Here is a 72,089-nt window from a genome sequence, read left to right as displayed (position 1 = left end):
GTTGAAGCTATCAATAAGATTTTGGTTACAATGCTTCAACGTACCGTTGGCATGCATAAGTCTAACTGGCATATGATGTTGTTCCCTGCCTTGTGGGCCTACCGAACCTCTGTGAAGGATGCCACTGGTTTCACTCCATTTCAACTAGTTTATGGACTAGAGGCTACCCTTCCAATTGAATGTGAAATCCCTTCATTAAAATTAGCTGTTGAGCTACTTCCCAACACCACTCTGTTAGAAGAACGCCTTCTTTACTTAGAATGGCTAGATGAGACTCATCGCCTGGCCTCTTTGGCCATCGAAACACAAAAGAAGCGAGTCAAGACTCAATTCGATCAGACCGTACGTCCACGTTCTTTTGTTGAGGGAGATTTAGTCCTGCTCTACGATAAGGCAAAGGATAAGCTAGGAGCAAGAAAGCTCGAGTCTATGTGGCTAGGCCCTTACATTGTCAAGAAAGTTCTGCAGAAAGGGGCCTACGAGCTGATTGATTATGAAGGGAACCCTCTTGGGAAGCCCCGAAATGGGCTTTACCTGAAAAAGTACTATGCGTGATGCTGGTACCTTTTATTTTGTACATACATGTACTCTAGCAATTGTGTTGTGTGTGTGTGTGTGTGTCAGTTTTCAAAGGAGTAACTGCCACTTATTGTGTTTTTTCGCTTCTTGTGCAGATGTCTGATGCACCCTATGTTGGTTTCGCTGATGGTGCCGACCGCAATACTCGCAATTTATCCTCTGCGGCGTGGGTGATCTACGATCCTCATGGCGAGCTGATAGATTGTCAGGCTGTGTGTTTGGGTCGTACTACTAACAATGTCGCCGAATACTGTGCTGTAATCGAGCTACTTGCTGAAGCAATTAATCTCAGCATTCGTGCATTGGTAGTGAACCTGGACTCTCAACTTGTAGTCCACCAGCTCAACGGGCAATATTCCGTTAGAGACCATCACATTCTAAGGTTGTATTTACGTGTGAAATTGTTAGAAAGGAACTTTGATTTTATCACATATCAGCATATTCCACGACAATTAAACACATTATCTGATGCATTGGCCAATCTTGTATTAGATAGAAATTTGCGTAATTTATAACCAAAACAGTATACAAGCAAGCACATGAAAACACAATAATAAACCATAGGCATATGTATATATATACGTGTGTGTCATAATGTTTGCGCCATGCACATTACATAATCCAAAAAATAATACATGTCCAAAACTCATACGGCCGCTGACAACATGTCTCTCAAAAACTTGCAAAAATGAAACCTAGGCATCTAATCACGGTGATGCTCATGATAGCATGTCACCGCTCGCACCAAACGTCTCAACAGACGATGGACGCGAGTTGATACTCCCACCGTGTGCCTCTGATACGCTCTGGGCACGTCTGCCAATCTGCCATAATCTGGAATCCCTCGACTAAGTGCCTCAAGGCTCTGTACTAGATCATCATCCACATCACCCCCTCCCTGAGGGTCGGCTGTAGGTTGTGCCCTCCGTGCAATGTGAGACAAGTCAGCTAGTCGCTCTGCACCAACATCTGCATACATATATATATATATCTGTTGTCAGAGACTGGCATGTATTACAAAAAAAAACTTAAATACATAAAAACATCAAAAACACAAAGAGTTCTTACCTAGCTCCTCGTCCCAGTCTTCTCCCGCAGGCAATGGGAGATCTGGATCTCCAGTAAAATCCGTGCCCGCATAGGGCCAGTCCTCTATGACGATCATCTGGTGACGGAGCCAAATGAAGAACTCGGGCCTCCAGGCCATCTACTGGCCCCCTCCTCCTCTGGGCATGAGTTCTTCCCATCGATTCAACCTCAGCTCCCGTGGCACTGGATCTGCCACTATACCACCCTGAATCTGGAATATCGGCAGTCGCTCCAGGAAGAAAGATACTATGATAGATCTGTATCCGAACTGTTTGTTGCCACGCTTACATTTGGTAAGCTGCCTCTTGATATTTGTTGTCACTGTCATGGCCCAATCAAACAGTGTAGGTTGGAGACACTCGCTGGCCAGCAACAAATGATTCTTGCTGGCCTCGTGGGGCGCATGTACCCCAGCCGTCCATGTGATAGTGAATAATATCACTCATAGCACCAGGTCAGGAACCGTGATAATATCTACTTTGGCATTGTTTGATCCAAACCCTGCCCCAGGACAAACTCATTCCATCACCTCTCCCATCTTCTCCCTGGAAGGCCTACTACCAGTCAAGATGGGTCGTGCACCTCTCCGCGATAGTCCAGTGATGAAGTAGACATCGGAAACATCTAACTCCAATGTTTGATCTTTCAAGCGGAATACCTGATCCTCCGTATCCCAAGCATCCACTATAAATCGCAACAACTCAGGTTGTGCACGTAAATATGAGGTGAGGAAGAATTTCTTCAAGCCACAATCTCTCAAAGCATCCATGCATGCATCATCCTCCATTGCCATGGCATCTATGGCATCATGCTCTCTTTCTCTCCATCCTACGATTCTGACGAATCCCTGCAACCATAGAGTCGAAATTTTCATCATTAGATCTTTGGTGAAATCAAAATTGAGAAAAATTGCAATTTCAACGGTCAAATTTAAGGCAAATTTAGGTCGCGTGGTTGGCGCGACTGTTTTCAAAACAGTCGCGCCAAGGTCGCACCCCCTTTGGGCAGAAAATCCCATTGGCGCGATCCTGTGCGGGAAACTCGCGCCAACGGTGCAACCCTATGAATTTGAAAATCCTCTGGCAGGGGACTAATCTACGGATGAAAAACTGAAAGAATGGAATGAAAACAAAGCTAAGGATGAGGTCTCTTACCTACTTCAGATGGCGGCTCGAATGTTCTCCTGGATTGATCGCAATCATCAGTTGAAGTTTGCACCCAAAACCCTCCAATGGTAAACTCACAAGGTAAAAAGTGAAAAGTAAATTTATTTTTTACCATTTCACTATTTATAGCATTTTTTGACCTAAAAATACATTAAAAATGACAATTTTTGAGTATTTTTGGAATATATTTATGTCGAAGTGGGTTTACGCTGTTTTTGTATGATGACAGGGATTGGTGCAACTCAAGCAATGAAATGAGCTCCTTTTTCTACTTTTTTAGGCTCAGTAAAACATGTGAAAAGGTTATTTTTAAGGTCTGCTTTCAACTCTTTTCTGACCATTTAAAGAGGAAAAGATTGCCGAGTTACTCCTCTTGACTCGTTAAACGTTAATAAGGGGCGGTCGTTTTAAGTTCTTTTTGTCGACCGTTAAAACATAAAAAGATTACCGGGTTTTTGTCATTTCAAACTCGTTAATGGTTACGAAACGACGTGGTTTTGATCGCTTTTTTACTTTTTCAGGTCGAAATCACTATTTATGAAAAGTACTCCTCGATCGTAATGGTCGGGCGGTTCTTTCGAGCATTGTTTTATACTTTTTCGGGCTCGAGAGACACAACTTTACGAAAAAGGACACCCCTGGAGTTTCCTTTTCTGCTGTCTTTTCAAACTCTCTAAACATGAAAAGACGCCGAGTTCTTCCTTTGTCAGACTCGTTAAAACCTGATGACATCAGATTTTGTCAAGATGACGCACCACAAGCATATGCTATCCCCATCAAGCTTGTTAAAAATAATTGGGGTACTCGCCAGAAATGGCGGGGGAAAAAAGGAACCATAATTACCGTTGTGTCAGCAGTATGTCGCTCTTGAACATGGCACTTGTCTGCTTTCGTGTCTGGGTGGGGATATCTCATCTCATTTTTCACTTGCCTTCGTGGATTTGGGTAATCCTGTTTGACCGCTCATCTGCTCATTGCCTCGTCACCATGACCTCTGATACGTTGATGTCAAATACTGCCAATTCCACTGTCGTGCTGCCGATATGTTCAAGAGAAGTTGACCTCTGCAAAGAAACAACCTCCCTCTGATAGCTTGCACAATCTTGATTCACAACATTATCTCTCTGTCTCATGTCGATTATGTGGGAAACATTATGGCCCACCTTCGATCAAGGTCACTTCCTGTCGACTTCAGCTCATTATCCAGGAAGTTGATCTAGAGACTCCCTTCCGGTGCCTTGGAGCCTGCATGCCTCAATGGCAGGTTCTTCATGTTCCACGTGAGGTTTTCATCATTGGCCTCCGATCGAATGATTCTACGGGTGTTCAACATCAGATCACTAATTCGCACGCCATAGATTGTACCTGTAGTACCTTGAGGGCCATTGTCATTATTGGTGGTACCTCTCGCGTCTGTTAACAGTTTCCAATATTGACTGGTAATCAGACGATGTTCATGCATGTTCGACTTCAGCTCATATATTCGCATGCTTGAATTTGTACTTTTTCTCGGGTCGAGATGGAGCGCAAGACCCTGGATTATGTCTGTTGTAATCCAGGCGTGATTCTTGATACATGACTCATTCACCGGATGGATGCGACCATACCTGAGTCGATTCATTGATCCTATCCAGATGGCTGTGTCCATACTATGGATCTAGATTATCATGTACTCTCTTATGGATGGTTGCGACCATACCACATACATCATGTACTTGAGCTATCAGTTGTATCTCTCAATGCAGATTCTCGGCGGTAGCTACATGTGTTCTTATAAAGCATTTCACCCCTCTCTCTCTCTCTCGGGCCTCATACTTTAGGGGGCATCTGTTACACAGTAATTTGTCACCATTGGTCACCGTCCCTGTTACCCCTGTTTCCGTACATTGGAGGACGCATTCCAGGACCTGTGAACAGTGACATAACATAAAAACACTTGCATTATGTTCCCCTGAGTATGTAATTCATGTTCCCTGAAGAAACCTTCTGCAAAATATCCCTGAAAAGTGCCCTTTTCCCATTAGCGCGGGTCCACAATGTCTTACCCGCGCCAATCACTGAGATCCTCAAAAGAGGGTGCGACCATTGGCGCTCTGTCTCAGAACAACACCCGCGCCAACCAAGTTTGGTAATTATTTTTGACAAACGCGCGCCCAGATGTTTTTTTCCCTTCAGATCACGAAGTCTTTTGAGGATAAAGTTTATCTGATAGAGGTCGAGAGTCATCATCTATCCTTGACATCTATCCACAGAGGCTTTTCAGAGATAATGCCAATCCACAATGGGTGTCCTGATGCATTGTATCTTCCTCCCTTCTCCATCTATAAAAGTCTGTCCTCATGCATTAGACAAGCTAGTTTCTGAGTAATGCTAGTTGTGATTATGCTTGTCTTGAGTGATAGTAAGAGTCTTGAAGCATAGGGAGGTTATGCTGCCGGAAGTCTGAGAGAGAGAAGGTCTATTGCAAGACATACATAGTTGCTCGCCCAGCCAGAGGAGAGGTTCAATGTCAGAACCTTGGTTGTATCTTTCTCTGTTGATTATTCATTAATAAACGACTATTGTTATGGTTCCAATCTCATTGTTCATCATGATAATGTTTGATTTATTTTCTTTCTAACTGAAATATAGTTGTATTTTAGTGGATTTTGTGCTTGTATTCGCTTCGTTCTTTGCATGTGCAGGTATCCATACGCGGGGATCGCAAGGATTGTGACCTGCCAGAGCAAGGGAACAGGAGTATCAACTCTTCTTCGACATTAGCGTTGGACTCCAGGTTGGTTCTCGTAATCCACTTTCAGTATGCAACTAGGAACTTGCATAGTAGCGTGATTTGATTGTTGCTAGACCTATTTTGGGCTAGTGGGATCGCCTCTGTCTGCAGAGGGGATTTACCTCTCCAAAAATGGTGTTAATGATTTTGGTTATCGCTTATATGATTACGAAAATCACAAAATCATTAGGAGCAGAGATGTAATATTCAATGAAAAGGTATTGTATAAGAATCAGTTGCAGGAAAAGAAGAAAGAAAAAAAAAACAAGGAATATGCAGTTCTTGATGAAATCACTGAAAAAGTAAAGGTGCCTAAAAATAATAATAATCAAAAACCACAACAACAACAACCACCACAACAGCAACAGGCACCCCAAACACCTAAATGTGGTATTAGAAGATCTGCCAGGATAAGTAGACCCCCTGAACGATACTCTCCTTCATTATATTATTTATTGTTGACTGATTCTAGTGAACCCGAATTTTATGAAGAAGCAATGCAAGTTGAAAGCAGGAAGAAGTGGGAGGCAACCATGGAAGAAGAGATGGACTCCTTAATGCATAACCATACTTGGGACTTAGTTAGGTTGCCTGCAGGAAAAACTACATTGAAGAATAAATGGGTTTACAGGCTGAAGGAAGAAGATGGAGGAAAATAGAGGCACAAAGCTAGACTTCTGGTGAAGGGGTTTGCACAGAAGAAAGGTATTGATTTTGATGAAATATTTTCTCTTGTTGTGAAAATGACTTCAATCATAACTATTTTAAGTCTAGTAGCAGTTGAAGATTTGCATCTTGAGTAGTTAGATGTAAAGACAACCTTTCTCCACGGGGATTTGAAGGAAGAGATATATATGCAACAGCCACAAGAATATGAGGTGAAAGGGAAGGAGAAACTAGTGTGCAGGTTGAAGAAGAGCTTGTATGACTTAAAACGGGCTCCAAGGTAGTGGTATCTAAAATTTGACAAGTTTATGTTTGAACAAGGTTATAATAGATGTCACTCTGATCATTGTGTTTATCTCAAAAAGAAAAATGATAGCAGCTATATTATATTATTATTATATCTAGATGACATGCTTGTTGCAGGGTCTAACATGCAGGAAATAAATGTGCTCAAAAGAAAATTGGAAAATTCATTTGCAATGAAGGATTTGGGAGCTGCAAAACAAATCCTTGGTAGGATAATCACTGGAGACAGGAAAAATTGCAAATTAACATTGTCTCAGAATGAGTACATACAAAAGGTGTTGAAAAGATTTAATATGCACAATGCAAAACCAGTTAGTACACCTTTTGCTAGCCATTTCAAACTTAGTAAGGAAATGTGCCCAAAGGCCCAAGAAGACATGGATTATATGTCTAAAGTTCCATATGCATCAACAGTTGGAAGCTTAATGTATGTAATGGTCTGCACAAGCAAGGATAATTTTAGGGGCAAATGTTCGCCCTTTGGCGAAATTAAGGGGTTTTAAATTTTTAGTGGGTGAATATTTTGTATCATAGTACATTTTTACAAATCACCTCAAATAGCCCACCTTATTTTAAGGGAGAGGGTTAAAAAGGTAAATTTAGCCCTTCAAATTAGGACTTACAACCTTCCATTCGCCCATTTTCAAGAATAGGTTTTATTTAAGTGAATCCATTCGCCCATTTTCAAGAATAGGTTTTATTTAAGTGAATCCTATGGGCCAAATACCATATTTATAAGAGAGGTATGATAAATTAATAAAAATATAAATAAATGAGAAGTATGGTAAATAAATAAAACATTTTTTATATTTACTTCATAAGTCACCTTATATACATGTAAGGGTGTAAACAAATAAAAATATAAGTAAAGTGGAGGTATGATAAATAAATAAAACGTCTTTTTATACTTACTCAAAACGTATGGTAAATAAATAAAAATATAAATAAACTAGACGTATCGTAAATAAATAAAACCTCTTTTTATATTTAGTCCATAACCCTCGTTCTATTTATGAAGGCTCAAGAAAGAGGTTTTATTTAAGTGAATCCTATGGGCCAAATACCATATTTATAAAAGAGGTATGGTAAATTAATAAAAATATAAATAAACGAGAGGTATGGTAAACAAATAAAACATTTTTTTTATATTTACTCCATAAGTCACCTTATATTTACGAACACTCAAAAAATGGGTTATATTTAGGTGAAACCTATGGCCAAAATACTATGGGACAAATACCATGGACTAGATTGTTATTAATACCATGCAAAAAGACATTATTAACCCTAATATTATAATTAATAAAAATAAAAATGGCACATGGTATTGACCCATGGTATTCACCAAAATGGCACATGGTATTGACCCATGGTATTCACCTGGAATGTAGCCTATTTAAATGGGGGAATTAAACCAGCATGTAGCCTATGCTAAGATTCACTAGGACTTTACAAAGTTTTATTATTTAGTGAAAGACTCGCCAAGATATTACAAGATTTTATAATTGAGTAAAATATTCTAATAAAAATAAAAATGGCACATGGTATTGACCGATGGTATTCACCAAAATGGCACATGGTATTGACCCATGGTATTCACCTGGAATGTAGCCTATTTAAATGGGGGAATTGAACCAGCATGTAGCCTATGCTAAGATTCACTAGGACTTTACAAAGTTTTATTATTTAGTGAAAGACTCGCCAAGATCTTACAAGATTTTATAATTGAGTAAAATATTCGCCATGCTTGGTGAGAGATTCGCCAAAAAATTATATATACATATTATATTATTGATAAAATCGCCTTCCATTTTTCCTATATACCATGGAGGTTCGCCCATTTATTATATTTATAAATTTAGGGGGGGTTCTTAAAATTTTCCCTGTGCACAAGGCTTGATATTGCACATGCAGTGGGAGTTGTAGGCAGGTACATGAACAATCCAGGAAAGGAACATTGGATGGTAGTGAAATGGATTCTCAGATATTTGAAAGGTACCACAAATCAAGCATTATGCTTTGGTGGTTCAAACATTTCTCTACAGGGATGTGTTGATGTAGATATGGCAGGTGACAGAGATAACAGGAGGAGCACTACAGGATATGTATTTACTGTTGGTGGAACATCTATCAGTTGGGTTTCAAAAATCCAAAGTGTTGTTGCACTTTCAATAATAGAAGCAGAATATGTTGCTGCTACAGAGGCTAGTAAAGAAATGATTTGGTTACAAAGGTTTATGGGTGAATTGGGTAAGGAGAATGATATGGGCACGTTATACAGTGATAGCCAAAGTGCCATTCATCTTGCAAAGAAATGAGCATTTCATTCCAAGACTAAACACATACAACTCAAGTACCATTTCATACGATCAATGTTGGAAGATGGAGAGTTGAAGCTGGAAAAGATACACAGTAGCCAGAACCCTGCAGACATGCTAACAAAAGTTGTAACCAGGGAGAAACTGAGAACATGCTCAGTTTCAATTGGTCTTCAAGGATGATGATGAAGATGAGAAACAACCAGGTCCAAAGAGGAGTCACTTTCTAGAAAATGAAGTAGCCGTGGAGTTTCTACAATCATTCTCCAAGTGGGAGATTGTGTGTGTGGAGCATGATTGTTCAGAGGTCTTTTGTTTCAACCGGATGTATACCCCAGGAAGTTTGTACACCCCTCCTTGTGGGGGGGTGTGGGGGGGACTTGTCCCCCCCGTGGGGGTCCATGGGGGCCAATGCCCCCCAGCTGGGGGGCTGGGGGCCAACGGTCCCCCGGCAGTGGTTCGGGGGCAGTGCCCTCGAAGCCAAAAATAGATGTAAAATTGCCTTGTAAAAGTATAGTAATTTCTAGTCAATCTGGGCCATTCATTAGGTGGATGATCTGATGGTATAACTTATGTTTATTTTAGGGATTTTTGCCCTAGAAGGAAACCCCTCTCTTTGCATGAGGGCATTGTATTTGAGGCTATGATATAGATGTGTATTCTGTGAGTGAGAAACAGAGTGGTGAGACTGTGAGAGAGAAAAGTGGATATTACAACAGATTTGTTGTAGGTTGTGTCTCTTCATTTTGCTGGATAATAGAAAGGAAGGACTGGCTGTTTGGGGTGGACGTAGCCCAAAATCTGTGAACTACATATATCTGTGTCTCTCTTGTTTTATGTGTTTTTTGTGTTTATATTTCTATAATATTTTATGTGTTCCATTGCTCCGTAATATATAATTTTCTAACAATTCCAAACTTTGCAGAGCTAGTGAAGCACATCACTTCCATACTGATGAAAGGATCGGAAATAAAATGTACAGATTTTGCAAGAAGCTCTTTTGAAAGCATCAAACAAGCTATCATGGAAGCTCCCACTCTAATTAGTCTAGATTATACCAAGGAGTTTTATATCTTCTCTTTTTCCTCTTATGATACACTTGCAGCAGTTCTATTGCAGAAAAATGATGAAGGTATACAACACCCTATGGCCTTTTTCAGCAAAACTCTGAGGGATGTTCAGCTAAGTATGACATTATTGAAAAACAAGCTTATGCTCTCATAAAATCTTTAAAGGCATTCAGAATTTATATTCTGCATTCCAAAGTTGTTGTGTATGTACCTTCAGCCTCAGTAAAAGATGTCCTAACTGAGCCATATATTCATGGAAAGAGAGCTAAATGGATTGTAAAATTCATATAGATCAACATAGAGGTGAAGCCCACCAAGCTTGTCAAAGGCCAGGCTTGGCTAACCTTCTGGGTGAGAAAAATCGTAGTTTGTTAGACATCAATTGCATGGGTTCAAATTCAAGTGGTGAGCGGATAGAGGAAGAAGCAGAAGAGAAAGAGAAAAATATGTCTTTGGATGAAAATATAGCCACATGGGAATGGTATTCCACTGTACTTCATTTTTCGCAAAAGCTAGAAGTCCCTCCAGGGTGTAGCTCAAGTCAAGCCCAGGCCATTAAGCTCAGATCAGCCAAATTCTGCATTAATAAAAACCTTATTTATTGGAGAGACCCATCAGGGATTCCCTTGAGATGTCTAGACAAAGGACAATCTATGGAAGTCACGCACCAGTTCCATTCTAGCATCTATGGAGGGCATCATTATTAGAAAATCATAGCCCACATGATCGTGAGAGCTAGGTATTATTGCCTACTCTGTTCTCTAATGTGTTTTCTTTTGTGAAGTCTTGTGACAAATGTAAGAGGTTTGTAGGAAGACAACAGCTAAAATACATTCCCTTGAAGCCAATACATGCCAATGGTCCCTTCCAGTAGTGGGGCTTGGACTTCATAGGTGAGATCAATCCACATTCCAGTGGCCAACACAAATGGATCTTGGTAGGCACTGATTATTTCACCAAATGGATTGAGGCTATACCCACTAAAAATTATAATCATCAAGTTATCATAAAGTTCTCGAATGAGAATATTTTCACTAGATTTGGTTGCCCAACCAAACTAGTCACTGATAATGAAGCAGCTTTCAGGGTAGAAGAATTGGTGGACATGTGTGAATCCATGGGCATTCAATTGGCACATTCTACCTCATATTATCCTCAAGGCAATGGCCTGGTAGAATCATCTAACAAGAGTCTTGTCAGGATAATCAAAAAATTGTTGGAGGACAACAAAAAGAACTGTGATTCCAAGATGAAGTTCACACTATGGGCTGACAGGCTACCAACAAGAAGTCCATAGGAAATTCTCCATTTAAGCTAGTTTATGGTGCTAACGTTGTTTTTCCTATCCAACTAATTCTCCCTGTGGCAAAATTCCTGCAAGAAGAATAGGATGAAGAGAATGACATGGTGAGGAGAATGAGTAACTTGGTTGAATTACAGCAGATCAGAGAACAACTGGTTGAGAATTCAAAAATTCATCAGAAGAAGATCAAAGACGCCTTTAATAGAAAGGCAAAAATGGATAGTTTTCAGGTTGGTGACTAGGTTCTGAAATGGGATGCGTTGAAGGAAAAGAAGGGAAACCATGGTAAATTTGATGCCTTATGGATGAGACCATTTGTCATTACTCAAGTTCAGATGAACAATACTTTCATTCTGCACAATTTGGAGGGGGAAGGTGTTTTTGATGACCCAGTCAATGGGCGGTTTTTGAAACTTTACTTCATATGAGGCTTTAAGGGCTTAATAGTGTAATAGGTTTTTTCGGTTTTTTTCTATGCAAATAAACTCCATGCCCAATGGAGCACCAGGAGATAAGTTTGTTTTGGTTGTTACTAGAAAGGCAGTGGTTTGCAATTCTTGAAACCTTGCCCGGAGGCTTTCATCCCTAAAAGGAGCCAGTGTTAGCCCTGAGGTGCAGTGCCACTATTTTGAAGACTAAAGGAGGGAGATTGTCTATTCTACTGGCATGGAGAGGTTCCCATACGGTCCACACTTCATCTGACCAACATTATACATTCACCCACTTCAACCAATCACCACCATTAGATCATTTCTGCCAGCTCTAACAGCTATCACGCATATCGATCGGGCAACAACAAAGAGGGATACCCGCTCGATAAAGCGGTTTCCTCTCTCTCCTTCGCTACTAGATCGTGCTCAATGAATGGAATTGGGTGGGCTCTGACCTTTACCACTTACCGCTTGATGATCGCCCAAGATAAACCATTTCTGCTTGAGTAAACCACTCTCGGGCGTTATCCTTCGAGCACCTCCTCTGCCCAATAGGCATTCGATCTACCCATCTGATATCTGACGGTTCGAACTTATTCCACTCTCGCCATGACTTCAAGCCTCTGGTGATTGATCTCCTCCACCCATTCCTCCTGTTCCAATGGCCCTTGTGCCCCCATACCCCACATCCCACGAGTCACCCAGGGAGGAAATTGGTTGGATTTGTCAGTGTTTTTGATAGTCAGACAGTTGAACAGAAATAACAGAATTCATGGCTGAAAGGGGAAAAAACAGCAGCACGATGCAGCTGAACCAATAGAAATGATCGTGGAACATTGCTGGCATGAGTGAACCACCTGACAGTGCGGAAAAATTACCAGAATTTGATTACTGTGCTTGTTAGAAACATAGCTCTCTGAGCTCATGTTTGTCTAGTTATGGCATGAAGTAGTTAGAAGACAAAGGGGATATATTAAGACATCTTGAGCCTCAGAGATTTCGAGAGTATTGTAAAAATCCTATAAATGGTTGAAAGTTTGAAGTAATAAAGGTTCAACTTTTGGAGATGGTAGATACTCTATTCCTCCCAGCGTCTCGTCTTCATTCTAGTAATACAAGATTCTTTTGTTGTTACATGTTCAATCACCATATTCTCCTTTGTTCTAAGCTTGCACTTGAATAGGTTATTAATGTTTTTCTTCTGTGTCTAATGCCAGATAACTGCCATCTTATCTCTGTGTTGATAAATTAGATTTGCAAGCTTCATTTACTTTCTATAGCTAGCCATTCATATGTGTTTATGTATGTATCTGCTGGTATAGTTAGGATCCTTCATCTATTCATTGAATCTATAAACTATTGAGCATTATTGGTCGAAATCCTTGTCAAGCTAAGGATGTTCATGCATGTCTTGAGTGAAAACAGAGTTGAAATAATCATCTGACTTGATCCAAACCCCATTCCATTCCAATAGTTTAGATAATGATATTGAAGATTTATATGTTACCACGCATCTTCGAGCTACAACCTAGGAGAGTTTCCTAGAGTGCTAACAGGACCCATTTAACCACAAGGAAAAACTGAAGCAAGGTACATTATCAATGCAATGGAGTATTTGACTCGTTGGATAGAAGCGCAGCCGGTGAAGGATTGCATGGGCGTGACTGTCACAGAGTTCCTATTTGAGCATGTACTGACACGATTTGGCTATCCAAAGATCTTGATCAGTGATCGTCTGTGAATAGCAGTGCTCACAGGTATGACAGATCACAGATCCCTGTAGGAGAGGCTCGCAGAACTGGATGAGCTCAAAGAATAAATATTTTTAGCTGGATTTCACCAACAGGTCCAAAAACAGTGCAAAAAGGCATGGCATGATCGACACATCAGGTTGTGCACATTTAAGGAAAATGACTTGGTTTTCTTATATGATAGTAAGTTTGATAAATTTCTATGGAAATTCAGGATGCACTGGTTAGGGCCTTATGTTATTAAGGAGATTACCAATGGAGGAGCGATACAACTAGTCAAATTAAATGGAGAACCCTTCCCAAGACCGCTGAATGGGAGTCGCTTGAAGCCATACACTGGTAGTCTGGCCATGTGACTAAATGACAATAGCACAGTCTTAGTGCTCCAGGCAGCTAAAAGGAGGTGTGGGACTATCAATTACACTACCCAGGTTGGGGAGCTACGCGATTGGAATATGGTGCGAAGCAAGGACGTGTCACTAGGTCCATGGCAGTGCGGAGGGAGCAGTGCTACCTAGGGAGAAATCACGTAAGTCAGACAGGAAGTGACCGTTAAAGTCACTGATCATGAAAAGATGATAGAAGTGAGGCCAAATGTAGCAGGCGACTGGCATTTAAGATTAAATTTATGGCTTAGATCCTTGAAAATTTGCCGCTAATATAGCATTAATGAATCGATTTTGGGGGGAATGATCGAATTTGAATTCAAAATGCCCTATAAATTAAAAGTGGCTGTTTAGTGAAAAACACTTGGCATTTTGAGAATTGAGTTGTTGCACTCTCAAGTGCACATGAACTATGAATTCTTTCAAGATCTGGTAGTGAGTCTGGTGTTTGAACAATTGTCAAAAGAGATAGAAGAAATAGTGAATAGTGTCATGTCAACTCACGCAGAAGCTATGGACACCGAAGGAGTGGCAACTGAAGAGAATTTGTAGGAAATTGATATGGGGGTTGAAGTAGTTGCCCCGGAAGTGGTTGAAGTATTGATGGAGGTCCCTAAATCCTCGAGAACACAGAGACCGAAGCCAACCCCAACCAAGGAGACCATGAAGGATAAGAAGGGCAAATAACCTACCATACCGGTGTGCACGTCACCAAGACGAAACCCACCAAAGCCCACTGGCTAGGAGAAAGGCAAGGCTATAAACCCAGAAGCCAAGGACGAGGATATTAAATACATCTCGATGGATGATGAGGATGTGGAAGTGGAAATAGAGAAGGTTAAAGCCCAAGGTGTAGACCTTATTACACGGTTACCAAAGTATGTCCCTCCACGCAAGCCTAAGTCTAAGGTCCCAAAAGACATCGATGAAAGTAAGACTCCCCTGCAAACCCCTCTGCTACAGGATGAAATTTCTTTTGATGGTTCATGTTTAGCACAGGTGCCAATATTGAAGCTCTAAGACTAGGACTTGGTGGACCATCAAAATTTCCCACACCTGGTGACTAAAAAGCTGATGCGCCGCATCATAGACACGAATACAAGGATAAATTCATTGGAGCAGCGGAAGTGGCTCAGAGGAGTAGAGAAGGCAAGATTACTCAACCTACTATGGGTGCCGCATTATAACCGTACCCCAGTGAAAATGTTAGTCATCAAGCAACTACTATGATTAGTGCATGATGGGTGTCTGTGGCTGGAGGAGCCAATACCCATCACTGATATGTTGACTCATAGAATAATGTGCCTACCATATACAGGTGAAAATCCAGCTATGATCTTTGGTGGCAAGGGTGGAGAGCAGGTGCTTGTAGAATCAATGAAGGAGAAGTTAAAACTGGTGAAGAAGCCATGGAGGTATGTTATCTCTAGAATCTATGACCTCACTATGAAGTTGGCAATGCAAATCCTTGCAGGGAAGGTGATGCAAAAATGCTGCACCGATGAGGTGTCAGCTCTTATCGTCACACTTGCACAGTAGTGTGTGGAAGGAGTCCAATTTAACTGGTCAGACTACATTCGCGGAGAGTTCCTAGCGAACTACTGCAAAGTGCAAGAGCAAAGCAAGACCTTCCACTATGTGTGTCTCTTGTTGTTGAGCATACTAGTAGCATGGGAGCTACCATGTGAGAGCTAGTTCCCCTCGGTTGTGCCAAAGCTTCCTGAAGCAGTGAAGTACGCTTCGCTATGGGCCACCAAGGATGTTGAGCGAGTTCGGGACAGTAATATATTCTAGATATTGATGGAAATGAATATTAGGATGGCCATCAATCACAAGTCGTGATTGTCACCCACAATATATGCTAACTTGTAGAACTATGCCAATTTTAAATCTGGTTTCCATTGAATTTCAATCAGGGCATGGAAGGACGTTGTGCATAAGTGGTACGATTTGTCGTACCTGGCCACAAATGATGCCATCAATGCGGTACTTGTTAAATGGCTGGCGAAGTGACACACTACCATGGACTTGGCGGTGGATGGAAGAAAGTTCGCCGCATAAAAAAAGAAGGAAGAGGCCAAGCTAAAGATGGCACAGCTAGTTGAAAAGAAGAAAAAGGAGGCCACTAAGAAGGCCCAGGCAAAATAGGTAGGAAAGGAGGTAGGAAAATAGACAGGTGGCATAGAGCGGGGCTCTGAGAAAGGCATGTGGTCGCATTCACCTCAGACAGAAGAGGAGGAAACAGAGTAGCATGACATAGACCCTTAGGAGATGTCTGCCCGCATTAAGCACCCGAGAGAGCTGGAGAAGGGAGGGGCCAGAAAGAAATCCAAAGAAACCAAGATCTAGCTGGACCTTATGACATCGATGGAGGGTGACTTATATGACATCAGCGACACAATCAGAGATATCACCACGGAGGCCCTCCATCAATTTGAAAAGTAGCAGCAGATTATATTAGGGGCCATCTAGACCAGGCTACAGGAGTTGGATACCTGCACGTCACAAGCTGGTACACTATCTACCAGCTTGGCTATCGGCACATCAGAGGCTACTGATATGATGCACACGAAGGCTTCTAGTGCGATAGTGTTTCTAGATGGAGCATTGACCACGGAAAATGAGGTTGACGGACCCACTATCAGCGTCTTGGAGGGAGTTGGACTGAACTTGGCAGCGCTTCTGCCTGAAGCGCTCCACCTCGTGTATGATGGAGTAATTCTAGAGTTGAGGGCCCATGAGCACCGTGCCCTCCAGGTGATTAGAGAATAGAGGAATAACAATGAATAGATGGCCATACAGAGAAATTCTCCCGTCACTGTTGAGGCCGAGGCGACTAGCTAGAGAAAGAATATCATATAGGTCATGGAGGAGGAATGTAGAATGATCCCATAGTTGGTCATTCTGGAGGAGGAGCCAGTCGAGGTCTGCATCCAAAAATTAGCCACAAGGGTGTGCGACACTCAAGAAAAGATGGCACAGGTTCAGTTGGAGTTGAAGCTACAGATTACAAAGATCCAGTTGAGGGCCCAACCTTCAACACCGCCGGAGGTAAAGGAATAGCAGGCAGTCGCTGTCATAAAAGCAGTCATGATGGTGGAAAGTGTAGTAGCAGACTGTACACAGTTGTTTGAACAATCATTTGAGGTCCTGACTAGCTTGCAGAAGGACCCAAATATCCAAAGGCTAGAGATGGAAGTGCACGAACTCGAACAGTGCTATGACGAAGTTAAGGGCACAGCACGAATCGTTGTGCTGACACAAGGGTTAGCCAAGCTACAGGAAGCGAAGAAGCTAAAGGAACGGGTGGACGCAGCGCTGCACAAGGAAGCAGTACTGAAGGCATGACTAAAGCCCTAATTGGAGCAAGCTTATGCAGTCACAGGAAACATTGAAGGAAAGCTTGCGACTCTGCAAGCGACACAACAATAGCTTCAGGTTGACAGCGCAAGAGCAATAATCAAGAAGATAGTTGAAGATGAAAAGCAGACAGCATCTCAGTGCATGGCCAAAGTTGCGTTCATTTGGGTCGAGCTGGATGGGATTCACGCAAAGATCTCCATGCCTGCCGAGTGATTCGAGGGCGAGTCATAATGTTTGTGTTGGGGGCTTCTTGGGAGCAAGATTCCCCAAGGGTGGGTTTGGGGCTAAAAGTCCATGTTAAGTAAATTTTTGTAATATAATTGTAAAGACACCACATTTTGTGGTCATGAAGCATGAAGGTGTTATGTGTCAAAAAGGGTAGTCCACCCTTAGTTTTGTAAAGTAAATTCGGTTGTAAGAAACCTACCCATGGTCCACGGACCATGGGATTGTATAAAAAGAGCTAAGCTCTAAGTAGTTTAGGCATGAAGAGAATGACAAATCATGTAATAGAGTGATAGCACTAAAGAAGAAGTCTAAGTCTTGGGTCGTAGCATAGATAGAGGCTCTACAGCTGAGTGTGTAGAGGCCTAGGGTAGAAGTCTACAGCTAAGTGTGCGGATCCCTGCAGCTGTGTGCACAGGGTGGATAGAGTCTGTAAACACTTGGAAGATATTAATAAAAGGAGTTATTTTGCAATTTTCGTCTCTTTGTTCTGTTAATGTGTTTGGATGTTTTATGCATGAATTTCCTTTATTATGCTTATACAATGCGTGAACGAATGCAATGAAATTGAATAATTGAATGCAATTACGAATATCTACTTACGTGGTGTTAACTTTAAGTATTAAACGAGATAATAAAATCACTTAGGATAATTGGAGAATCTTCATGGCATGCTACCATAGTAGCATGAAAGCACCTCAGCCACATGTTAGGGTTGCGCGAAGGTTGATCATATACTTTTGCGAAGGTATTGAAGTCCTGAATAGAGGGTTTGTCTTGCAAGCCCTAGAGTGAAGCCACCTATGTGAAGGCAGGGATAGAAGAAATGAAATCAAATCACAACCATCTCAAGTGCGGAAGCTTAGTTTCAGCATCCCCCATACTGCTTCAGGTGAGACCTCGATCCGCGCTCCACGGTTTGATGCCAAAATGGCCAGTAGTATAGGGATTTGTTTCACTAATTGTTACACTAAAAAATGTCACCTTGACTACTTACAGTTAGTATGGCTCAAATCAACAGTCATGCTACCCCTTTTAGGCAAGTCTCATGCCTCTGTTATCCATCTCAAACTCAAAGAAGAGAGAAAGTCTTGTAAAAACTATGTTTATCTCTGGGGTCGCAGGTTCTCTCTAGCCTTACCTGCGGGGACGCTGACCATGTTCACAAAAGCTGCGTCCATGGACGCTCTGTATGTTAAGGGACAGGTGCGTCCTTCTGTAAAAGGCAAAATGCGCGAGTTTCATCTTAAAAAAGTTACTTGTGGTTACTTCTAGAACATTCTAGAGGTCGGTTTGATGAAATGGATGCGCCTCCAGTTGGTTCATGTATCTCTATTAAGAGGGAACTTATCCCATCAATAAGGGAGCTATCCCACCCATAGAGGGGGATGATCCCATTGATAGTGGACCTGAATAACCTCTTTACAGCACTATAAATAAAGACATTGAGCCAGAGGGAGAAGAGGTTGGAGCTATACATTTTCTTTGGGTAAATGCTGCAGGATTTAGGTCTTCCATTAGAACCTTTGTGAGGAGAGATTGTCTTTACTTGATTCTACTTGGAAGTGGGTGAGCTTTGTCAAAGTAGAGGAAAACCCTTGATGGACCCTGGGAGGAACTTGCACAACACCAAGGCCAGGTTGTAAGAGTTTCTTTGTTTCGTTATTAATACAAACTGGTTTATTTTTCTCAATAGCTTGTGTTAATGAGTTATTTCATGTGTTCCTTGGTCTGCATGTTGAATATATGTTTTATTATATGAAATGCAAGTGCTTGGTAATTGTTTGATTGTTTGTGGTTGCAGGAATTGACTTGAAGGAGGAGCTCATCCGGATCGTCAAGAACGGACTTCAACAACAGCGTTTTGGAATAAGGTAAGCCTAAACACTTGTAGTTTTCATGTTGTAAAAGGTGTATTTAGAGAAAGATCACTCCATTTTGTCTTGTTTGTCATTAGAACGTCTTAGACTTCTAGGAAGGTCAGTCGTGTCCGCACCCTTGACCAATTCCGTGTGACAAATTGGCGACTCCACTGGGGAATCCATTAATGAGAGAGTCTTTTCCTTTATGTGAACTTTGCTTTGAGAAAATCATTTTTATTTTCTGGTTTTTGACTGTGAGAATTAGTATTTGGGTGGCTTAGCTTTAGATTTAGTTAGATTTGGTTTTTCTTCCTTTTTCCAGAAGGACGCACCCTCTGAGTACTGCACAGTGCGTCTTTGGACGCGCTGTTGCCGTCTGCACAGAGCGGGCCCGCACCTGTTGAAACGGGTTGCCTGCGTCTTCCTGTAAACTTTAAGAAAATTCCATTTTTGCTTTAAATTGCTTTTAGATTTTGTTTTTCCTTAGTGTTTTCTGCCCAGATCCTTTAGTACCCTGTCAAAAATTTTCACCTGAACTTGTTTTGTGAGCTTTGAGTGTTTTAGTGGATTTCAACGAAGTTTAGACCTAGGGTTTGATTTTTGGATAGGTTTTGTAGTGACTTTGATAGTAGAAAGTTGTCCAGCCTTAGATCTCTCTGGTTAGTCAACCTTCTTAGAAGTCGGGCCTGTCGTAAAGTCTCCTTGTGTGAGCAGCTTGCCATTTAAGTTGTTTTGGGTCAAATTTCGAATTGCTTGTTTATAAAGTATTGATTTCCATTTTACAAAAAGAACAAAAAGATTAGAGTTTTGTTTTGGCTAGTTTTTGGTTCTGCAATAAGCTAGTCCTTGATTTGATTGTGATCAAGTAAAACACCTTAGAATAATCATTGTTAGTTTTGGCCTCGTTAAACTTGCTTAGAATAAATTTGCCTTTAGTTTGCTTATGAGTGGATTTTCATAGATTTTAATAGTTGTTAAGATTGATTTTTGGTTATATTAGATTTATTTGCTTTATTAAAAGAAAAATACAAAAACATCTTCTTAAAAAGTCTTGTTTCAAGTAGCTTTTTGTTTTTGAAAGAAGAAAAGAGTTTTTTCGTGCATGTAAAGAGAAGTTATGTTTTTATGCTTGGAAAAGAAAAACGAATTGTTTCTTTGATTGTCTTCAATTAAGAAGTTGCTTTTATAAAGATTGCATTCTCTCAACTTTTTAGTTAAGCAATTCATCGAAAAAGTAAAGTAGTGGGTAAATCATCCTAGGTGCATTTTGTAGTGGTTTCGAGTCGAGTCAACACACCACTAGTTTCACTTCCATCACCTTTTGACTTAAGAAACAACCTTAAAAGTAACGCTTAAATTAAAATCAATCTAGTAATTTTTATTTTCTAGGGCTCTAAAGCACCAACATAGCTTAGGCTAGGGTCTTGGAGTAGGTGAGTACTTAACTCTCCAAGACTACAAAACCAAACAGATAGTCTATCTTGAGTAGAACAAATCCAATTGTTTCAGTTACATTCTGGGAAAGCTCCTCTTAAAGGAGAAGCACGAGCTCGTGTCCGAACCAGTGAGGGGATCATTCCTCCCTCGTTGGGAACGACGCCAGACAGTACGTATTACAAACGGTAAACCTCGGATTAACCATTGTCGAGGAGCCAGGGGTCACTTATCGGTAAACCTTGGATTGTTGTCAAGGAGCCGGTAAGGGGATTGGAGCTTGTTACTCTGCCCTTGCGTGCTGTCGGAGTTTAGACTGTTCCCCCAGGTGTAATTGTTGTGATTGGTAACCTTAGTGGCCATAATATCTAGGATTCTACCCAAGGTGACGGTGGAGGGAAGGTCCCACTGTACCTGGAGCAGACGTCGGTTATACTCACTTGGATTTTCTGGGGGGTTCGCTTCACTTCGAGACGGTTAAAGTGGAGGAACTTGGTCCAGTCTATTCATTAAGCAGGTTGTCGGCGTAACTGTTCCACCCGCCATTTCTGTACTGAATCCTGCGAGGTTGGACCTAATCACCAACTAGCGCTTTTGGTCCGGAAGATACTGTTTGTGTGTGGTTTGACGCTCTAGATTCTTTAGGCGTGTGCTTCAAATTTGTTTGCTTCTTTAGAAGACTTTAGGTGGTTTGATTTGAAATTTTTACTTTGTTTTCGTGTGTTGTAGTTAAAAATCTTTAATTGTGGCGGAATTACCGAGACGGTCCCGTCGAATTGCGGGCCAGTCTCCTGAAGTTGTTTCTGTGGCCGAATTGTTGAGAAGATCCCGTGAACTTAGGGGTTCACCTCCTCGAGACGACCCCAGTAATTTAGAAGGTTTAAAGGTCCTTGTAACTCCTCCTAGTGGCAGTAGAGTAGGTTCACCTGAAGAAGGAGAATCTTCCTTGGTAGTCCATCCAGATTACCAAAGTTTAGAAACAGGTTACAATCCCGAAGCTGTTACAGTTTCCGAGCTTGCTGGTAGTTTTTCATCTGCCAGTGAAACAGGCGAAGAACCTGAAATTTCCGAACCTGTTACTCCAACTCCTAGTGTTCCTGATTCACCAAGAATAGAAAGAATTATCACCGAAAATCTTCCTGTTGGATTAATTGCTATAGAAGAACTTGTTCCAGAGGAAGAAATAGGCGTTTCTGATTCTGAAGATCTAATTACCCTTGATCTAAGGGAGCGTGAATCCATCTTTTACAGTCCTCCTAGAAGTGAATCTTGGTACCTTGCATTAACCAATTTTTTAGACAACTCAGTAGGTTTTTCTACACCTCGTACTCCTTTTCCACCTAGAGGAATTCATTCTCCTGTAAATATGTCTGGTCAGTCATCTGTGTTTACGCAAAGTCCTGAATCATTTTTACATGGCGGTCCTTCTGTTCCTACTGGGTATCAATCACTTTCTGGTACCTTTGCGGGAGCATCTCCTCAACCCATTGATCATGGGTTATTAGTTGGAAACAGTGGTAATGTACCATTGAGTATAGGTGATGTTTATATGATGTCAGGTTCAACTCCCATTAACCAACCTCAAGGTGGCCAATTACCGCCTGGGGGGCAACCTTCGTTAATGCCTGGGGGGCAACCTCAAGGTACTTCATTCGTGTCTGGGGGGCAACCTCAAGGGTATCAACCCCAGCCTCAATATGTACCCCAAAGTCAACCTCAGTATCAATATCAACCTCAAGGATGGCAACCTCAAGGATGGCAACCCCAAGGGTATCAACCCCAAGGGTATCAACCTCAAGGATACCAACCTCAAGGTCAAGGTCAACCCCAGTACTCGTATTTACCTCAAGGTTATCAACCTACGGGTCAATACCCTGGTCAAGGTTATCAACCACCTCAAGGGCAATCATATGGGACTGCACCTTACAGTTATCAACCCTATCCTCAATACGGCTATGGATCTCAGTATCCTCAACCTGTTACGAGTCAATACCCTGGAATGTTAACATGGGATCCGTCACAGGGTCAACAGATGTCGCAACCAAGTATACAGTCGGTACCTCAAGCAGGACAACCTGCAGTTCCTGGTCCACCCCAGCAACCGCAACCTGTCCAGTCAAGTGTTCAGACCCCTGTAACTTCTGTAGTTACTCAGCCGCCAATTGCACCTGGTACTCCACCTCACACGGCTGCAGCAACTACCGCTTCATCTACCATGCTTACTTCTGGAGTATCGGCAGCTCCGGTTTCTACTGTCCCTGTAACCACTCCTCAGACATCTGTACCGTTGTCTGGACCTACGGTTCAAACCACAGTCCAGATGCCTGTAGGCCAACCTGGTACAAGTACGGTTGTTACTACTCAACCTCAATTTGTTCAACCTCCGTACCAGGGACAGTATCAACCTGGGCAAGCTGCCCAACAACCGGTTTACCAGTATCAACCGTATCCTGGGTACACTTATCAACAACCTCAGCAACCCCAGTACGGTCCGGTTAATCCTGGTTTTCCAGGAGGATATAATATCCCAAATGCGACTCCTGTTCCTAGTTATCCTGGATATCCTCCTCCTGGGGCTGGTATTGTGACTCAGAGTTTTAGAGATCCTAACCGGCAGTTACCGTTTATTGCGACTTTAGATTTACCCGACTTGACGCGCCTAACGAACGATCCAATTCAATATCTTCAGTTCTGGCCGCCAATGCCAAATAAGTTGCCCAGCGATATACCCAAGTTCGAAGGTAAGTCTGGAGAGGATCCGTCTAATCACGTGATGACTTACCACCTCTGGTGTGCATCAAATTCCATCTCAGATGATTCCATCCGCTTACGTCTTTTCCAGCGTACACTCATTGGTCTCGCAGCCAAGTGGTACATTGAGTTACCACGGGCCTCTTTTTACAACTTTAGCCAGTTAGCTACCTCGTTCTTAACTCATTTTCAGTTACCAGTCAGATACGATAATGGTACAGAATTATTAACTTCGCTAAAACAATCGACATCCACGTACATTTCTGATCACATCCATGAGTGGAGACGTCGAAGAAGATTAGTGAAAGTTTTTATCCCGGACCAAATCTTAGCTGAATGGTTTGTCAAATCATTATTACCAAGAATTACTGAAGATGTAGCTAAGGCCGGAGTAGTTACTGAGGAGCAAGTCATTGCTCAGGCACAATACCTTGACTTAGTTTACACTCAGTCGGGTACGTTACACGAGAAAATTCCGGATCTTCCAAAGTCAAACCAAATCGCTGCTGCTCCTTCGGGATCTCATGCCGCTGATGGTATGATTGGTATCGTGACTACGAAGAGTAAGAAGAAGTCTTCCAAGGCTTCCACTACTCCAATTATCACTTTGCCTGATTCTCCGACAGGAGAGTCTTCTCCTGAACTTACCGCCGACATTCACGCTGTAGAGTCATCTACGGCCAAACCAAAAAACGGTGGAAAGAAGAAAGGAAAGAAGAAGGCTAAAGCAGACAAGGCTCCAAAGGAGAAAACGGAAAAGTCGGAAACCAATGACGAAAAACGCAAACCTCGATATCCTTGTCTCATTTGTGAAGAAGATCATTTTACGAGAGACTGCCCTCATCGGGCCGAGGTAGTGAAAATAGTCAAAGGTTCTCCCACTCCTGCTGTGTTAAAAAATCCATTTCCAGAGCAGGAGAATAAGATGATAGGTTCTTCTTCGAATGCCAGTGAAGAACCCATTTTGATGATGTCTCATGTCAGGATTGCGACTCGATCGCAAGATTATGGTAGTAAGGCTCCTGTTGATGGTAAGGAAGCAGAATCTTCTCACTCTAACCCATCAACCTCAGCTCCTGGTTCCGATCCACTACAGATCGAAAAACCTAACCCAGACTTAGTGATTAAGCCGCCCGCCAAGGGTGTACTTCGAAGGTCTGCTTTCAATCCACATGCGAGAGCAGCCCAGAATTACAACATTGTTGAAGACTTAGCTGTTTCACCTTCAGCAATGTCGGCACTCGAAGTGCTGCAATCATGTCCAGCGCAACGAAAATTGCTTTTGTCGGCTATCGGAGCTGTCGATGTTCAGGACCCGAACCTAATGATCTTTGATCTAGAAAATAGTACACCGCGTCTCCCCCATCAAATGGCTTTCCAAATCCCAGTGATAGTCAAAAACAGGCCTATTCATCGGACTGTGATTGATGAGGGAGCTTCTACGTGTATTATGTCGATTCAATGTTGGAGATCGCTTGGTTCTCCTTCGTTGAACCAATCCCCCACCATCCTTAAGGCCTTTGATGGCCGTGGGTTCCGTCCGTTTGGTATTCTACAAGAATTGCCTATAGGGGTCGAAGGTAAAACCGTTAGTCTGGATGTGGAAGTGGTTGATGCCCCTCTAGACTACAACCTTCTTTTGGGTCGAAGTTGGTCATATGCTATGACAGCGGTCGTTTCATCGGTCTTCAGAGTCATTAAGTTTCCACATAACGGTAAGATCGTGACTATTGATCAGCTGACATACTTTTCATCCGACCCAACCTCTTCAGAAACTATCCAGCATGTTGGTAAAACGACAATCCCTTATAGGGACATTGGTGTAGGTTTAGTTAAGGATTCCGGTTTACTGGGAACTTTTCCTCTCCCTCCACTCAATGCAGACCCTTCGTTTGCAACAATTCATATGATCACGTCAGAAAACATTATTTATGATGATCCTTGGTATGTTCCCTCTGACTCTGAGCTAGACTCACTCGGTGATGTTATGCCGTTGAGTCCGTATGAAATTGCTTATGAAGCTCTTATGTCTTTTACCGATTTTCATTCAACCGAAGCCGACCAAATGAATGTGGTCAGTGAAGAGTCACTTTTCACCTCACCCTTAGAACGGATAACGTTTCCCGAAGAAGTGTCATCTGACGAACAACTTCGCGAAATCCTAAGTGTAGATGATCTACCATGGGAAGATCTCCATCACAGATCTTCGTTTTTACCTAAGGATGATGCATTTGAAAATGATTTTTCATCTATCTTTACCGCTGAATATGTCAAAGACGCTCAGGATCCAACGAAACATTCTGATTCAGAGCTGAATTTAGGGAATATTTCTCGTACTATTCCCATTGATATTTCAGTGAAGCCCGGAATCGAGGAGAACATTCATATAGGTGCCGCATGTACTGAAGAAGAAATCCAAACTTACAAGGCCCTATTCCAAGAATTCCGCGACGTGTTTGCCTGGTCTTACGAGGAAATGCCAGGAATCGATCCTGCCATTGTTGTTCATGAAATCAAAACCTACCCGGATGCTAAACCCATTCGGCAACGGTTGCGTCAGATTCACCCTCGAAAAGCGGCTGCAATTAAAGCAGAAGTCGAAAAGCTGTTGAAAGCAGGTTTCATTTATCCGATCCCGTTAACGGATTGGGTATCGAATATTGTTCCCGTCAATAAAAAACAAGGAACAATAAGAATCTGTATCGACTATAGGGATATCAATCGAGCTTGTCCAAAAGACAACTATCCTACGCCTTATATCGATCAAATTATTGATGATTGTGCCGGAAGTGAGATGTTTTCCTTCATGGATGGTTTCTCAGGCTATAATCAAATCAATATTCTACCTGCCGACCAACCAAAAACGGCATTCATTTGTCCATGGGGGACATTTGCTTATTGCAAATTACCTTTTGGGCTTAAGAATGCCGGCGCTACTTTTCAACGGGCGATGTCTTATGCATTTCATGACATCAAGCACATTGTGCAACCCTATCTCGATGATTTGCCTGCTCATTCTTTACATCGAGCTGATCACCTTGTCCACCTACGAGCAATCTTTATGAGGTGTAGGCATTATCGAATTCGGTTGAATCCCCACAAGTGTGTTTTCTGTATAGAAACAGGTCGATTGCTGGGATTTGTTGTTTCAAAAGCCGGCATTCGCGTCGATCCCTCGAAAGTCGAGGCTATCATCAAATTGCCTCCTCCTTCGAGTTTGCGCCAACTCCAAAGTTTGCAAGGGAAAGCGAACTTTTTACGCCGATTCATCCCAAACTACGCCGAGGTCACTAAAGGTTTTACACGGTTGTTGAAACAGAACGCACAATTCTTTTGGGACGAGATTGCCCAACAATCTTTTGATGCATTAAAACACGCGTTGACCCATGCACCGTTATTGCATCCTCCCAACTACAACCAGGACTACTTCTTATACCTCGCAGCTTCGCATTCCACCATTGGAATGGTGTTAGTTCAAGAAGATGAATTCAAAGCAGAGCATGTGATATATTATCTTAGTAGAACCTTAAATCCCACTGAGTTAAAATATTCGCATGTGGAGAAATTGGCCCTGGCAGCCGTTCAAGCTGTCCAGCGTTTTCGTCACTACATTCTTCTCCGCAAAACTACAGTTATTTCGGATTGCAACCCTATGATTTATATTTTGACAAAACAACTGCTAGGGGGCAAGTACTCTAAATGGATTGTCATCCTGCAAGAGTTCGACTTGGAGTTCGAGAAGTCCAAGTCTAAGAAATCTTTAGTTTTTGCGGAATTGATGTGTGATTTCCCGAGTGCTGACACAGAGACTGTGGCAGAGGAGTCCATTGCGGACGAATCTTTGTTTCTTATTAGCACTTTAGATCCGTGGTATGGGGATATAATCATCTATCTCCAAACCCAAACCTTTCGGCCTGAAGCTTCCAAGGAAGACCGTCGAAAAATTCGGTTTCGATCCCAGCAATACAGAATTATTGGAGATACACTTTATCGCCGGGGGGCAGACTTAGTTTTTCGACGTTGTTTAACTCACGAAGAGGCTGAGAGAGTTTTGAATGATTGTCACTCTGGAGCATGTGGCGGTCATATGTCTGGGTATGCCACAGCTCAGAAGGTGTTGCGCGCTGGCTATTTCTGGCCGTCTATGTTTAAAGATTGTATCCTTGCCGTCAGAACATGCCACAACTGTCAAGTGTTTGATCGAAAGATGCGCGCTCCACCTGCTCCTCTCCACCCTATAATTGCCGCTGGTCCATTCGCCAAATGGGGTATTGACTTTATTACTTGTAACCCTCACTCGGCCGGGGGGCATGCGTATATCATCCTCGCGGTTGATTATTTTACAAAATGGGCCGAGGCGATGCCTACATTCGACGCAAGCGGCAAGACAGCTGCAGTTTTCGTATTCAATCATATCATAACTAGGTTTGGTGTCCCACAAGCAATCATTACTGACCATGGGAGCCATTTTCGAAATGTCATGATGACTGAGCTTACAAGCCAGCTTGGTTTGCGCCACGATAGCTCTACTCCTTATTATCCGCAAGCCAACGGTTTGGTTGAGTCAATCAACAAAGTTCTAGTCATCATGATTCGACGGATCATTGGTATCCATCGAACGAATTGGCATAACATGTTATTTTCGGCGCTATGGGCATATCGAACTTCAGTGAAAAATTCAACAGGTTTCACCCCTTTCCAGCTAGTTTATGGCTTAGAAGCTGTGTTACCTATTGAATGCGAAATCCCATCACTTCAAATGGCTGTCGAATTACTTCCAGCTACTTCCGAAGAGGAGAAACGGTTATTATACTTGGCTAAATTAGATGAGACTCGACGTGACGCTACTTTAGCTATCGAGACTCACGCGAAACGAATGAAAGCTCAGTACGATAAAAATGTAACCCCTCGAAGTTTTTCGGAAGGAGACCTAGTACTATTATATGATCAAGCTAACGATAAGCTAGGTGCCGGAAAATTCGTTCCCATGTGGCATGGGCCCTACATTGTAAAGCGAAAGCTAGCAAAAGGGGCTTATGAGTTAGTTGATTTTGATGGGGACTCTTTGGGTAAACCCAGAAATGGACTTTACCTAAAGAGGTATTATGCTTAAAATGATGGGTATGGAGAAATTTTTAGATAGGTTAGATTTTCTTTCTAGCTAGCAAGTGTGTTAGTTTAGTCAGTGTGCTTAGCTTAGCGAGTGTGGTTTTTCGTCATTATTCTGGCTTATCTTGGTTTTACTCTTGATATTGTAGATGTCGACGCCTCTCCAAACATACATTGGATTTGCTGATGGTGCTTGTCGTAGTACACGGAATATCTCTTCCGCAGCTTGGGTTATCTATTCGCCCTCTGACGAGTTAGTTTCTATGCATGGGGTAAGCCTCGGTCAAACAACGAATAACATTGCAGAATACAGTGCAGTGGTTGAATTATTATCCGAATCTATTTCATTTGGAATTCGACGTTTGATAGTGAGGTTAGATTCTGAACTTGTTGTATTACAGCTTAATAGAGTTTATGCCATTAGAAATCCTGTGTTATTAAGGTTGTTTTTGAGAGTGCGTCTCTTGGAACGTGAATTTGATTACATTGAATATCAACATATTCCAAGGTCCTTGAATACATTAGCAGATGCAATTGCTTCTCGAGTGTTGGACAGACATTTATAATAATCATGCAAGTAAATTTAAAAACATTTCATCATATATGTTAAACAAGATAAGCCGGTAATAGTGATATATATAGATAGAAGTGTGTCAAAAAATATATACATCGTCTTCGATCATAGGTTGAAAACACCTTATGATCGGCAAAATGATAGTACAAAAAGTCAAAAATGTCACATGTGACTACAAAAGTGACTAGTCAATCACTGGTGGTGCTCTCTGTACGACACCACTGCGCGGGCTACCTTACGCAAAAATCTCCTAAACGGTCCAGGGACCGCGACTACGAAACGCTGAAGCCTGATAGGAATGTCATCCATAGTAGTCTCAGGTATATCTGCCGTGAGACGCTCTAGATCATGCTCCAACTCAGCTAGTACTTCTGCTGTCGCATCCTGTGGGGCCGGTACCGGTGCAGCTGGATGTAGTCTATCATAAGGCCGGAGGTTGGCTGGACGCTGTGGACCAACATCTGCATTTTGAAAAGTTTTACTATTAGTTTTGAGACGATATATATAAAAAATACAAAAAATACATAATTAGGAAACTTGTGAAAATAAAAGTACCTCTGTCGTCCCATTGTTCTCCCTGTGGAAGAACCATGTCCGGATCACCTCTGAAATCCATTCCGGCATACGGAAAGTCCTGTATCACAAAAAGCTGGCCCTCTAACCAGTCAAAGTAACTATCTGAGAATCGAACCACTGCCGCACCCTCGTCAGGATGCCGGGCCATCACCGCAACCCATCGTATCAGCTTTGGCTCCCGAGGACCCAAGTCATCAACAGTGAGTTGCTGAGGGATCAGCATTGGAACTCTCTCCAAGGCAAAGCTCACGACTATAGGCCCATATCCAAAAGTCTTTAGTCGTCCGTTCTTTGCCTTGGTCAGTTGGCTCTTCATATGAGCCGACACAGCTTCACACCAGTTGAAAATGGTGCCTTGGTAACAGTCAATTGCCATCCGCATTTGGGATCCGGAAGCAATGTGCAAAGCGGCCGCGCCGCAAATTCTGGTGACCGTGAACGCAATAACTTTGAGTTCAGGCAGAGTGATGTGTTTTATCTCTATGCCTTTTGAATGGTGAGCCCCACGTGTGCACCAATCCTCGCGGAGACTATCAAGGGATTGGCCACCCGGCCTAGTCCCCGCAAGATTGAGTTGCTCACCTCTGTTTGGCAAGCCAGTGAGAAAGTATACATCCGAGGGCTCTATCTCGAGCTGGTGCCCTCCTATGTAAAAGCATTGTTCTTGCACGTTCCATCGCTCAACCAGCCATTCCAAGAATCTTACCTGGCCCCTCATGCCCGGTATGGTCCAATATTTGTATAATCCGCATGCTCTTAGGGCATCCAGAGAAGGTTGGTGATTTATCGCAGCTTCATCTTCCTCTACATGCTCTCTCTCTCTCCAGTCTAACATGATTAATGCCCTGCATATCAAAAAAGGCAATTAGAAATTGATTTGAGGATTTTTGGTGGTTTTTTGAGGGAGTTGGGGTTTTGAAATGCGCACTTCTCGGAAGACGCACCCCAGCTTTGTAGCACAGGGCGTCCGGACGCAGCTGGCCTGAAGGCGGGCTGCGTCCCCCGACCGTTTTCCCGTATGAGAAAAAGTCGGGGGACGCAGGTCACCCGAAGGGCACCTGCGTCCGCCGAGAGGCGCATTATAAAACCAAAACCCCCCCAAAAAATGAAACTAAGACCTAAAACTTAATTCTAAACGGATAGAAATGCAGAGTAGGATGTGTAAAATACCTGGATGAAGCGGCGTTCGATTCCGACGGTCAGATTTTCCGCAGCGACCACGGGAAGTTTCTTGTCAAAAGCTCCTTTTTCAACCTCCAAAGTCAAACGGTAAAAATGACATGGTAAAAGGTCTTTTTATAGGTTTTTTGGGTGAATTAGTTCATTTTTTACCATGAAAAGATGTTTTTCGACGTATTTTTGCCTATTTTAAACAGGTATGAGTAATGTGTTGCTTTTGTGCAGGACAAAGGGATTTCGAGGGAAATTGTCATTTTTCACAAATAAAAATATCAGAGTCATCTTTTAAGCCCTTTTCTGACTCCTAAAACATGAAAAGATCGCCGAGTGTTTCTTTTTCACTCGTTAAAACGGAATTAAAAGACGGTCCCCTTTTAGCTCTTTTCTGACCGTAAAATCAAGAAAAGATTGCCGGGTTTTTGTCGTTTCAAACTCGATAAGGAAATAAAACGACGTGTCCTTGATCGCTTTTTACTTTTCAGGTCGACGACACTATTATGAAAGTACTCCTTGGTCGCAAGATCAAGCGGTTCCCCCAGGTATTATTTTATACTTTTTCGGGCTTGAGGGACACAAATTTACGAAAAAGTTCAACGTGGAGTTTCCTTAAGTTTTTTCAGACTCTCTAAAATTGAAAAACGCCGAGTTTCTCCTATACTGGGCTCGTTAAACTTTTACAGTAAAGGACCTGTTCAATTACAAACAGGAACGAACCACTCCTTCCTAGGGTTCGAATTTAAACTAGGTTGGACTCGTCCGAAGGATGAGCTTATAATCAAGCATATGTTATCCTCCTCAAGCTTGTTAAAAATAAAGAGGTACTTGCCAGAAATGGTGGGGGAAAAGAGAGAAGAATGAACCTATTTGTTACCTTTATTTCAAAAGAAACTTTATTACCACTCTTGAACACGACACTTTTTCATTCACCTGGGTTGGGAAATCTTTTACCTCACAGTTGACCAAATCACTTTGAAAGTCTTTAACCGGGTTCCGGGAATTAACTTTGAGTTATTTGTTACCAAGCCATCTGTCGTGTCGTTATGTGTTCAAGAGGTCTGCAAGTAAAACTTTCATCTGCAAAATACTTGTCATCCATTTGACCATCCCTGAGTCAGTCCTTACAGCAACATTTCTTCAACTTGAACAATGATTTCGTGTTGCAGGCTTGCCTGCAACGAGTCGCTTTCTATCGACATCGACACATTATCTAGAAAGATGACTTAGGAATCGACAGTACCTTGAAGTCTGCATGCATCAATGGCAGGTTTCTCGCCTTTGACGACAGTTTACATCATTGACTTTCGATCAAAGGATTCCGTGAAGTGTTCGACATCAAAACATCTATTCACATTTCACGGGTTGTGCTTGGTACTTTGAGAACCATTGACATTACTGGTGGTCTCTCTCACGCTTGTTAACAGTTCACATCATCGACTGGTAATCAAGTGGTTTCTAACATGTTTGACATCAAATCATTTAATCACATGGTTAGAATCGTACCAATTCGGGAAGTAGGAGTGAAGACCCTGGATCTAGTTTCTACCATCCAGGCTGCGAGGAGTTTTGTATTCATTATCTATGTAGACTAATCATAAACAGATGGCTGCGTCCATACTGTGTCTACAAAAGTCTATAAAAATGATGTACTGCAAGATCATTCCTGTATCAGAATAGTTAGTCCATTAGTTAAAGTTTTGAATCTGAGTATGGGAATGCCTACCTCAGTGATGATATAATCTTATACATGTATTTTGTGTTGAAAATTGCAGGTTCCAACCAGGTCATCCACAAGACAATCCTTGAAATGATAAAGCGCTTCACCCTTCCTAGAATTACAAAACCCTAATTTATTCCAGGCTTCGCACTTTAGGGGGCAATCTGTTACACTAAAAAATGTCACCTTGACTACTTACAGTTAGTATGGCTCAAATCAACAGTCATGCTACCCTTTTAGGCAAGTCTCATGCCTCTGTTATCCATCTCAAACTCAAAGAAGAGAGAAAGTCTTGTAAAAACTATGTTTATCTCTGGGGTCGCAGGTTCTCTCTAGCCTTACCTGCGGGGACGGTGACCATGTTCACAAAAGCTGCGTCCATGGACGCTCTGTATGTTAAGGGACAGGTGCGTCCTTCTGTAAAAGGCAAAATGCGCGAGTTTCATCTTAAAAAAGTTACTTGTGGTTACTTCTAGAACATTCTAGAGGTCGGTTTGATGAAATCGATGCGCCTCCAGTTGGTTCATGTATCTCTATTAAGAGGGAACTTATCCCATCAATAAGGGAGCTATCCCACCCATAGAGGGGGATGATCCCATTGATAGTGGACCTGAATAACCTCTTTATAGCACTATAAATAAAGACATTGAGCCAGAGGGAGAAGAGGTTGGAGCTATACATTTTCTTTGGGTAAATGCTGCAGGATTTAGGTCTTCCATTAGAACCTTTGTGAGGAGAGATTGTCTTTACTTGATTCTACTTGGAAGTGGGTGAGCTTTGTCAAAGTAGAGGAAAACCCTTGATGGACCCTGGGAGGAACTTGCACAACACCAAGGCCAGGTTGTAAGAGTTTCTTTGTTTCGTTATTAATACAAACTGGTTTATTTTTCTCAATAGCTTGTGTTACTGAGTTATTTCATGTGTTCCTTGGTCTGCATGTTGAATATATGTTTTATTATATGAAATGCAAGTGCTTGGTAATTGTTTGATTGTTTGTGGTTGCAGGAATTGACTTGAAGGAGGAGCTCATCCGGATCGTCAAGAATGGACTTCAACAACAGCGTTTTGGAATAAGGTAAGCCTAAACACTTGTAGTTTTCATATTGTAAAAGGTGTAATTAGAGAAAGATCACTCCATTTTGTCTTGTTTGTCATTAGAACGTCTTAGACTTCTAGGAAGGTCAGTCGTGTCCGCACCCTTGACCAATTCCGTGTGACACTAATTAATGTTAAACCTGGGTCAGGCCCCCTCAAGACACCACCAAGATTGAGGCTTGAGGCTTAGAATTTCCCAATGCACAATTCAAGAGGGAAAAAGGCCAACTATTGTGTAGTTGCAAAGTTCAAGATCTTAAGGGCGAAGCTTGATGCTTGAGACTATGTAGTTGACAACAAAGGCTAGCTAGAGGCAAGGAGTAGTAGTTATGGAGCTCAAGGGTTGGGACTGAGCACTAGGATTGCACAATGCACAGTTATAGAAGGAAGAAACTACACATTACACAGTGCCAAGAGATAATTATACTACTTGAGGATTGAGACTGTGTAATGTGAATTTTAAGCTAGCTGAAGGAGGTTGAGTGGTCTGGTTGAAGAGTTTTCCCAATTTTACTAAGCGTTGGATTAGTGAGAGGAAGATAAGAAAAAAAATTAATCTGAACATGACCACACACTTAGATCTCTTGATGACACAACATGGAACACTTATAACACATGAACAACATCATTTCCTTAATGTAATAACTTTGCGACAACCTACACCAAGTGTGACACCAAAGATACACTTTGTGACGACCATGACAACACGTGTGTGACAATACTTGAAACTTTGGAAATGAGTGTGATACATGTTTACATGGTAATACCAACTCATTTACACAAAGGTTACCCCTCGAAACCACCAAAACTAACTTTCATGCGCTGTGCGACACTCCACATGCTAAAATCTAACATTTACTACATGAAGAGAAAAGTGAAAATGACACTTGCGACACTGAAAAACAATGAAAGAGATGCATGCCAGAGTGAAGATAACATGAAAATGACACTAATTAAAGTGAAATCAAGTGAAAGAGACAGTCGAAAGTATGAAAATGACACTCATGAAAGAAAAGGTGCACAAAAGTGACACTTTCAAGAACTCACCAGAATAGAAGTACAAATGCATCCAAAAGTGGAATATTGTCAATGAATGCATACGCTAACTGTCAACATATATTGATTATTACATTGGAAGTGTCTTGATGGAACGCGTTAAGTTTGTCCAAGCTTTCATAAAATAATATGCACATGAACTTATTGCGGACTGAGCATGTGTGACCCCGTGACTTCAACACTTACAATTCGAAATGGAGCTCATGAGCATAAAAAGACATCAACCAACCAAGAAGTGATTATGGAATGACCAATCATAAGATCCACAATAGGCTCCAAAATTCAATTTCAAGAAAAATTTTGGAGGGTGTTTGTCGCAATGACAATAGGGAGGAATTTTGAGGTACATTTTGGGCTATCAATGATCTTCTTTTCATATGTAATTCTAAAACCTATTTTAATTTGAATTGTGTATGGTATTAATAAAAAGTTTAGAATTTATCCATGGAAATTCATGTTGTAAACTTGATTCTTGTATGGGATATGATCATAATTGTGTGAATTGAAACCCAAAATTTGTTTGATTAATTTATTTAATTTCTCCAAATTTTATCAAGGTCACATGGAGTATCAATGTTCATTTTGATGAATTTTCACATGGGATAAAGGTAAAAATAATAAATTTAAATTATTGTGTTTTCTACAGTTGAATCTTTAATTTCTCAGTTTTTCTCTTTAATGTCGCTAATATAGGAATATAATATTAATTTAACACCTTATTTTGTTGACATATATTCTACATACTTTCATTTTTCTCATGGAACCCCTATGCCAAACCAAAAATGTATGGATGCTCAGCCCTACAAATATGTGGGAAACATACAAAGAAATATGTTCAATAAACACTTGGTAATTTCATTCTTAATTTCTAGTAGAAATAACACCGTTAAAAAAAAATTAGATTTAGATGTTCCTAGTATCTGCACTGTAGCACAACATGGTGTAACTCTAGGACTCTAACATCTCATGCCATCATTGTTGGGGACCATTTGAACATATTCCTTGGGTGAAAACAATCCTGTCATATTTTATAGGTGGACAAAATCTAAATTTATTAGTTGTGCATTCCACCTGGCAATTCCATTGTTCGTAACATCCATTGTTTTCCACCTAGATTGTCGTTGTCATTCTCACCATGTACACTACATCAACAACTCACAAAAATAGTTAGCCAATTGTATATATTCATTACAAATATGTTTTACATTTCCAACACATAGTTCCTAAAAATTTTCAGATTCACACTCTAGCTTGCACTAGAAGGCATACGGGAAAAAATCCATACCAAAATTTACCTCCTCCTATACAAAACACTGAGAAACTTGATATTGATATAATCAAAGAAATAAGTAATTAGTTGCATGCACATCAACATATTTACCCCCTATTATCCCCATAGTAACTCCTTCTCAACAACTAGAAACTCCACACATTTCTCCGCCTTTTCCTCAACCTATGAGATAACTTTAGAGCCCTTCACCTATTACACCATCCACTACACCTGGATCCACACCTAGGTGAAAGAATATGGTTAGAACCCTTAACTTTTAGAAAAGAAGGATTCTAATTTCATAACACATCAACATAATGAACAATATTCTTCCCAACCAACCAATGGCAAATTAGAACCTTCCTAACAAACCATTAGCATGGGCAGCTACAAGATATGCAACATTGACATGGCCAAATGTGTTACATGACATGCCAAAACATTACAAGAAAGTGCTGCCCAATTTTAATGGTGAAAAGAAGAAAAAAAAACAATATATAAGTGCATTTCAAGATTTCACTGATAATTTCATGTTTGATGAAGTAGATGTTTTCATAAGACTATTTGTGCAGAAGTTAGAAGAAGTACATAAGTGGGTCTGCACTCTTACCCCTAATTTTATTATTTATTGGGATGATTTAGAGAGAGATTTTCATGTTCAATGGGGGAAAAAAAAGGATTTCCAATATTACCTTATGGAATTATTTGGATTAAAGAAGAATTCATCTAAGAATGTGGAGTAACTTACAAAGAGATTCAACAAACTTTATAAAAATATTTTGAATGAGATAAAGCCTACTTCCATGGCATCCATAGTGAACAATGCGATATCATTTGAGCATGATTTTTCTATCCTATTAAGAGAGAGAAGACTAGCTACATTAGCAACTATGCAATCTGATGATGATGTTATTGAAGGAAATTTTGTAGAATATCAGATGTTGAAAAGGATTGATAAGGAAGAACAAGAACAATGTAGAGGGAAATAGAGAGATGGAGAGAAAGAGAAAGAAAAAAGGGAAAAAAAGGTGAAATATGAGCTTAAAGCCTTAGAAATATTTTGTTGAGGTAAAAATATAAGAAATTACTAGATTCAGAAATTTATCAAACTAGATAGCCTTCCTTGAGAGAGGAGGACCGAATAAAATCCCCACGCAATAGCCCAAGAACCTGAATTTCATTCAAAGGTCATTCAACCCTTATATGATGTAGATGGACAGGAAAATGGAAGAAAAAATCATTCAACCCTCGGTAAGGAGGGAATTGAATTTCCAATTAGAAGAATCATATGATGATCCTAATAGGAAAGAAGATGTTAACTCAGTTAATCACCAAAATCCCACTTTTCACTTCACATAAGTTGATTACACAAATTCTTTAGAATTAGAAGAGGCTTATGACACATAAGATTAATGGGGAGTATCTATTGCACAATATCAACAAGTCACAAATGCAATAATGGTAGAACTACAAAGGAAGTATGAATTTGACCCCGAAACCAGGCAAGCTAGTAAGGGGACGGGGTCAGACCAAAGAATCGTCATCCTAGGTGGATCCCAAGACATCTCACCCATAAAATTCCAAACCTTCCAATGGAATGAGGGGTCCATAAGAACCCTGATACCGGAAAAAACAAACTAACCCAAACAATGTAGCCTAGGATTCACATGAACCTGTGTTGCAAAGCTCACAACCATAAATTTCGAAAGAAAATGAAAAAAATTCAACCCCAATGTTTAACCTTCAACAAGAATTGAACAAAGTCAAATTCCTAGTTCCATAATTAATGTTAGTCCAAAACTCAATTTACAAATCCCACACTAAAAAAATTATTAACTCCACTAAGCCACCATCACACAACAACACCCTTAAAATTCAATAAGATCGTGCAATTGTGCTTTGTGGATCACATGTAGAAGAATGAGAAGACAATATTCTCATTTTCTACATCACATTAAACATACATGATAAATTGTTGCACAAGTACATGCCAAACCATACCATGATATTTATTCTTTTAATTCTTGTAGATTCAAATGTCCAAGACTTATCAAAGACCTTGTCATATAACTTACTCAAGACCCCATAAAGAGTTTTGTTATGGGCATTGTTGTAGTCAATATCCTATCCAGTTACATTATGTTGTTATCTAGGTCCTAGGTTGGAAACTATGAGGGACCTTGTAGATGTATTTATCTTATGCCAACATAACAACCTTTGGGGGATAGAACAGAAGACCTTAGAGAGAGTAAAAAATTACAATATGTGGCCAGTGACGCCAAGAAGTCAAAGGACCAACCCGTTTATGCAGTAGAGGAGTCCATGGGATGTTACAGACTATTTGTGGACCTAGAAATGATCTTGGAAGTAATTGAACTTCTAGCTCATACAAAGCCTGTACAAGACTCACATGCATTTTGGACGTTATTCTTTGATGGTGCATACTTTAAGGAAAGAACAAGGGTAGGAGTAGTTATTATTCCTTCACATGGACAAAGTATAGTGTTGTCTTTCAAGCTATAATTTGATGCCACTGACAATGTTACAGAGTATGAGGCATTGATTCTAGGATTGGAAATGACAAGGAAAATGGGGGATAAAAATATCCCAACATTCAAAGATTCTAAATAGGTGGTATTGTAGATAAAGAGTGTATACACTAATAAACACCCTAGGATGTGTTCCTATTGGAATGTTGCATCAGGCATAGTTGATAACTTCTTCGAGGAATTAAATATAATATATATCAGTAGAGACGTCTATCAATAGGCTAATACAAAATCTACAATGGTTAGTTCCTTCAAGCCACATGAAAAATTGAGTTTGAAACATGAAGTAGAGATGCAGTATAGGTCATCTGTCCTGGATAATATCAAACACTGGTAGCTTTTCGAGTATAATGAGAATCTGTGTAAATTATTGGGGCTTGTAGGGGAATTGATCATCCATGTGGATATTGGTGGCCACCCGCCTATTCCACCTAGACCCCCTAGTCAGTTACATTTGTTTCCTTAATTGTAGCACAATTTACTATTTTTTGGCAGTTTTTCGGGTCTTGAACATTCAGAGTCATTTTGAGGCCCTAAACGGTTTTTTTGGCAAAGTTCCATGGTGACGGTCATCACAATCACATTAGAAGTTGTAGTCCTCGGAGAGATGTTTCCAACGAGGAATCATATGTTTCAAACATAGATAATATGACCAAGTTACCACCTGAGAAGTTGGCTGCCCAACTAACCCCAACGGGGCCCATAAACTCTTGGTGTTACATCTCTTTGGGTTAGGGTTTTCCCTTATTTCTCAATAATAAAAAGGCCCTTGAGCCTCATTGTAACTCAATTCAAAGGAATGTAGCTGCCACATCTCTTCTCATAGATAAGCTACCGTCGCTTGAGATATCTTATTTCCATTCTATTTGTAAGCATAGTTCAATATTTTTGTATTAATGAAATGAAGTGGTTTTCTGTTGCATCTCTGTGTTTATGATTATATCTATAACATGTATCAGTGGTATCCTAGAAGTCTTCTCTTTCTCTATTTTTCTTTGCATGTCTCCAACGAGGTCATGAAATAAGGAGTTAGGGCTCGGTCTGGTTGAAGCATTGTAGGATCAGTGTCGCAAAACCTGACGACCTCCCATGGCAGAAGAAAAGAAAGATGAGGGGGCAGGAGACCCTTTCAAAATGTTGCTTGAGGAAACCCTTGAGTGAGAGAGGGACGCGATGATGGATAGATTTTCCTAGATCCTTTGACGGCTACCCACAGGCGATGCATCTTCATCCACTTGCCACTATGGAAGCACCACTCCTTTTAAGGTACAAGTTAACTTCTATATTCCCATATTCAAAATCCTAAAAGATGTAGACGCCATAGATAAATGGTTAAATATATTGGAAAGATATTTTTCAGTTCATGACTTTTCCAACCAGGAAAAGGTTATGTTTGCACTTCTCAAAGCTGCCCCACACGTCAAGTACTGGTGGGAAACCTATTGTGAACAAAAGGACGAGAGTGAACCCTTGTTGTTTTTAGCTTCACCCACTTGGAATTCTTTCGGAGACACCATTAGGGAACACTATTACCCTATCGGGAGCTATGAAGATAAATACATAAAGTGGACCATGCTATGGTAGGGAAGGAACCAAGATGTGGTGGAGTTCACAAATACTTTCCATACCCTTCACACGAAGCTGGGTATCAAGGATACTAAGAGGCATTTTGTTCTCAAGTATCGCGGTTGTCTACACAAGTACATCTAGAACTAGATGGAGTTCTTGGACATTTCCTCGCTCAACATGGTGTATTGGTATGCTGTAAAGATTAAGCATACATTTAAACTGAAGAAGTGGGACTTTGGATATGCAAATCCAAAGAAAGTAAAAGGCAAACCCAAACCATAGAACAAGGGACCAAGCCAACGTGGGGCTACCAGGACAACCTGTTGAATCCACAAGAAAATAACAACAATATGAAGACGAAGGAGGACACGGGAAAATGGTGTGAGTTCCATAAGAGCTCCACTCACAATACAAGTGAGTGTCAGGCCAAGCCGTCATTGGTGTCTAAGCTGAAGGCTTCCAAATCAGATGTAGGTTTTGACTTTGAATCAAAACCCAAGAAGGGGACTGATAAAGGGAAGTAGATCATTGATGCAGAGCCCAGTGCCATTGGGGCCGCCACAAAGATACAAAAAATTCAGCCTAAAGATCCAGACAAGGGGGAATGCCTCTTCCACTCACAGAAGTGGGTGAAGGGTTCTCTACTACAGTTCATTGTCAACAACGAGAGCCAAAAGAACCTCACTTCAATAGAAGTTGTGAAGCAAATGGGCCTAAAGACTACAACACATCCACAGCCATACATGATCAGGTGGCTTCACCAAGGATGATATCTTCATGTCATCTAGTAGTGTCGCCTTCCCTACAACATCAAGCCCTTCACGGATGAGATATGGTGTGATGTGGCTCCCTTTGAAGTTTTTAACGTACTGTTAGGACAAGCATACTTGTGGAAGCAAGATGTTGTATATGAGTCTAGACCTTGCTGTGTGATTATTAATTTGGCTAATAAGTTGTACAGGATACCGGAGGTAGCCCCACCTACCTCCATCTCTTTGACCACTACAAATAAATGGAGTAAGATCATTTCCCAGACCAAGAAATATGTTTTCTTTATGATTCACCACCAAGGAAAGAAGAAGGTTATGGTCACGACTTCTAGGTAGGGTTGTTCTTCACAACAAAAATAGATGGAAAAGCTCATGGAGGAGTATAGGGACGTTTTCACCTAACCCACAAGGGTACCTCTGCACTATTAGGTCAGGCACTCCATCGATATGACCCTGGGCACATTGCTACCCAATGGACTTATCTATCGCCGCTCTATTTTGGAGAACGGTGAGATCAAGAGGAATATTTAGGAACTACCGCAGAAAGGGAACATCAGGCCAAGCTTATCACCCTGTGGGAGCCTAATTGTATTGGTATAGAAGAAGGATGGGACCTGGAGGCTTCATATTGACTATCGGGCGCTGAACAAGATCATTCTCTGGAATAGGTACCCAATCTTGCGGATTGATGACCTTCTCAACCAGCTCAAAGGGGCCAAATATTTCAGCAAGATTTCCTTGAAGTCAGGTTATCTCCAAGTTCCTATCGAACCCTCTGATGTATCGAAGACTACCTTCAAATCCAAGGAGGGCCTTTTCGAATGGTTGGTCATGCCATTCAGATTAATGAACGCCCCTGCAACCTTCATGAGACTGATGGATGACATCTTGCAGCCCTTAACCAACGCATTCGTGGTGGTTTATTTAGATTACATCTTTATCTTCTCCTAGAGTTGGGAAGAGAACCTCCACCATATTTGATAGGTCCTTCAAAATGTTCAACAACATAAGTTGTTGGCTAACTTGGAGAAATGCACCTTTGGCCTGACCCAGGTTCAATATCTGGGGTACAACATTGACAAGAAGGGTGTACATGTGAACCCGTCCAAGATACAAGTCATTCGGGATTAGACAGCCCCAACCACTCTAACAGAGCTCTGCATTTTTTTGGGTATTGCCAATTTCTACCCTAGGTTTGTGTTGGGGGTTCTATCATATCACTTGGCCTATAAGTCAAGTCACCAAGGGAAGATCCAAAGAAAAGTTCTTTTGGTCAGAAACACAACAACGAGCATTCTTTGAGTTAAAGAATTTCCTTTGTTCTACACCAGTGCTCACATTACCAAACCTGCAAAAAACATTTCATATTGAGACAGATGCCTCCGACTATGCTATTGGTGCAGTTCTTACTCAAAATGGGCATCCAGTGGCTTACCATAGTGAGAAACTTTTAGATATAGTACAAAAGTACCCCACTTATGATAAATAAATGTATTTCGTTGTGTAGGTCTACCCTCAACGGAAGAATTACATTCTGGGGAAGGAAACAGTCATCCACATAGACCACTGACCTCTATAGTTCATATCGGCACAAGGGAATTTGTAGAATGATCACCATCAAAAATGGTCCACCTATCTGCAACAATTCCATTTGAACATTAAGTATAGTAAGTGCAACACCAATAATGTCGTTGATTGCCTTAGCCGACCACTGGTCATGGTGCTAATCACTGTGCTCGACTCTTGTGGTCATGATACATCAGGGAGATTGCATCTTTACAAGAGCGATCCAGAATTTGGCAACATATATTAGACACTCTTGCAAGGGAAGAAAGTTCCAAATTTTCACCTTCAGGATTCACTGTTATGCCACTTGGGACACATATGTGTTGCTTCAAGTGAGGATGCCAAGATGATTTGGGAGGTGCACTATAGTCAAGTCGCTCAACATTTTGAAGTAGAGAAAACAGTGGTGGTATTGAAAAAGTATTTTTATTGGTCAAAACTTCGTCAGGATTGTTAGCCCTGAGATGAAGTGATGAATTTTGGAAGGTCAAAGAGGGGCTCGGTCTAATCTCATGTTCTCAAAGAGGCCCCACCTGGGTCATTTTTCCCTTTTATCCTCTTACCCACTCAATTGCTAACCTTCTTGTTTCCTTTGTTCACCCTCTAACCATGACAAAATACTCCCTTTTGGCCTTAGCCCCAAGCGCAAAGCCAAAGCACCCATAAAACTTGACCATATACCCTTGTGCGCTCATAAAACACCTCGCTGCATCCCCGTCGTTGATCTTCTCCCACCAATCCAGCGACCCATTTTCTTCTCGATAAAGTCAACTTGCCCGATTAGCCTCGACCGTCAAATCACCTTCACTAGATTTGACGGTCCTCACTCATATCGCATGGACAACTAGCACAGGAAATACGCACGCGATATGGGTGGCTTCTCTCTCCTCTGTCGCTACATGTCAGCTGCTGAATGAAATCACACAACTTCGAGCAATAACCACTTACCGCCCAATGACCACACGACAAAAAAACCATTACTGCCCAGAGTAAACCACCCCACCCGTTATAGTCTGCACAACTCCATCGCTTGATAACCATCTGATCTACCTACTTGAAGATCAGATGGCCCGGACATATCCTGCTCCCACCATAACCATTAGCCTCTACAAATTGATCTCCTCCATGCATCTCCTCGATCTGACAGCCACCATCCATGACCATCCTCACCGTTCATCTACCCATGCGCTCCATCCCCACATCTAGTCTGACCCCAACAACTGATTTAAACAGAGAGGATGGCCAAATGGAGAAAAGGACATGAAATGACTCAACAACTGAATTAAACAGTTATGACACTCCTCTACCATGATCAATCCAATCACCTGAAGGACAACACAGTACCAGAACTAATGGAGTTTTCGTAACAGAGAAAGCAACTACATCCGAAGACGATATCAGACAGTTAATAGTGGTTGGTGGTCGATTAAGACCCCCCCATCCATAAACAACTATGGCCAGTGTAATGAAAGAATATAAATATCTTAAAGAAAGATGTAACGAGGCTTGGAATTTGATGTAAGGTTCAACTTCTGGAGACTATAGACACTCTATAACTTGCACCGTCTCAACTTCATTTTTAGCAATGCAAGCTTCTTTTGCTATTACATGCTCACTATCCATTTCTTCTCTATTCTAGGCTTGTGTCTATGGCGTTGCATTCGTGATTGCTTCCATGTTAAATAATAGATAACTATCATCTTATCTCTATATTGAAATATTGAATGTATCAGTGAGTAGGCCACTCAGGTTTCTTCTGTGTCTGATGAAAAACAATTGTCATCTTGTCTTTGCATTAATAGATTAGATCTACAAGTTTCTTTACTAGTTTCCACTGACCATCACATGGTTGTGTGTATCTTATAGTGTGGTCAATATTCTCCATATTCACCTAATTCCTAAACTATTGAGCATTGGTGGTCTAAATCCTTGTATTCTAAGGATGTTCATGCATGTCTAGAGTGAAAACAGAGTAGAAGTGGTTATCTAGCTTGAACCAAACCATCATCCCTTCTAATAAACTTCTGCAAAAATAGTTTAATTTATATGTTATCAAGCATCTCCAAGCTACAACCTAGGAGAGTTTCCTAGAGCCCTAACATAATTTTTGGCTTCCTCTGGGGATGAAATCCTCCCTGTGAGGTTTCATGAACCATAGACCACTGCCTTTTTCATAAAAAATAAGATCAAAAATATTGCCTAGTATTCCATTGGGCATGGAGTCTATCTAAGCCTACACTAATTTTTTTTAAAAATAACATATTTACAATACCGAGGCTTGAATGCCTTAAACAAAATAAACTTTCAAAAACCACCCATTGACTGGGCCATCAGAAACAGTTTCTCCTTCCAAGCTTTGCAGCATGAAAGTATTGTTTCCCTGGACTTGAGAGATGACAAATGGTCTTGTCCATAGAGAATCAAATTTTCCATGATTGCCTTTCTTTTCCTTTAGTGCATCCCATTTGAGAACCCAGTCACCAACCTAGAAATTGACCATCTTTTCCTTTCTATCAATAGCTTCCTTGATTTTCCTTTGATGTATTGCAGACCTCTCAATCAATTGGTCTCTGATCTGATGAACTTCAGCCAAGTCACTAATCCTCCTTGCCATGCCATTTTCCTCATTCTGATCTTCTTGCAATAATTTAGCCATAGGGAGGGTCAATTGAATTGGGAATACAACCTCAGTGCCATATACCAACTTGAGTGGAGAATTCCCTGTGGACTTCTTGGTGGTAACCTTGTCAGCCCATAATGCAAACTTCAGTTTGGAATCCCATCTCCTTTTATTTTCTTCCAGCAGCATTTTGATTATCCTTACCAGACTCTTATTGGATGATTATACTAGGCCATTGCCTTAAGGATAATATGAGGTGGAATGAACTAGTTTAATGCCCATTGAGTCACACATGTCCACCAACTCTCTTTCCCTGAAGGCTGTTGCATTGTCTATAACCAATTTGGTTGGGTAGCCAAAACTGGTGAAAATGTTTTATGTCAAGAATTTTATGATAATCTGGTGATCAACTTTCTTAGTGGGGATGGCCTCAATCCATTTGGTAAAATAACAAGTGGCTACTAAAATCCATCTATGATGGCCACTGGAATGTGGATTAATCTCCCCTATGAAATCAAATCCCACTGTTAGAATGGGCCACTGGTATGTATTGGCTTCAGGGGCAAATATTTCAGTTGCTTCCTCCCTGCAAACTTCTGGCACTTGTCACAAGATCTTACAAATGAAAACACATCAGAGAATAGAGTGGTCCAATTATACGCAACTCTCAGGATCTTGTGGGCAGTGTTTTTCCAATAATGATGTCCACCAAGGATGCTAGAATGGAATTGGTGCATGACTTCCACAGATTTCTCTTTGTCTAGAAACCTTAAGAGGATTCCAGCTAGATCCCTCGAGTAAATCAGGTTATCATTGGTGCAAAACTTAGCTACTTTGAGCATAATGGTATTGGCTTGGCTTGAATTAAGGCCTGGAGGAACATCTAGCTTCAACATGAAGTGAGCTATTTTAGAATACCATTCACAAGAAGCCAGATTTTCAGCCAAAGACTGGTTTTTCCCTTCTTCCACTATTTCTCCCTCTGTCTGTCCAATATCTAAATTTGCACTCATGCAATTTATGTCTAGCATTCTGCAATTTTCTTCAGCCATCAGCTGAGCAAGGCCCTGGCCTTTGACAAGCTTGGTGGGCTTCAATTCTATGTTGAACTCAATGAGCTTCGCAATCCATTTAGCCCTTCTTCCATCAACATCTGGCTGTGTCAGGACATCCTTTACTAAAGAAGAGGGTACATAGGCAATCACCTTGGAGTGAAGAATGTAGATTCAGAATGCCTTTAAAGACTTGATAAGAGCATAAGCCTATTTTTCAATAATGTCATATCTTAGCTCAGCATCCCTCAAAGTTTTGTTGAAAAAGGCCACTGGGTGCTCTGTTCCTTCATCATCCTTCTGCAATAAGACTGCTACAAGGGTGTCACAAGAGGCAAAAGAGAAGATATGGAAATCCTTGTTATACTCTAGGCGGATTAGAGTGGGAGCTTCCATAATAGCTCTTTTGATGGCTTCAAAATATTTTCTTGATGCATCAGTCCATTTAATCTCTGATCCATTTTTCAACATGGAGGTGATATTTTTTACCAGTTTTGAAAAATTGGGAATAAACCTCCTCACAAAGTTGATCTTGCCTAAAAGGGATTGAACATCCTTTTTTGATCTTGGAACAGATAATGTTTGTATTGCTTTGACTCTTTATGGGTTGATCCTGACACCTATAGTAGAAATAATATGTTCTAAGAGCTTGCCTTCTTCTAAAGCGAATTGTGACTTCTTGGGATTTACTGAAATCCCAAACCTTCTGCATTTCATAAAAACTTTCTTTAAATGCTGCAGATGCACCTGATGACTACTGGAGTAAATTGTTATATCATCTAGGTAAACTAGGACAAACTTGTCCTTCTCACATACAAAAGCTATATCCATGGCCCTTTGAAAGGTGGCCCGAGCATTCATCAGTCCAAATGGCATCTTGGAGTACATAAAAGTGCCCCAAGGAGTGGTGAAGGCAACCTTTTCTTGGTCCTTCGGATGTACAACCACTTAATTATACCCTAAAAATCCATCTAGGAAAGACATAACTTTAGCCCCTGAAACCTTCTACAACAAACATTCCATTTTGGGTAGGGGATAGTTGTCCTTTTTAGAGAATTTGTTCAAGTTTCTGAAATCAACACACAACCTAATTTCCCCACTCTTCTTCCTCACAACTACCAGGTTGGCTACCCACTTTGAATACCTTAGGGGAACTATGATCTTGGTAGCCAAAAACTTCTTAATTTCCTTTTCAATCAAAGGGAGAAGCAGAGGGTTTATGGGTCTTAGCTTCTACTTGAAAGGGATGTTGTCTTTCTCCAGTGGGATCTTATGCTGGATGATGTTTTTGTCATAAGTCTTAAGGTCATTGTATTCCCAGGAAAAGACATCGGCAAATGGCTTCATTAGGGTGCAGTATTCAAAACTTTGGGCAGTAGACAAGTGAGTGGACAGATTTATATACTTTGGATGATCTGGGCTCCCTATGTTATGTCTATGGATTGCAGACTCATTTTATTTTTGGGTAGTCTAGTAAGGCACATCATTATGGTCAAACAACTTCTCTAAAGGCACCAACCCTGTAGGTATATAGTTACTGGGTAATTACACAATGTTGCCCTGACCAAATTTTTTTCTCCGCTGGGACTGAGGACATTCCTCCACGACTTTGTTCTCTTGATCAATTTGCATTTCATAGAATTCATCAATGACTTGCAGAAACCTATTGACTTCATCATCATCCTCAAAAAAGTTCTAGTATTTGACATTATCAGGCAGAGATGATCTATATTTTACTTGAACTTCATAAGCCAATTTAGGAGGAATGGGAGGAATGAACATGCTAGTAGAAATAGCAAGGGAATCAACAAGCTAACTTTTTACTCTAGGAATATATGAGATACAAAAGCTACTAAAAGAATCTTTGAGCCTCCATACCTCGTCTCTATATGCTTTCAGCCTGGGTGCTTTTCTTGGAACGTTTTGTTCACTTGTTGAATGACGAGATCAACATCTCCAAACACCTTTATGTCTTTGATTCCCATTTCTTTAGCAGCATTCAAGCCCAATATCAGAGCTTCATACTCTGATATATTGTTGGTGACCTGCAAAGTCATATTGAAATACAAATGTATGCATTCCTGTGTTGGGGATACTAGCACCACACCTGCTCCTACAGCTTCCCTAGAGCAAGCTCCATTAAAGAACATATCCCAAATCTATGGCCCTTCTTTCCCCATGCCCTAGCATACTGGTTTCTTGAGTTGTACTGAGGCCAACTAGGATTCTTCAATTTGGAGAATACATGCTCCAAAATCAGTGTTCACAACTGGGATGATGAGTGGGATTATTTTCATCACTAATGATATAGGCTAGCTAGGCTTCCCTGTATAACCTTTTGCGTTCTCCCCTAAAACCCAGGATAGTGGCATAGGATAGGTCATTTTTCAATATCCCACCCAACCTCTTAATCCATTCCCTGGAAAGTAGCATGCCAAACTTAGGAGAGACATATGCTACCACAATATCCATCATCATGCTCTTCATGGGTAGCTGAGATAAGGTGATGGCCAAGTCTTTGATTAACCCTAGACATTTCACTTTTCTAGAATCGAAGGAGAACAAGTCATGATAAGGTCTAGTGATATCAAGGCCTAACTCATCCATGATAGCCTTGGGCATTAGATTATGACTGGCACCTGTGTCTAGTAGGCAATTGTGGAGGATTTTGTCATGAATGGTCAAGGAGACATAGAAAGATGGGGAATTGTCATCAGAAGGTTCAGTCATTGGGCTAAGCATAATTGTAGTTTTTTCATCTTGTAAACTGACACAGTCATTTGATGCTTGTGTGGCTATGATCTCAAGGGCATCAAGGATGGGTCTATTAAACGCTTCATTCTTTCCCAGTTCCATCAGAGGTATAAATATTTTCAGGTTTTGGATTTCTGATTCAAAACTAAAAGGGGAAGGGGACTTGTTAGGACCTCTTACCTATTGAGATGGTGCTTTGAGGATGTTGGGATTAGCTGTTGGTTGCTTCTGCTTGCTAATGTGATGCTCTACAAGAACAACGGTCTGTTGGACAGGGCTTTCTTTGTAATTACTCATCCTTGATCTCAGGTTATGTCTCTGCTGATTTTCAGTTTGCAGAACAGCTTCTCTGTCCCACTCTTGGCTAGTATAGTCCTTGAGTAATGACTCCTCATATGAATCTAATGACAAAAAGGAAGCACTGTTTTTATCTTCCATATAGTGGATCTCATCCTCCTCATCAAACTACTCCTCCTCCATGGCTATGTTCTGGAAAGGAGTCTTCACTTTCTGTTCTTGATTGGCCTCTTTACCTCTTTGCATGATCTGCAATTGTTCATTTGCTCTTCTATATAGGTTTCGATTTAGGGGAGAAAATTCATTAGGAACCCTTCCTTTTCCTGAATGTTGTTCAACCTTCAGCTTGGAGATTTCCGAGGCCAATGACTTTATCATCTTGGTCATTTTGTCTATCTTGGGGTCTGAAGATGAAGAAGATTCACCCCTCTGTCTCCTTCAATCAGCATGTCCTTTGAGTTTCTCTGTAGCCATGATGTTTGACTCTACTTCCAAGGCTACATCCTACATCTTAGCCAGGGAAGCACATATTCTTTCTCTCAATAGTAGGCAGAAGTTGGAATCAAAGGCATTAGCATACGTGAGCTTGGCAAAGGTGGAAGTAGGTTTCAATTCAGTTGGTATTTTGTTATACATGTGGTTGAACCTTTTATTGAAATCAGACAATGACTCCAAATTTTCCCTTTTTAGGTTGCCAAACTCAGTATGATAATAAAGAAGATATTTCTTATCCCCCCAATGCTTTAGGAACACATCATCTAAGACCTCAATTTCTCTTATGGACCTAGGGTTTAATTCTGTGAACCATTTTCTAGCCTCTCCATCTAGGCTTTGGATGAAAAATATCATCCACACATCATGTTCACTAATATCTAGGTTATCAGCATAGCTATAGAATGACTCAATATGTTCTTCTATTGTAACTCCCTCTGTCCCAGTAAAATTAGGAATGTACTTCTGATATTCTCCTACAGGCATGGCATTCAGAGGAGTAGGCAATACCAAGGGTCCATACCTAGCAGCTATGATTCTTTCCATTTTGGTGGGTGCTTGTGGGCCTACCATGACTGGGGTAGATGAATGAGTGCTAGCAGTCTGAAAGGTAGGGAGTTGAGAAATGACTGACAGGGTCAAAGGAATATGATGGATAGGAGGGAAGGTTTCCTTTGGACTGAGATCCAAAGGAGGACCTAAAGAATAGGGAGCTTTATGAATCTCTGAAAATTTCTCTTCACTGCTAGTACTAGAGGCTATATTCTCAATATGTATGTGCTTTGTTACAAGATTTTCTTGTAGAGATGCATAAGATTGTTTAGGTTGACCTGATCCTGATTTTCCCTTTTTTGATGTCTTTATTTCCTTGATAGTATTCTTAGGTTCAGGTACTGGGCAGCTGGTGATTTTTGAGGATTTCTTCGAGTATGCCTCACAAACTGAGCCAAAACGGTGATGTGGAGTCACCAAGAAGTTTGGCCTCTAGTAGAGTCACCAGATAGATGATTACAACCAAAAATGTGTCCAGACTTTGTCTATCATCAAAGCTGGATCTGTGTCATTTTCCCAGGGAAGCTGAGCTTCAATCTCCTCTCCCTGACAACGCGCCAATTATGTTAAGGCTCCAGGAAACTCTCCTAGGTTGTAGCTCGGAGATGCCTAGTAACATATAAATTAAACTATTTTTGCAGAATTTTATTGGAAGGGATGATAGTTTGGTTCAATCCAAATAACCACTTCTACCCTATTTTCACTCCATACATGCATGAAAAGCCTCAGACTATAAGGCTTTAGACCACCAATGCTCAATAGCTTAGGAATTAGGTGAATATGGAGAATACTAATCACACTAGCAGATACACACAACCATGTGATGGCTGGCTGCAACTAGTAAAGAAACTTGTAGATCTAATCTATCAATGCAAAGACAAGATGACAGTTGTTTTGCATCAGACACGGAAGAAACCTGAGTGGCCTACTCACTGATACATTCAATATTTCAATACAGAGATAAGATGACAACTATCTAGTATTTAAGATGGAAGTAATCACGAATACAGCACCATAGGAACAAGCTTAGAACACAGAAGAAATGGATAGTGAGCATGTAACAGAAAAAGAATCTTGCATTGTTGAAAATGAAGATGAGACGCTGCAAGTTACAGAGTGTCTATAGTCTCTCGAAGTTGAGCCTTACATCAAATGCTAACCCTCGTTACATCTTTCTTTAGGCTATTTACATTCTTTCATTACACTAGCCTTAGCTGTTTATGGATTGGGGGGTCTTAATTGACCACCAACCATTATTAGCTATCTGATAGCATCTTCAGATGCAGTTGCTTTCTCTATTACAAAAACTTCATTAGTTCTGGTACTGTGCTATCCTTCAGGCAGTTAGATTGATCATGGTAGAGGAGTGCCATAACTGTTTAATTCAGTTTTTGAGTCATGCCATGTCCTTTTCTCCATTTGGCCGTGTTCTTTGTTTAATTTGGTTGTTGGGGTTAGACTAGATGTGGGGATGGAGCACATGGGCAGATGAACGACAAGGATGGTCATGGATGGTGGCCGTCGGATCGAGGAGATGTGTGGCAAAGATCAATTTGTAGAGGCTAATGGTCATGGTGGGAGAAGGATATGTCCGAATCATTGGATCTTCAAGCAAGTAGATCGGACAGTTATCAGGAAGTGGAGTTGCGTGGACAATAATGTGAGGGGTGGTTTAGTTTGGGTGGTAATGGTTTTTTTATCGCACAGTCATCGAGTGGTAAGTGGTAATTGCTTGAAGTCTCATGATTCCATTCAGCGGCTAACACGTTACATCGAAGGAGAGAGAGAGAGAGACTGCCCATATCGCGCATGTATTGCCCACACTAGTTGTCCATGCGATATGAGCGAGGACCGTCAGATTTGGTGAAGGTGATCTGACCGTCGAGGCCAATCAGGAAGGTTGCCTTTATCGAGAGAAAAATGGGTCATTGGATTGGTGGAAGAAGATTAATGGCGGGGATGTGGCAAGGTGTTTTATGAGCACACAAGGGTATATGGTCAGGTTTTATGGGTACTTTGGCTTTGCGCTTGGGGCTAAGGCCAAAAGGGAGTATTTTTTCGGGGTTAGAGGGTGAACGAAGGAAAAGAGAAGGTTAGAAATTGAGCCGGTAAGAGGAGAAAAGGGAAAAATGACACATGTGGGGCCTCTTTGAGAACAACAGATCAGACCGAGCCCCTCTTTGACCTTCCAAAAGTCATCACTACATCTCAGGGCTAACAAGGATGCTAGAAAGTATATTAGATCCTGCACCACCTACACCATTACCAAACCAACCATCAAGAAGAAAGGCATATATAATCCTTTACCCACTCCTAGTCAGCCTTGGGAATCTGTCTCCATGTATTATATGTCATGCCTTCCTTCTACTAAGCACGACAATAATTGTGTTTTCATGGTCGTCGACAGATTCCCTAAGATTTCCATCATGGCAGCCTACAACAAGAGTATCACAACAGAGGCCACTGTTAAGTTCTTCTTTCAGTGAGTGTGGGTACACTTTGGGATCCCACAATCCATTATCTCAGATCAAGACAATAGATTCCTGAGTGCATTTTGGTCAAGTCTTTGGTCGATGGTGTATACAAAATTGACTAAGTCCACGAATTTCCATCCCCAAACTAATGGATAAACAGAGGTTGTCAACAGGATGATTGTACAGATTCTATGCATGTACAACTCAAAGCATCCACACACATGGGATGAAAGTCTCCCCTATCTCTAATAGAGCTACGATAGAGCTCTCCACACATCAACATGCCACAACCCCTTTCAGGTAGCACTCAGATTTAAGCCATTATGCCCCATTGATGTGGCCATACCATTTGCAACCATGCAGGTAGATTTGGCTCGCGTGCAGTCTAAAGTTGAAAGGGCTAATAGCTTCATTGAGTGCATTCAGCAAATTCGCGAATAGGTCCATGATATATTGGATAGATCCAATGCTAAGTACAAGTAGTTCCATGATCAACATCAAGTGTCGTACAAGTTCCAAGTGGGTGACAAAGTTTGGCTTCATTTGTAGAAAGAGTGCCTTTCTAGACCCCACCGCAAGATTTGCATGCTCCGATATGGGTCATACACCATCACCAAGGCCGTTGGTGACAATGCCTTTGATCTCAGCATCCAACCGTTCCTTGGTTTACAACAACTATTCAACGTACATCGCCTTCAACCATACTTCCCACCATTGTTGGACACATCCGACATTGAAAAATAGCTCACACTAACAGAGCTCAACCCGGACTGCATGAGACAGGCCACAACTGATCAAACCATGGACACATAGATCAAGAACACTTGGAAATAGAGGATACAACTATATCGACTTGTCCAAGTAGGCCAACACTGTCACCAGGGCAAGTGGTTCACTAGGGACCAGGTTCAACAAAAATTTCCTACCTCATGGAGGCTCTGCCTTCAATATTGACCATTTCTTCCTAAGGAGAGAGGAATGATCCAGGTGGATATTGGTGGGTACCCACCTAATCCACCTATACCCCTGATTCAGTTACATCTATTCCTTAACTGTAACACAATTTATTATTTTTGGTAGTTTTTCGGGTCCTAAACGTCCAGAGCCATTTTGAGGTCATAAATTACGTTTTTATTTTTTTCGGAAAAATCCCTTTGGAAATTTCTATGGAAATCACATTATAAAATGTATTCCTCAGAGAGATATTTTCAACGAGGTATCATACATGTCAAACAGAGATAATATGACCAAGTTACGACCTTGGGAAGTTGGCTGCCCAACTAACCCAAACGGGGCCCATAAACTCTTGGTGTTACATCTCCTCGGGTTAGGGTTTTGGTTGTTTAGGGTTTTCCCTTATGTTCAATAATAAAAGGGCCCTTGAGCCTCATTGTAACTCATTTTAGAGGCATTTAGATGCCACATCTCTTCTTAGAGGTAAGCTACCATCGCCCGAGTTATCTTATTTCCATTTTGTTTGTAAGCATAGTTCAATATTTTTCTATTAATGAATGAAGTGTTTTTCTGATGCATCTCTATGTTTATGATTATATTTGTAAGTTATTTCATTCCTATTTAAGTTTATATTAGTGGTATCAGAGTGGTCTGCTCTTTCTATGTTTTCTTTGCATGTCCCCAACGAGGTTAGGGTATAAGGAGTTAGGGCTCGATCTAGTTGAACCATTACAGGATTAGCCTTGCAAAACATAACGACCTCCCATGGCAGAAGAAAAGAAAGGTGAGGGGGCAAGAGATCCTTTCAAAATGTTTTTTGAGGAAGCCCTCAAGCAACAGAGGGTTGCGATGATGGATAACTCTTCCTAGATCATTTGACGACTACCCACAGGTGATGCATCTTCATCCAGCAGCCACTCTGGAGGTGCCACTCCTTTTAAGGTACAATTTAACTTTGATATTCCCATATTCAAAGGCCTGATAGTTGCAGACGTAGTAGATAAATGGTTAAATCTATTGAAAGGATATTTTTCAGTTCATGACATTTTCAATCAGGAAAATATTACATTTGCGCTTCTCAAATCCACCCCACACATTAAGGACTGGTGGGAAACCTACTGTGAACAAAAGGACGAGAGTGAACCATCATTTTTTTTAGTTGCATGCACTTGGAATTCTTTCCAAGATGCCATCAAAGAACAATATTACCCTATCAGTAACTTTGAAGATGAATACATAATGTGGACCATGCTATGGGAGGGAAGGGACCAAGATGTGCCGAAGTTCACAAATACTTTCCATATCCTTCGCACAAAGTTGGGTATCAAGGATACTGAGTAGATTTTGGTGCTCAAGTGCCATGGTTGCCTACACAAGTACATCCAAGATGAGATGGAGTTCTTGGACATTTCCTCGCTTGGCATGACGTATCGGTACACTGTATAGATTGAGCAGAAGTTTAAAAAGAAGAAGCGGGACTTTGGATCTATGGATCGAAAGCAAGGAAAAGGCACCCCCAAACCATATAACAAGGGACCAAGCCAAGGCGGTGCTACTGAGGACAACCCGCTAAAGCCACAATCAAACAGAAACACCACGAAGATGAAGAATGACATAGGAAAATGGTGTGAGTTCCATAAGAGCTCCACTCACAATACAAGTGAGTGTCAGGCCAAGAAGTCACTGGTAGTCGAGCTGAAGGCTTCCGAATTAGATGTAGGTTCTGAATTCGAATCAGAACCCGATAAGGGGATTAACAAAGGGAATCAAATCATTGATGCGGAGCCTAGTGCCACTGTGCCAACCACAAGGATCCAAAAAATTGAGCCTCAAGATCTAGAGGAGGGGGAACACCTCTTCCACTAATAGATTTGGGTGAAGGGTTCTCTGTTGTAGTTCATTGTCGACAGTGGGAGCCAAATTAACCTCATTTTAGCAGAATTTGTGAAGTACTTAGGCCTAAAGACTATAGCACATCGACAACCATATGTAATCTAGTGGCTTCACTAAGGACGAGATCTTCGCGTCAGCCAACAGTGTCGCCTTCCTATAGCATCAAGCCTTTCACAGATGAGGTACTATGTGATGTTTCTCCTCTTGAAGTTTCTAATGTATTGTTAGGTCAACCATACTTATGGATGCAACATGTTGTATATGAGTCTAGACCTCTCTCTATGATTATTACTTTGGATAATAAGTTGTACATGATACTGGAGGTAGCCCAGGCTACCGCCATCTCTTTGATCACTGCAAAGAAATGCCATAATATCATTTTCTAGACTAGGAAATTCATTTTCCTTATGATTTTCCCCCAAGGAAAGAAGAAGGTTGTGTCCATGACTTCCATGTAGGGCTCCTCTACATAGCAACAATAGATGGACAAGGTCATGAAGGAGTACAGGGACACTTTCACCTCACCCACAGGGGTACCTCTGCACTGTCAGGACAAGCACTCCATCGATCTGACCCCGGGTGCGCCGCTGCCCAATGGACCAATCTATCGACACTCTATTCAGGAGAAGGATGATATCTAGAGGTATATTTAGGAACTACTATCGAAAGGGCGCATCAGGCCAAGCTCATCACCCTATGTGAGCCTGATTGTATTGGTACAGAAGAAGGATGGGACCTGGAGGCTCTGTATTGGATTTCGAGCACTAAGAAAGATTAGTGTCCACAATATGTACCCAATCTCAAAGATTGATGACCTTTTGGACCAGCTCAAGGGGGACAAATATTTCAACAATATTGAATTGAAGTTAGGTTATCACCATGCTCCTATCGAACCCTTCGATGTGTGGAAGACTAGCTTCAAATCCAAGGAGGGCCTTTCCGAATGGTTGTTCATTCTATTTGGATTGATGATTTCCCCTGTAACCTTCATGATACTAATGGATTACATCTTGTGGCCCTTCACCAATGCATTCGTGGTGGTGTATTTAGATGACATCGTGATCTTAAGCCAAATTTGGGAAGAGCACCTCTACCATTTTCGACAGGTCCTTCAAACCCGTCGACAACATAAGTTGTGTGTTAACTTGGAGAAATACACATTTGGCCTCACCCAGGTTCAATATCTGGGCTACATCATTGTTGAGCAGGGTGTACATGTGGACCCATCCAAGATACAAGTCATTCAGGACTACCCAGTCCCAACCACTCTAACAGAGCTCTGCAGCTTTTTCGGTTTGCCAATTTCAACCATAGGTTCATCTTGGGGTTCTCTCATATCACTTTGCCTTTAAGTCAAGTCACCGAGGGTGGAGAGAAAGAAAATTTATTTTGGTTAGAAACCCAACAGTGAGCATTCTCCAAGCTGAAGAACCACCTTTTTTCTACATCGGTGCTCACATTACCATTTGAGATTGAGATAAATGCCTCTGACTATGCTATTGGTGTAGTTCTTACTCAACATGGGCATCCAATGGCTTACAACAGTGAGACTTTAATACATAGTCCGAAATTACCCCATTGACGACAAATAAATCTATTCCATTGTGGAGGTCTGCCGTCAATGGAAGCATTACATTCTATGGAAGGATACGGTCATCCACACAGACCACTGACCTCTACAGTTCATATAGACACAAGGGAAGTTGCAGAATGATCGCAATTAGAAATGCTCCAGCTATCTGCAACAATTCCATTTTAACATTAAGTATAAGAAGGGTAGCACCAATAATGTCATGGATTTCCTCAGCTGACCACCAGTCATGGTGCTAATCATTTTGCTCAACTCATGTGGGCACTAGACATCGGGGTGGCTGCACCTTTACAAGATCTATCTAGAGTTCGGTAGCATATACCAGACACTCCTAGAAGGGAAGAAAGTTCCAAATTTTTACCTTCAGGATGCACTGTTATGCCACTTGGGACACATATCTGTTCCTTCAAGTGGGCATGCAAATGTGATTTGGGAGGCACACTACAGTCTGGTTGCTGGACATTTCAGAGTAGAGAAAATATTGGCGGTATTGCAGAAGTATTTTTATTGGTTGAAACTTCATCAGCATGTTGGGAATTATATTAGATCCTACACCTCATGTGCCATTTCCAAACTAAACATGAAGAAGCAAGGCCTGTATACTTCTCTACCCACTTCTATTTGGCATTGGGAATTTGTCTCCATGGATTATATGTCAGGCCTTCCTTCTAATAACCATGACAATGATTGTGTTTTTGTGTTCATCAAAAAATTATCTAACATGGCCATCATGGCGGCCTGTAAGAAGAGTATCACAGCAGAGACGACTGTTGAGATCTTCCTTGACCAAGTGTGGGTACACTTTGGGATCCCACATTCCATTATCTTAGATTGGGAAGCAGATTATTGAGTGCATTTTGGTCAAGTCTCTGGTTGATGTTGGATAAAAAACTCACTAAGTCCATGAATTTCCATCCCCAAACTGATGGCCAAACAGAGGTTTTCAATAGGATGATCCTACACATTCTATGCATGTACAATTCGGAGAATCTATGCACATGGGATGAAATTATCCCCTATGTCCAACACAGCTACAACAAAGCTCTCCACGGCTCAACATGTCACATCCCCTTTTAGGTAGGGCTGGGATTTAAGCCATTAGGCCCCATTAATGTGGCCATACCATTTGCAGCCACCCAGGTAGATTCAACTCATATGAAGTCCAAACCTAAAAGTGCTAAAAGCTTCATTGAGTGCATTCAAAACATCTGCCAATAGGTCCATGATATATTGGACAAATATAATGCTAAGTACAAGCTGCGCCATGATCAACATCGAGTGTCACATAAGTTCTAGGTGGGCGGAAACGTTTGGCTTCATTTGTAGAAAGAGTGCCTTGTTGGACCCCACCACAAGCTTCTCCTACTCTGATATGGGCCATACACCATCACTAATGCCATCAGTGACAATCCCTTCGAGCTCAGCATCCCACCATTCCTTGGTCTTCACCTAGTGTTCAATGTAGATCACCTTCGTCCATACTTCCCACCATTTTTGGAAACATCCGACTTTGCAGAACAACTCACACTGACAGAGCTCAACCCGAACTACATGGAACAGGCCACAATTGATCATATCATGGACACACAAATCAAGAACACTTGGCAACAGAGGAAAGCAGGCCAACACCATCAAGTTGTCAAAGCAGGCCAACACCATCACTAGGGAAAGTGGTTCACTAGGGACCAGGCTCAATAGATATTTCCTCACCTCATGGATGCTCTGCACACAATGGGGACCTATTGATGGTGTTGGACCTACCAACATTCGGGGGATCACCTCATTATGAAGTCCCAACTAGACCTCCCACCATTTGGTGTGGGAGTCCAATTCAGTATGATGGCCCGATTTCCATTATCTTAAATATTTTCCTCAGCACTTTCCTGTCAGCACAAGAGAGTGGTCTGCTTTGTCTTCGACTAGTAAGGTTCGCATGCCTAGTGATTAGTAGTGTTACTTGTGTCAAGTTTATTTCACCAGAGAGAGGAAGGGTGGGAGTGAGTCCCATGTCAGATGGGAGGAAACCCAATTTTGTTAGGAACACACAATGCAATAGGACATGCATAGTTTTCAGAGGAGGAATCCATGCAGATATGATAGTCACAACACACAAGGGAAGATATCATGTAAAATGCTTAGCGGGAAATCTTCGGGATTACGACAGTTGTTATAGCAAGTTTACATAAAATATTCTCTCTCATGTCTAAGAGCTGACCAACATAGGTAGGACAACGTTAACAACATAGACAACACATTTTCATTAATATATATGTATTAAAACAGTTGAATGAATCCAAGTGTTAAACACAAGTTAAAGAAACATGCATTACAAGTGTTGAAGATGAATCTTACAAATAGTTACAACACATGTGTGAAAACGTGTTGGCCTATTAGTAGGCTTCTAAATTAAGCAAAAGTTCCAAGACACATCGATACACCATACATCACTAACCCCATGGGCAGGGTGTTGGAGCCACTACTTACTCCTCAAATAAAATATTATAGACTCTCAAGGCTATGTGGGAGGAGCTAAGGTGAAAATTCCCTTGCATGTACAAATGAGGGGGTATTTATAGCCAAGGGTGCAATTGACCCTTGTGACTGTTCGACTTCCCTCATGATTGTTTGACTTACATGACCTTTCAGCTTTACGTGAATTTTCATATGACAAGTGGGCCTCTTGGACTTCCACATTACATTACATTGATTGACAGTATGGCCCACAGTAGAAATGTGGATGACATGACTCATGAAAAGACTTGACATGACAGTGCTAGTGCATTTGTGTTGCTATTAGTGTGCATGTCAAGCTAGAGTGCTGCTGGGTGATGGATTTCTTCATGGTGTGCCACGGATTCACCTCTGCATGGCAAGGAGCATGAAGTCTTCGATAGTCGTTAGGTTCACTTGATATTTCATTTGCACGTTTCTCCTTTCTTATATGTTGGCATGCTTGACAAGTTCATCCATTAACGACCATGTCCTTCTGCATGTACTACGTTTGTTCATCCCATCTAATGTCACGCCATGTTTTTTTGTGTACTGGTATCTACAGTCACTCACGATGAGACAACGTCAAATCCATAAACCTCCTAGTCTACCATGAAGCATGATTTTTTCAGATGAAGGTGACTCGGAGAGAAGAAAAGTTTAAGAAACTATGCAAGGCAAGATTCAAGCTGGGATGGAGGCTCCGGGCACTACTGGTGAAAATTGTACAGAAGTCACTAGGAGATGGTGACATGAAATTTGGATCTACAGTGACTATCTGTGGGGTCTGGCTTAGCTAGAGGAAAAATCTGCACAATTTTTGTGAAGAGAAGTTTGAGTTGCAGGAAGGTTGGGCAAACAAAATCTGTGCAATTTCTAGAGGGAGCGGGTAGCGGGAGCTTGGTAGCTGAAACTACACAATTCCTAAAGGGAATTGGCAATTGGTTGCGAGGAGATTGGCAGAAACAACTATGCAATTCATGGAGGGAACTGGAAGCTGGCTGCTGGGAACTTCTAGAGGGAAAAAATATGTTGATGCTGGGAGGTTGGCTTGTTCATCATCTTTGCATAGTTTCCAAGCTGATTGGACTACTAGGAAGCAGAGGGTTTGGTCATGAAATCTGAACAGTTTTCTGGGTGAGGCCAAGTGGCTAACTTGTGGGCTGGATGGAGAAATTGCACAATTTTCTGAGGGAGGTAGGGATGGGCACTAGGTGTCTGTCCGACTTGTCTATGTAATTTTCTCAGTCAACAGGATGGGCATGGTCTGTAGCCTCTAGCAATTTTTGAGGGGAGTCAATCCTAGGGTGACTTCGAGGTCAAACCTTCCAGTTTTCCAGAAGGAGGTTTGATTGATTAGCTTGTGTGAAATGCAACTTGAAATGACTTGCTTGGTGTTTCTGTGTTGTTCTGGGTGACAATCAATTGAGACAAAAGCGAGTGAAGGTTCAACTGTTAGTGGGTGATTTGGTCGTCAGAACTTCAGCAAAATGACTGTGTGTTTGAGCCAGTGAAAATGTGCATACGCAACCTTGCAAACACACACTTACATGACTTGACTTAAAACGAGACAACTCAAACCATCTAGACACACATGCTCAACGTCAATGACTAACGATGCAAGTCAATAAGCGCGATGCTTGTGATTGATCATTGGATGACCGTGACGACGCTTGTGTGGAAGTGTATATGACTCCATGTGTTAGCGTGATAGATGTTTACATAGAGAACACAATATGTACACATGAAGCAGATACCTTATGTATGACCAAAAAATGGTTGCAAGCATGAAATTGTTATCAACATGAAAAATATGTCTATTGAACGATCAAGCAAGGTGGGTGCGAGCACTCACTTGAGCTCACGGGGTGAACCTGAGTGCATGTAGAGATCAAGAAAGACTCTCAAAGGAGGCTCCGAAATTAGATGCGGGCCAAAATTTTGGAGGGTGTTGTAGCCACTACAACACTTGGCAACACACTGGTAGAACTCTAGCTTTTGACAATGCAGGGCCTTGGTCTTTTGGGAATTATTGAATCATTGTGTGGGTTACCTTGGCTTCCCCACTTACCCCATGGAGAGACATGGTTCAACTTTTTCCAACTCAGTCAAACACAACAAAAGCTCAACTTGATCACAGTGTTTGGAAATTGGGAAGGGTAGTTTAGCTCGCGAGTTCAAGATTTTCATAGTATAATTTTTCATCTCTGGTGTTGCTCTGCTGCTAGTAGGCCTGGATAGTACCCTAGCAGAGTCATGCAGAAACACATGCATTACTTCACTCTTAGTGAGCCTGGTCAGTACCTTGGTGGAGTTGCATGCTTCACCTCTCCCTGCAAGAAGCCTTTCTCTTATTTTGCCTTCATATTTTTTAATAGGACTGTGCATAGGAAATTATTTATTTTTGGGCCAGAAGAGGCATATTGACCTATTGAGAGAAGAAGAGGTTGTTCCTTGAGAGAAGAATGTAAGACCTCTAACATAGTTTTGCTAATTTAGATTTTCCCCTTCTCCATTTCTACTAGTTGGATGAGCTTGAACACACAGAGCAGAAGGCTGAGTACAAGCATGGGACTTCCCAGTGTGGACACAAGTTCATGGTTCGACCAAAGCTCGCCTTACATACGGATCGTATTTTCCGTCAAGACTTCATCGGCCAAAGGTTATAAACAAGCATAGCGAATACAGACAGAAGATTGGCCAAGTGCTGCAGTGTCACAACTCTCTTCATATCTCAGCCACATACTCATTCAAAAGTCAGAACTCAGTAGATGGTAGCACTTATTTCTAGAAAACAAAAATAGTAAGGTATTAATAAAACCAAACAAAATGAAAACAAAGATAGTAAGAAAGGAAAACAAAGTGAAAACAACAAGCGGAAAGCATACTATGTACATTGCACGGGCTATGGCCCAGCCTACTAAAATTAGTGTTTGAGATCTTGGCCGTTGACAGGAAGATTGTCAATCCTCCCATCAAGTGATTGCAGACAATATGTGTGTGGGCAAAGGTTCTCATGGACTGTGAATGGGCCAATCCATAGGGACTGAAACTTCATATGTTTTCTTTTGTCTTCATGGGATTTATCCCATTTTAAGATCAAGTCACCAACATCGAAGTTAGCTTTCCCTGCAAACGTCTTATCATACCATCTCTTGATACGGTTATGGTGGAGAGTAAATTTTTCTTTTGCTTTCATCCTTTCCTCCTGAAGCTTATGGAGTGTATCCATCTTACGCTGAACTAGTTGGCAAGGCTTGCCTTGGGATTCTTGGGATAGTTGAAGCACAGGCAAGTAGATATTGGCGAAGGATCGGTTTTGTTAGTCCTTACAATCTCCTAGGCTAAAAAGGAAATTAAGAAGGGTAACCTCAAAGCACTTTAGCTTAGTAGCTAGCCCTACTGAGCATGAGAGGGATCTATCTAATTATCTTATCAATGATATGACTTTAAAGAAAATGAATTTTAGGCTAGATATGTGTATTTGTTTGTGAAAATTTTGTTTTTAAGGATTTGTTGAACTTATGGTTTGAAGCCACAAGTAGGTGTAGGCTATGGGAATGCAAGAGAAAACATAAGAAGGAGCTAGATATTAGAAGCCATGGTGTAATTTGAGTATTTTTTAGTGTAGTATAGAGGATATAGTGTGGAAGAAATTAATAAGCACAAATAAACATGATTTCATTATCTTACGAAGACAAAACACATAACTATGAAAGCGAGATAACAAAGCTTGAAAAACAAGAATTCTGAGTATTTTATCACAAGGCATTCATAGAAACAAGAGATATAATGTATATAAATATGTTTAGACCATGAGAAAACAAAAATAATGAAGTACAAGCACCATGAACTCACTCGGCTAGAGTTCCTTGAAAATAGCTACAACCTACCTCTGTATTAGCTGAAAGATGATTACATGCAAGCCTCCTTCACAAAAAGTTCAACCCTCTTCTCCTGAAGTGAAATGATACATATAGAATCTCCTAGACCACTTTCCCACCTCCAGGAGTCGAATTCCTTGGTGGAGGAACTGAATCCAAGATTCTCTCAACCAACAGGTGAGAGTGAGAAGGTGAAACTCAAACACTTCATGAAGAGTTTGTTTAGGAGTTTGCTTCTTTTATGAGGCCTAATAAACATAAAAAATTACCTATGATGTACATTTATTCATGCCTACATCACCTAGCCTTGTAAATAGTTCCATTATAGAGAATCTTGACTTTGACAAAGTCAAACTAGAAACTAGAAATTTACACAATGAATTTTACAATTTGAAACACAGAAAAGTGCAGAAGTGTAGCACCGACTTGGAGCTGATGTTTAGGTGCCTTCTAAGGGTCAAAGTTAAAATACGAGAGAATGGTCAGCTAGAAATTCAAGTCTAGTTTCCATAACAGTTTGAATGGAATTTGGAGCATGGGAAGACCTTCCAATATCCATCCTCCCAAGGTCACTCCAGAAGCGCAATGCCTATCAAAAACTGGTCCAGAATGCTAGTTGTTTTGCCACTTTTTTGCATTTTTCTCCAAAACTAAGCCACCTCTGCAAAATCTGGAAAAATGGGTTTTTAGGATGACAAGACCTTTCCAAAAATGTAAACCTTTCCTCAAATGGAGGCCTGAGGAAAAAGCATAGCGCTAAGGCATTGCGCTTCTAGAGCAGCTAAATTTCTGAACTTAGACCAAAAATTCTCAAAAAAATCAAAATGCTAAGAATTTTCTCAAAAATTGGAGGGAAGGTGTAAAATTAGGTTTTGTATAGCTTCATGTATTATTTTGCAAGCATCTCAAAGATTCCCTCATTCTTTTGGGCTTTTTTGGCCTCCTTAAGCTTGTTTTCAAGTTGCTTTACCTTGACATTGGCGATGATGTTTAGAGCTTGGTAGTGATGCCCCATGTGTCTGAGCAACTGATTGTCTCTATTTTCCTTCTCAATGATATTTTCAAAATTTTCATTCACTCTATTGAGTCAATATTCCTTAACTTGATGAACATGTAGGGCAATCCTATCTTCTAGGTCAAGGTCCTCATTCAGCAGAATTTGTTCTTTCTCCTTTTGCAATGCTTTCTTGAGGCCTCTTGTTCTTGGTATTTTCCTTTTTCCTCTCACCTTTGATGCTTCAGGTTTTCTTGATTTCATGATCTCCTTACCTTTTCCAACTTGTTGCATTAACTTGGCTTTTTCCTTTTCTAGGATCAACTCCTTTGCTTTGAGTTGATTGTTTTCCTATGCATGTCACACGGAATCAGTCAAGGGTGCGGACACAACTGACCTTCCTAGAAGTCTAAGACATTCTAATGACAAACAAAACAAACTGGAGCTATCCTTCTCTAAACATACATTATGATATGAGAAATCAAGTGTTTCGTTCTTACCTTTGTCCAAACGCTGTTGTAGAAGTCCAAGCTTTGTTGATCTGGATGAGCTCCTCCTTTTCTCCAAAACCTGCAATCACCAACAGTCAAACAATTAAATAGCACCTGGTTATAACATAAAACAAAGAATATTCAACACATAGACCAAGGAGTACATGAAATAACCCATTAATAACAAGTTATTGAGAATAATGGACCAATTTGCATTAAAGGTAATCAAAAGGAACCATTACAACCTGAGCCTTCGTGTTGTGCAAGCTCCTTCCAGGGTCCACAAGAGTCTTCCTCTACTTTGACAAAGCTCACCCACCTCCAAATAGAACAAGTAAAGATGACAATCTCTCCTCACAAGCTTCTAAATGGGAGTCCTAATTCCTGCAGCATTTACCCTTAGAAATCTATAGCTTTCAACCTTTTTCCTTCTGGCCCAATGCCTGTATTTATAGTGCTCAAGAGGAAGTTAATCAGGTCCACCATCAATGGGATAGTCCCCTCTTTGGATGGGATCACTCCCTTATTGATGGGATAAGTTCCTCTTTGGTAGGAGTGCATGAACCATCTGGAGGCGCTCAATACACGTCAAACAACCTTCTAGAATGCTCTAGAAATGACCACAAGTAAGTTTTTGAAGATAAAACTTGCGCATTTTAACCTTTTCAGAGGGACGCACCTGCCCCTTTAGATACAGAGCGTCCTTGGACGCAGACCTTATGAACAATAGGTGCGTACCCGCAGGCAAGGTTTGAGAGAACCTACGTACCCAGAGATAAACATATTTATAAAGACTTTCTCTCTTTCTTGGAGTTTGACATGAATAGAAGAGGCATAAGACTTGCTTAAGAGGGTAGTATGACTGTTGATAGAGCCATACCAACTGTAAATAGCCATGGTGACATTTTTTAGTGTAACAGATTGCCCCCTAAAGTGCGAAGCCTTGAATAGATTAGGGTTTTGTATTATCTAGGAAGGGTGAAGCGCTTTATGATTTCGAGGATTATCTCGTGGAGAACCTGGTCAGAACCTGCAATTTTCAACACAAAATACATGTATAAGATTATATCATCACTGAGGTAGGCATTCCCATACTCAGATTAAAATTTTAACTAACAGACTAACTACTCTGATACAGAAATGATTTTGCAGTACATCATAATCATAGACTTTTGTAGACACAGTATGGGCGCAGCCATCTGTTTATGGTTAGTCTACTTAGATAATGAATACAAAACTCCTCGCAACCTGGATGGTAAAGATTTGATCCAGGGTCTTCATTCCTACTTCTCGAATTGGTACGATTCTAGCCATGCGAATAAATGAGTCGATGTCGAACATGGTAGAAACCACTTGATTACCAGTCAATGATGTGAACTGTTAACAAGCGTGAGAGAGACCACCAGTAATGTCAATGGTTCTCAAAGTACCCAGTACAATCCATGATATGTGAATGAATGAGTTGATGTCGATCATTTCACGGAATCCTTCGATCGAAATTCAATGATGTAAACTGACGTCAAAGGCGAGAAACCTGCAATTGATGCATGCAGACTTCAAGGCACTGACGATTTCTAAGTCATCTCTCTAGATAATGTGCTGATGTCGATAGAAAGTGACCCGTTGCAGGCAAGACCACAACACGAAATCATTGTTCAAGTTGAAGAAATGTTGCTGTAAGGACTGACTCAAGGATGGTCAAATGGATGAAAAGTATTTTGTAGATGAAAGTTTTGCTTGCAGACCTCTTGGACACATAACGACACGACAGATGGTTTGGTGCTAAATAACTCAAAGTTAATCCCCGGAACCCGGTTGAAGACTTTCAAAAGTGGTTTGATCAACTGTGAGGTAAAGGATTTCCCAACCCAGGTGAATGAAAAGTGTCGTGTCCAAGAGTGGTAATAAAGTTTCTTCTGAGACAAAAAGGTAACAAATAGGCTCATTCTTCTCTCTTTTCCCCCACCATTTCTGGCAAGTACCTCTTTATTTTTAACAAGCTTGAGGAGGATAACATATGCTTGATTATAAGCTCATCCTTCGGATGAGTCCAACCCAGTTTTGATTCGAACCCTAGGAAGGAGTGGTTCGTTCCTGTTTGTAATTGAACAGGTCCTTTACTTTGAAATGTTTAACGAGACCAGTATAGGAGAAACTCGGTGTTTTTCAATTTTAGAGAGTCTGAAAAACTTAAGAAAACTCCAAGTTGAACTTTTTCGTAAATTTGTGTCCCTCAAGCCCGAAAAAGTATAAAATAATACCTGGGGGAACCACTTGATCTTGCGACCAAGGAGTACTTTCATAATTAGTGTCACTGACCTGAAAAGTAAAAAGCGATCAAGGACACGTCGTTTTATTTCCGTATCGAGTTTGAAACGACAAAAACACGGCAATCGTTTCCTGATTTTACGGTCAGAAAAGAGCTATAAGGGGACCGTCTTTTAATTCCGTTTTAACGAGTGTAAAAGAAACGCTCGGCAATCTTTTCACGTTTTAGGAGTCAGAAAAGGGCTTAAAAGATGACTCTGAGGTTTCACTTTTTCGTAAGTTTTAACGAGTTCGAAAAAAATGATAAAAATGTACTCATGGTTTTCACTTTTTCGTAAGTTTTAACGAGTTCGAAAAAGGGATAAAAATGTACTCATATGGCCGACTTTCAATTTAATTTACGAGCAGGAAAAGACGGAAAGAACTCGGCATTTTCATTTGTTTTACGAGAATGAAAGATAGAAAAATAATCTCGGTATTTTCATGAGTTTAACGAGTCTTGAAAATAACTAAAATTGACTCGAGATAGGTTTCATTTTTACAAAAGCTTGAAACAGACAAAAACTATGCTTCAAAGTAGTTTCATGTTTTCACAAGCTTGAAACAGAGAGAAAACTATGCTTGATGCCCCCTAAGCATAACTGTTAGAGCGCATGCCCCCCCAGCCTCATTTCATTCAACCAATTGGATGAAATGAAGGTTGAGTTACGAGATCACTTGAAAGACTTGACCTAAAACTGTAAGAAAATTATGCAAAACACTGAAATAACTAACCTAAATACACAACTTAACATCTATGAGATCTAGTCAATCTCTCGACTCAAGTAGAGGAGGATTTGTTTCATTTTCTAACGAGCTTGACACAGGAAAAGAACTATGCTCGGATTCGGTTTCATGTTTACGCAAGCTTGAAACGAAAAACTATGCTTGTTATAAGTTCGCATGCCCCCAGCATAATGACGCAAATCAAGGTACATGCCCCCCAAGCTTCATTGCATTCCACGAGGTGGATGGAATGAAGCTTTACTTTCAAGATCTTGGAAAGACTGGTGGGATTTGTTTCATTTTTTAGTGAGGTTGACACAAGAAAAGAACTATCCTCAAGACCCTTGTTTCATTTTTTAAACGAGCTTGACACAAGATAAGGAACTATGCTCATAACTACTCTCTACAATCTGTCTAACGAAAACTCTACTCTAAAAACCTTGATTCATTTTTTAACGAGCTTGACACAAGACAAGGAACTATGCTCATAACTGATTTATTTTTTAATGAGGTTGACTCAATAAAAGAACTATCCTCATACACACTGATTCATTTTTTAATGAGGTTGACACAGTAAAAGGAACTTTCCTCACACTCCTACTTTTTAATTATCTATATAACCTATCCTTGTTTCATTTTTTAATGAGGTTGACACAAGACAAGGAACTATCCTCGAACTAACTGATTCATTTTTTAACGAGGTTGACACAGTAAAAGGAACCATCCTCGCACACACTGATTCATTTTTTAATGAGGTTGACACAGTAAAAGGAACTTTCCTCGTAACATTCTATTTCATTTTTTAACGAGGTTGACACAGGAACAAAACTATACTCGCAACTCCTTGTTTCATTTTTTAATGAGCTTGACACAAGACAAGGAACTATGCTCATGAATTCTGGTTTCATTTTCTAACGAGGTTGAGACTAGAAGAAACTATCCTCATACCTGATTCATTTTTTAATGAGGTTGACACAGGAACATGAACTATCCTCATAATCCTACTTTCTATACTTCTAAAATCTAGCTGATTCATTTTTTAATGAGGTTGACTCAGTAAAAGAACTATCCTCATACTAACCTGTTTCATTTTTAAACGAGGTTGATACAGGAAAAAACTATCCTCGTGACTCCTTGTTTCATTTTTTAACGAGCTTGACACAAGACAAGGAACTATGCTCGTCCACACTGATTCATTTTTTAACGAGGTTGACACAGTAAAAGGAAATTTCCTCACTACAGCCTGTTTCATTTTTTAACGAGGTTGATACAGGAAAAAACTATCCTCGTAACATTGATCATGGCTTCCAACTGGAAGAAAGACATGTCAATGGACACACCTTGATCATGGCTTCCAAGAGGTCTTCATCAGAAGGAAGAATAGTTCTCTGGAAGGAATCCATGTCAAGGGATTGAAAAGGGATAAGAACATCGTGTTCAAATAATCCCATAGACTTTTCCATGTCAATTACCGGATCTAAATCAACAGTGAGAGGCTCACTTACATCGGTAACTGAAAACATGGGACCGGTTGCCACATAATTAACCCGTGGCAGGGTAGATACCACTTTAGAATCAGGAACATTTAGGGGTGTCATATTATTGGTAGTCGAAACAAGACTAGGGAACGAAAGCTGGTCTAGAGTCACAATACTGCCTTTGTGAGGGAAAGACATCACGCGAAAGAGTGTCGATACGAAAGCTTTCATTGCATAAACATAGTCTCGCCCAAGGAGTAAATTGAAATCCAAGGGACCTCGAACTACCATAAGATCAATATAGACAGTTTTACCTTCCAAGGTAAGAGAAAACTTAGGAAGGATCCCTAAAGGTTCACTAATGGTTCTGTTAAAAGCTTTCAGATTCTGCGTAATAGGCGCAAGCTGAGGGGAACCCAAAGCTTTCCAAACAGTTGAGGATAAAATACTGACAGAAGCACCTTCATCTACCTGAGTACGATGTATGTCCCTACCACCAGCCTTGACAATGATTTGGAAAGGGATGGAGGAAGGAAGACGAGGTTCTGTCAGTCTATTCCAATCAAAGGAAAAGACCTCAGTGCTTGGAGGGGGTTCTGTAGAAACAGGTGAAATGCCCCCCGGCATAGAAGCATCTGATGTAACAAGAAGAACCTGAGCGGTATGAAGTTCACTCTCTAAATGGAAAGTGGGATTGACCGAATGTGAAATTGAATCGACCACTTGATCAACTAATGGATCATCAACCTGAGTGACATGAGTTTCACTCTCCAATGGAAGAGTGTGATTGACTGTACTTGAATTTAGATCAATCACTCCGTCAGTTGACGGTAGGTTGGGAGAAAGCTTACGGTAACCAGTTGGAAATTCTTGCTGTGGAACAGTAAGTTTTTCCAACAATGTTGAGGCTTCATCCATGTGAGGGCAAATGTGAGTTTGATGACTCCCTTTGCATAACTTACAAGGAAACCTAACTTTACCCTTTTTCCCAGGAACCTGACTATCACTGGTTGATGGATCAACGGAAAGTTGATGAGATTTTTCTGACCATACTTCCAAGACCTTTGGAATACCAGGACAATTGACAAGGAAGTGGTCACCCTTACAAAGCCTGCAAGGGTATTTGGGTTTACGGTGCATGTCGGAATTTTCCTCACAACTAATACTTACAACCATGGTTGGTTGGTTGACTTCTTTCTTATCTTGCTTCTTCTTCTTCTTCTTCTTCTTCTTCCCTTTCTTCTTCTTCTTAGCCTCCTGGTTACTAGCAACAAGGTTTTTACCAGGCGAAGAGGAAGAAATGGAGGAAGAAAAATTAGGCGAAGAAGGTAAAGGGTCAACAGAAGGTTAGTGATGTTGAGATGGTGAACTCTGTGAAGGAGAAGCATTTGGTTGAGGTTGAACAATTGGAGTATTTTGGGCCAACGAAGTTGAAAATAACCATATCGGTAAACCTATTGTAAATCCAGGTAATGACAAAGTAGCCATATAAGGAGGACCAACATTCCCAAAGTAAGGAAAAGTACTAGGATTCTCATTAGGAGGGGTTCCTAGGTTGATAAATTTCGGAACATTTGCCATTATATTCAACTTCAGTGAATTTTATTAACAATTTTAAACTAAAATTAACAATTCACAATTTACACCTAACAATTAAAATTCACAATTCACACCTATGGTCTCTAAAAGTAAAAACAAACAAATTAACACGCGCTATCAAATCTAGGAGTCAAACCACACACAAACAGTAAGCTCTCCGGACCGAAAACACTAGTTGGTGATTAAGCCCAACCTCGCAGAATCCAGTACAGAAATAGTGGGTGGAACATTTACCCCGGCAACCTGCTTAATGAATAGACTGGACCAAGTTCCTCCACTTTAACCGTCTCGAGTGAAGTGAACCCCCCAGAAAATCCAAGTGAGTATAGCCGACGTCTGCTCCAGGTACAGTGGGACCTTCCCTCCACCGTCACCTTGGGTAGAGTCCTAAAGATTATGGTCACTAAGGTTACCAACGGCAACAAGTACACCTGGGGGAATAGTCTAAACTCCGACAGCACGCAAGGGCAGAGTAGCAAGCTCAATCCCCTTACCGGCTCCTTGACAGTAATCCAAGGTTTACCGATAAGTGACCCCTGGCTCCTCGACAATGGTTAATCTGAGGTTTACCGTTTGTAATACGTACTGTCTGGCGTCGTTCCCAACGAGGGAGGATGGATCCCCTCACTGGTTCGGACACGAGCTCGTGCTTCTCCTTTAAGAGGAGCTTTCCCAGAGTGTAAATGTAACAATTGGATTTGATTCTATCACAAGATCAGCTACTTGTTTGGTTTTACTGTCTTGGAGAGTTAAGTACTCACCTACTCCAAGACACTAGCCTAAGCTATGTTGGTGTTTCAGAGCCCTAGAAATGTAAAAATTACTAGATGAATTTTAATTAAGCGCTGTGTTATTGAGGCTGTTATTACTCAAATGGGTAAATGGATATGAAACCAATGGTGTTATGACCCGACTCAACTGAATGCAATCGAATATGATAA

The sequence above is a fragment of the Pinus tabuliformis genome, chromosome 9, assembly GCF_031772625.1.
Source record: "Pinus tabuliformis cultivar Carrire ecotype Pingquan chromosome 9, CPIR1, whole genome shotgun sequence".
Taxonomy (NCBI): Eukaryota; Viridiplantae; Streptophyta; class Pinopsida; order Pinales; family Pinaceae; genus Pinus; species Pinus tabuliformis.
This window is presented reverse-complemented; position numbering follows the sequence as displayed.